At 46.4% G+C, this 72,089-nt stretch overlaps 1 long non-coding RNA gene across 1 annotated transcript; it reads left to right on the plus strand.

Moving 5' to 3' along the window:
• The first annotated feature begins 6,574 nt into the window (after positions 1–6,574).
• Positions 6,575–33,281, plus strand: LOC139263911 (uncharacterized). Its single transcript, XR_011593247.1, has 3 exons — positions 6,575–6,637; positions 28,705–28,756; positions 33,163–33,281. It is a non-coding gene; the product is annotated as an uncharacterized lncRNA (long non-coding RNA).
• Positions 33,282–72,089: the final 38,808 nt, after the last annotated feature.

Consider the following 72,089-nt stretch of genomic DNA (forward strand, 5'->3'; position numbering starts at 1 on the left):
AGGCCATGATGCAACTCCAATAAGGTATTCTGTACGCATTCAGGTGCCATTACCTTGTCGTTTTGTCCCCAAACGTTATCCTTCCCTTGCGTTGTGCCCTGCTTTGTCCACATACCTATTTCCTCCTCAGAAGTGTCCTGGTGTAGTTTCTCAATACTTATCTGTTGGTCTCGGGCCCCAGCGGCACTGACTGAGGCTTCCTCACACTCTTCCTGTTCTAATGCCTTCTGTGCAGCTACGGCTGCAGCTTTATTTCCCTGGTGACTCAGCCAATCTGGACTGGTTCGGTCCGGCTCCCTCCTGTGGGCTTTAATTGTAATAACCACTACCTGTTTTGGTTTATTACTGGCTGTTAAAAGAGCTTCTATTCTCAGCTGATGCTTTATGGGATGTCCGCTAGTTGTGATAAAACCCCTTCTCTCCCATGCTGTCATATAATCGTATACTACCCCGAATGCATATCTACTGTCCGTATAGATATTAACAATCTTATTTTCCGATAATTCCAGTGCCCGGGTGAGGGCTACCAGTTCTGCCACTTGAGCTGACGACCCCCCATTAATTCGCCCTGATTCAACTGCCTCTAGATCCGGGTTAACTACGGCCCTCTACGTATTTTCGTGAGCCGTACACAAACAAGGTTTGTTCTGCGGTTTGAAGGGGGTCGGCTTTTATTCTATCCTCTTCCTTATCCTCACATACCTCTTCGCAAAAGTGGGGTTCCCCTTCACCCATCATACCTTCTGCGGGGTTGTTTCCAACATCCCTAATTATGGTTACCACTTTGTTGGCTGTTAAGAGGACTGCTTCCCACTTTGCCCGTCTCATATTAGATACGGCTCTCAGTTTTCCTGTGTTTAACATTTCTACCAATGTGTGTTTAGTGTGGAGAATGATGTTTCCAGTCATCACCACAGGCTCGCTTATTTTTTACCGCCCAAGCTGTGCAATCTAGCGCGGCTATACATCTGGATTGGTAATGGATATTGAGGCTCCCGTGTCCACTAGCATCTCATACTGTCGGCCCCCTACTAGTGCAGACACATATATCCTTCCCTCCTTTTTACTTTGTACAGGGGCCGCCGGACATCACCGGGTGGCTTTGTATGCCTGCCACTTCTGGTATTCCTGTTCTGACAGGGTCCTTGCCTTATTAGGATAGCCATTTTTACCATAGCATGTCGCTTCCAGGTGCCCTTTCTTACCACAATACGTACATTGCTTTTCACTGCCTTTCCCTTTGCATTCCCTGGCAAAATGGCCCGGTTTTCCACAATTATGGCAAGTCCCCCTTTTCTGCCCTCCTCCTGTTCCCGTGGCAGAGACCTTTTCCTGCTTTATCTTTTTCTTTTCTGAACTGCTAAAGCTTACTGTTTTAGCCTTTTTCAAAAGTCCCTTTTATACCTTCACAGATAGCTCACCACTCGCCCAGGAGTTTGACCTAATCCCTGAAGGTATTTCTAAATTTAAAACTCTTTTTTTTTTTACTGAGCTAGAAGCTTTCGTGTCAAGGTTTTACACAAAGGAAAATGGGAGCGTTTTAAAAGGCATTCGTTATCTCATTCCTAGACTAAATTTATGTCTTTCAACCCAATTGCATGTTTTCTTTCGACAAGTAAGTGAGCGTGTCAAATAAATTCTTTTTTTTTACTACCGGGACCATGTATTTTTTTATCTTTTACTCAACAAACCTATCCTTTGTACATTTCCTAGCTCCGTAATTTATCATCCGAATATATCCACACCTTCGTTTCTAACTTAAAATGTAATACCATAAGGTTCACAGTTTCTTAAACTTCTCACATACAGGACAACACTACGAAGGGTTAAAGAAATTTTTCACTCTGTTTGGAAAAAGTGGGTGGAGCTAAAACAGGCAGGCAACTCCACACCTTCCCAAACAGGCTTTCATTCATACCGCAGTCAAAATCACTCAAGTACTCTTTTCATTCAAAATAGACACTCACAAAAGTCTCTCTTCATTCAACAAAGCTTATATCTGGATCCATATGTCACTTAAGATAGTCACTATCAGCTTTTTTATGGCATTACGTAATTACGCAAGTTACAATTAATGATAGGAATTAATTAATGACCCGGGCAGCCCGCGTTTTACATTCCCTTCCTTACCTTCCATGTTCACCAGTCTCGGACGTTTCCCTTTGTTTCTGTAATACTCACGGCCACGACTACTCTGTGGAGAACCTTTGTCTTCACAACAAAGCTAGCGTGTTTCCTTACCACCGGAGTTTTTGGCTCTAGGTTGTAGTGATCAGTTCCCTTCCGCACCGACCTTATTTACTAAAGGGACAACTCAAACTGGTTAGTCAACCTCTTCCCGCTATCTACTTACTCGTATCTTATACACTATCCTGTCGTGCCCGTACACCTCTCTTTTCAGTCTCTAACACCAGATTCCAGATACTGTCTTAAGTGATGACGTCTGATCAGACAGCATCCTGTTCGTGATGCCATTTTGTTGTGGAAAAATATTTACGAGACTGTATAATATATAAGAGAGGTTTATTAAATCAGAGACAAAGCTTTGGGAGAAGTGTTAGAGATCCCTGTCTCTGAACCACTTCTCAATTTGGTATCTCCAGTGAGGTTCTTTTATCTTACAAATTATGTCACTTTACATCACATGCTTTAGCACTAGTCCTCAAGTCTAATCATCGCATTACAAGGTTTACAAAGCTTTTCATCCAAGGCTGAGCTCTTGATATAAACCATCCTCACATTGTGACAGGGCATTATAAACAAGTGCAGGCCTTTTTGGCACCGGTATAGACAAACATCCCACTTATCTCTCCAGTCGTTCATTATCTCACTTTCCTATCTCCATAACTCAAGGCCAGCATACCTTGAAGTCTAACTGTGTTTTTTTAGATAAAGCATAATGCATCAGTATTGTCCCTTACAAAATTCATTAAAGGGGAAAATAAAAACAAATGTTTGGTCCCGTATACTAGTCAAGTATATGTCCAAAAATCCGCTCCAACACACACTATCTGACAGCAGCCATGATGCATTCACCTTGTGCCAACTCTCTTCCAGCCACCACATCAAGTTCGCAGCTGGCTGTTTGGTGACAAGGGCTATTCACTTTCCACCTTGCTTAGGACTCCCCTCCGCAACCCCAAGATTCCTGCCTAGCACTCATATAATGAGAGCAATGTTTCCACCAGGAACATCATTGAGCAGACCATTGGAGTGCTCAAGCAATGGTTTTGCTTTCTTGACTGCTCGGGAGGAGTCCTCCAGTATTCGGCTGAGCGGGTGTCCTTTTCGTCAGCGTCTGCTGCATGTTGCAAAATGTGGCCATCATGAGGGCAGAGTTATTGCCACCAGGCATAGCCACACCACCTGAGGAGGAGGAAGAGGTCAAGGAAGAGCAGGAGCAGCAACATCAGCGGCGGAGGAGGCATCCACTCAATCACGATTCTGCAAGGGTGGAGACAATCTCATCAGGCTTAGGTTCCAATGAATTCCATTCCATTTCCCGGTTCCTCCGCACATTCCCTTCAGCACATCAATTTCCCCTTCCATACCACAGCCCCAAAACTGAGACACCACCAAAGATGCAACATTCCAATTAAAATTTATCTCATCGCATTTAACAGTATTATAAACAACAAATATATTTAACAATCACCCTTGTGCAATTGCTTATATCCCCTCTTAACACTCGGTTTAACTATTCTACAGATCCTCCACAGTGTCTCCCTGTGGCTGCATTATGGCTGGTGGAAGGCTGCTGTGTGTCAGGGCCAGAGACGAGATATGGCCTTGCAGGATGCCCTCGACCAGCTCTGGGCCTGGCTGTCTGGGTGACAGGCAGCAACAATTGCAATGGTGGAGTGGTTGCATCAGGAATGCTGTCATCCTGAGAGACTGAATTTTGTCCTCTAAATAAACAGTTTTTTTCAATGTAAAATGTCAGGCATTCTGACACAAGAGACACATAAAGAAAAAGCCACTGCTGCACTGTGTGCTATTTAGGTTTCAAATGTATTCGCAGGAGGGAATTTTAGTGGCTGTAGATAGAAAATGGTTTTGGCTTTTAAGTTACCATTTACTCATCATTCATTTGTCAGTTACTCACTTTGGAAGCAGTAACAGGACATTTGAAATAGCATGATTCAATCAAGCAGAGTCAGCATGGTTTTATGAAAGGGAAATCATGTTTGACAAATTTGCAGGAGTTCTTTAAAGATGAAACGAGCAGGGTGGATAAGGGGGAACTAGTGGATGTGGTGTTTTTGGATTTCCAAAAGGCAGTCGATAAAGTGCCATATAAGAGGTTACTGCACAAGATAAAAGCTCAAGGGGTGGGGGTAATATATTAGCATGGATTGGTTAACTAACAGGAAACAGAGAGTCGGGATCAATGGGCCATTTTCTGGATGGCAAACAGTAACTAGTGGGGTGCCACAGAGATCGGTGCTGGATCCTCAGTTATTTACAATCTATATTAATGACTTGGATGAAGGGACCGAGTGTAATGTAGCCAAGTTTGCTGATGATACAAAGATCGGTGGGAAAGCAAATTGTGAGGAGGACACAACAAATCTGCAAAGGGATATAGACAGGCTAAGTGCACGGGCAAAAATGTGGCAGATAATGTGAGAAAATGTGAGGTTATCCGCTTTGGCAGAAATAATAGAAAAGCAAATTAGAATTTAATGGAGAAAAATTGCAAAGTGCTGCAGTACAGAGGGACCTGGGCGACCTTGTGCATGAAACACAAAAAGTTAGTATGCAGGCTCAGCAAGTAATCAGGAAGGCAAATGGAATGTTGGCATTTATTGCAAGGGGGATAGAATATAAAAGCAGAGAAGTCCTGCTACAATTCTACAGGGTATTGATGAGGTCACGGCGTACAGTTTTGGTCTCCGTATTTAAGGAAGGATATACTTGCATTTGAGGCTGTTCAGAGAAGGTTCACTAGGTTGATTCCGGAGATGAGGGGATTGACTTATGAGGATAGATTGAGTAGGTTGGGCCGATACACATTGGAGTTCAGAAGAATGAGAGGTGGTCTTATTGAAACATTTACGATAATGAAGGGGCTCGACAAGGTGGATGCAGAAAGAATATTTCCACTCATAGGGGAAACTAGAACTAGGGAACAAGAGAATAAGGGGCCTCCCATTTAAAACTAGGATACGAAGAAATTTCTTCTCAGAGGGTTGTAAATCTATGGAATTCTCTGCCCCAGAGAGCTGCAGAGGCTGGGTCATTGAATATATTTAAGTCGGAGATAGACAGATCTTTGACCGATAAGGGAGTAAAGGTTTATGGGGAGCTGGCAGGGAAGTGGACTGAATCCATGATCAAATCAGCCATGATCTTATTGAATGGCGGAGCAGGCTCGAGGGGCCAAATGGCCTACTCCTGCTCCTATTTCTTATGTTCTTATGTTCTCAAGTGAAACTGCAAAGAGATGGCTTAATAATAGCACTCCCGCATGCTTGGGTTCTTCAGTCAGATTTAGAAAGGGTAATGTTTTTGAATAATGGGCTTGAGAGAGGGATAATTACATAATAAAAGATCATTGACTTTAATTGGAATCAAAGAATTCTGGGAATATTGACAGAGCCAGGCCATGGGCTAGACTTTTGCCTTCATTTCTCGGCGATTTTCTCGGCGGTTCAGCTGTTTTTCCGCCCGGCGAAAGTTTCCCCTTAAGTTTTTTCATGGTATCGCCCACATCTGAACACACCCGCCAGGACCAAACCACCCACGTGCAACGCCGAGAACAACCACCGGGGTAAGTTTGGCCTCAACCGCCAACGTCCAGATCGCCGAGAGAACTGTCCTGTAAAAGCTGCTTAAACAGGGCAGTAGGTGAGTACTCTGCACAGAAAGGTAAGTTAAATGTTCTTTATTTATTTAAAAACAAATTTTAAATGGCGATTAGGTATAAAAGTGTCTTGGGAATGCTTTGTATGTTTTTATTGAAATTTTTTTTAATAAGTTTTTCCCCCTCCCTAAGCCCATCCGCAGCCTCGGACTAAATTTTAAATACTTACCATCCATTCCAGTAACAACCGCCCATGTTACTAAGTTTCCACTTATCCGGCGAGAAAACCACCGACAATGAGAGTGAAACATCCATTTTCTCGCCGAGCGATTAGTTTTAATTATTTTAAACATAAAAATGGAAATTCTCACCAGCATTACTCACCAAACGTTAATGGTTCTTCTCAGCGGGCAATCGGGCGTTGAGGGGCTCATAGGAAAGTCTAGCCCTATGACATTCCCGATGACCCTAAAATATACAGTCCTCACAAAGCTTTTTATGATTCAATTTGTAAAGAAATAGAAACAATTTATATTTTAACTGTATTTCATGTACTTTTAGTTGCTGTTTTGCCGACATCAGACCAACACCTGCCGGGGGGAAGAGAAGTAGCTGGTTTTATTGACAGTCCTAATGGTGTATTACTGAATGGGGGAAAAGTCCGAGGGACAGCCTTCCCACATGCTAGGAACACTGAGAAAAGCGTAACAAGAGGTTTTAAATGGGATGATGGGGAACTTTAAATGATAGCTTTAAAGGATGAGCCTTAGCTCAGTGGCAACACACTTTTCTCTGAATCTGAAGATCAGAGTTGAGCACCACTGCAGAGATGTGAGTATTTTGTAAACCCCTTTATTGTACATTTACTTGGCAGCTGTATTGTTGTTGTGGACAATCCCGTTTTAAATCCTTGGTATATCCGAACATTTAAATGTAATTATGAGAAAGTTTAACAAGCTCGAACCTTCACTTTTTTTTGCCTGCTTAACACCCACTTAATGCCCATTTTACCGCTGAAATGATGTATAACGCACATATAGCGACCATTTTGGCACAAAATGGAAACTGGCGGTCATTTTTCGGAAACTTATCACTAAGTGTTACTTTCCCCATGTGCTTAATGGCAAAAAAAAATATTACTGCCCGCCCTTTTTTTGTGCGGAATCAGCAGGATGGGCGAATTCAACGCCCATAATATCGCTCAGCATTACTTTCCGCACGGAATTAACGCCGAGATTCAATATTAACACCCCATGATTATTTTTTGTCATAAAGAGCAAATTTACCCAAACTAGCAGCCATGGAGATCATCCATCGTCAATTTCACCACCTCGCACACATTTCGCCCATAATATCGCTCGCCCAAAAAACCACACACAAAAAGTAGAACCAACCGGAACGAATCACAGCGTTATGGACGCCATGTTGTAGATCACATGTCGCGTCCTTTAAAAGGCTTCAACCTCGGCGGAGTTCAGATGTATTCTGCAGGTCGTTGGAGTTGATGTGAACATCTCTAAAAACATCTTGACCATACTGTGACCGATTGGAATTGAAGAGGTGTGCTCGTCGGGACATTCCTTGTTTGTGACCAATCGGTGGCAGACAGAGAACTACTGCAATGGGGCCTGTCCTTTCTCACCCTCTCTTGGTGACCAAATACATGCAGCAGACTCGTCATTGCCAAAGGAATGCTGCACTGCATTAGCTGGCCAATGAACAAAGTGACAGACAGATGAGGAGGACTAGACGTTACACCCCCCACAAGTACAAGGAGAAGCATTCTTACCTCGACTTGCCCGACACCACCTGCCTTCGGAGACTGCACTTCCACAAGGAAGTTATCGCTGAGGTATGCCAGCTGATAACAGCAGATCTGCAGCCTGCCAGCAACATCAGAATTGCACTGTCCATCGAGGTCAAAGTCACCGTGTCACTGTCGTTCTATGCCTCGGGTTCTTTTCAGGCCACAGCTGGCAACATTTGCGGACTTTCTCAGCATGCCACATATTGCTGCATTAGACAGGTCATTGAAGCCCTGTACACACACAGGAGGGGCTTGATCAGCTTCCCTATGACCAGGGAGGCACAGAATGAGAGGGCGCCACGATCGCGCGGCCATATCACGTGACATTGCTGTTCATGACCCTGTTTGTCCTGAATTATGGTCATGGTCCAAAGTGGGTTGCTGACAGCTTTTTGGCCAAGGAGGGGAACCGGGTGTTTGTAGTCGAACTGTTAAATGGCCAAACATGCAAGAGGCACATCGACCAAACGAAACTGCGATTCACAGACAACCCAGAACAAATTGAGGATGACATTATCATCGACCAACCAACACACATCTAACCATCAGTTGACCCTTGTGTCATTCACGAAGACGAACCTACCATTCCCGACAGTCCTATTAGACCGACTGCTCCGCAATGCAGCAAAGGTCCTACTAACTCACCCAAGCTTGGGTTCGAACTGAGAAGATCAACCAGGGAGAGGAAGGCCCTGGACCGTCTCAACTTGTAAATACAACCTGTACCAAGGCTTTTTGGGGGGAATGATGTTATGTATGTTAACTGGGTTTTACCTGCCACCAGAGGGCGCGACTGTCGGAGTCCTAATGGTCACTGGCAGACATGTGCAAGCCATGTATATAATGTTGGCAGCCATGTTGAATCCTCACTTTGAGAATAAATAAACTGTTGTAAGGTCATGCCTGAACTAGCTCACCGTACTTAGCCTCGTGGAGTTATTTGATACTTAACATAGAAATTTTGGAGGACAGAGAGAGGAGAGATGAAAAGCGGCATGACAACAGGATAGACTGGTCAGGGAGGGATTGAGAGAAAAGAAAAAGCATGAGAAAGAAGTGGAAATAGAAGTAAATGGCTCAGGTCCAAAGCGGCAGCCAAAATGCGCATGCAAATAGACACAGGGAAATACTCAAGTTCCATAGGCCTGGTTATGTAGCAATTATAGCAATTCTAATCTCCTGATTACTACTCTGCCCTACATTACAACTATTGTTTGGGGGCCTATAAACAACTCAAATCAATGTTTTCTGCCCCTTGCTGTTTCTTAGCTCCACCCAAACTGAGTCTACTTCTTGATTTTCTGAGCCAAGATTCTTTCCCTCTACTGTCTTTATCCCATTCTTTATTATCAGGGCAACCCCTCATTCTTTTCCATGTTGCCTATATCTTCTAAAACTTAAGTATCCTGGAATATTTAGTTCCCAACCTAGGTCATTTTGCAATCAAGTCTCCACAATAGCGATGAGATCAAACCTATTAGGGTATATGTATGTCTGTGTGTGAGGTTGTATGTATGTGTCTGAAAGTCTGTGTGAGTGTGATGGGATGTGCTTGGGTGTGTGGGAGCATTAGTGTGAGTTTGTGAGTGAGGGTAAGTGTGTGTGTGTGTCCTTCTCAAATTTGGCTGTCTTTACCAACGGATCCACCAAATACCCAATGCAAGTGCAGACTGGGGTCAAGCAAGGCTGTGTCATCGCACCAACGCTCTTCTCAGTCTTCATCGCTGCAATGCTTCATCTCATCTTTAACAAACTCCCCGCTGGAGTGGAGCTAATCTACAGGACAAATGGGAAACTGTTCAACCTCCATCGCCTCTAGTCCAGGTCCAAGGTTGTTCCAACCACTGTCATTGAATTACAGTATGTAAATGACGTATGCGTTTGTACACACTCGGAGGCCAAACTCCAAACCATCGTTGATACCTTCACCAAAACATATGAGAGTCTGGGCATTACATTAAACATCTGTAAGACAAAGGTTCTCTACCAACCTGCCCCCGCCTCACAGTACTGTCCCCCAATCATCAAGATCCACGACAAGACCTTGGACAGCATGGACCACTTTCCATACCTTGGGAGCCTCCTGTCAGCGAGGGCAGACATCAATGACGAAGTCCAGCACCACCTCTCAATATGCCAGTGCAGCCTTTGGTCACCTGAGGAAAAGATTGTTCGAAGACCAGGATCTCAAACTCAGCACCAAGCTCATGGCCTGCAGAGCAGTAGTTATACCCACCCTCCTATATGCTTCAAAAACATGGACTATGTACAGTAGGCACTGGAGAAGTACCACAACATTGCCTCCGAAAAATCCTGCAAATCCACTGGCAGGATAGGGGCACCAATACTAGTGTTCTCTCTCAGGCCAACATCCCCAGCATCGAAGCATTAACCATGCTCGATCAGCTCCGATGGATAGGCCACATTGTCCGCATGCCCGATACTAGACTCCCGAAACAAGCACTCTACTCCAAGCTCCGTCACAGCAAGCGATTCCCAGGAGGGCAGAGAAAATTCTTCATGGACACCCTCAAAGCCTCATTTAAAAAATGTAACATCTCCACCGACTCTTGGGAATCCCTGGCCCAAGACCACCCAAAGTGATGGAGAACCATCGAAGAAGGTTCCGAACACTTCGAGTCTCTTTGCTGGAGCACGCAGAAGCCAAGCACAAACAGCGGAAGGAGCGTGCGACAAACCAAGCACCCCACCCACCTGTCCCTTCAACCTCCAACTGCCCCACCTGTGACAGAGACTGTAGATCCCGCATTGGTCTTATCAGTCACCTTAGAACTCATATTAGTGTGGAAACAAGTCATCCTTGACTCCGGGGGACTGCCTAAGGAGAAGGAATGGTGTGCGTGTGTGTTTGTGTGTGTGAGGGTGAGGCTGTGTGAGATTGTATGTATTTGTGCGTGAGTCTGTGTGAGTGTGACAGGGTGGGTTTGGGTGTGTGGGTGTGTGTGAGGGTGTTTGTGTGTGGGTGTGAGTGTGAGTGTGTCTGTGTGTGAGGGTATGTGTATTTGAGCGTGAGTCTGTGTGAATGTGACGGGGTGTGTTTGGGTGTGAGTGTGAGTGTGTCTGTGTGTGAGGGTATGTGTATTTGAGCGTGAGTCGGTGTGAATGTGACGGGGTGTGTTTGGGTGTGTGTGTGAGTATGAGTGTGTCACATTCCCAGTCACACAGTAGCGGAACCTGCACCATTTGAAGATCGACCAATAGTTGCAACAGCAGGATATCTATTTATTGACAATTTATAAATTTACACATTTACAAGTCAAGGTGAAAAATTGATTAGTTTGATGCCAATAAGAGGAGGTGGAGAACGATTGGGGCCTGTGTTGAGGCTTCATTCTGATGGTAGCAGTTTCTTAGGCAGCTGTTCCACCAGCTGAGCCTCTGGGCAGGTCGGACATGTTCTGACTGCTGGGGAAGTAAAGTTGAAAAAGCCGTTGCATGTGCTCGGAGCTGCTCCTGGGGATGTGGAGGAAGGACTCGCTATGTGTAGGAAGTGGTCCTGTTGGGGAAATCTTGAACCAACTGTTGTGAAAGATCCCTTAGGAGGTCCAAGTAGTTCCCGTTAGGCTCCCCTAGATAATTCTTGAATAATGAGGAAACCTCGACCGAAACAATTGCAGTGTTGACCTGGTGACCTCCTCACTCTTCCCGTCCAGGTGCAACAACAGATGCACAAGATTGGAATGGATTTGCTGATAGAAGAAGAATCTGGAACCTTCTATTCCACATTTGGTCAAGTTCCCCAACATGCCAAACCCTTTAGCCCGCACTTGATCACACTCAATGTCGAAGAGTGGTTGAATGCTGGTGAGTATTTTTTTAGAAAGGGTTGGATAACGCTTGCTCTCAAATTAATTATGTTCTTTGAGAGGCACGAGAACATCTCAAATGTTAACACTTCCTCTTGGTTCTCCTTGGTCCCCAGCAGACTAACCATTGTGCCCATCACTTGGTGAGACCAGTAATGGGCTCCAATTGTAATGTTTCCCATTCCCCTGACAGACAGCAACTGGACAAACATCACGCAAATACTTTAACAATGTGCTCACCAAAGTGTCTGTGAGCTGCAGCTGTGAAACCAGTGAAGACCTAATAGCTCTCTAAAGAAGGGAGCCACAGTGACTGCCTGATAGTCTTGGATGGTATGGATCTGAGCTGCCAGCTGTTCCACAATGCCAGGTAGGCAGATACCAGCATATTGCACCATTGCTCTGGTCAGCATGCCAAACTCCTTGTCAAATATCCGGAGATTCTTCATCCGGTCCCATCCACCATGTACTTCTTGATTATTTGCCTGAGCTAGCTGGTCCTTTAGTGTCGTCACACAGTTCACACACAGATCTCTACATTTATTTCAAACTTAGCTGAGAATTGTCTCTGGTTTGATTTATCATCAGAAGCAAAACCATTGAGCAGAGAAACATTGACGCAAGATTGCAATGAGTGAGCAGGGTGCTGAATAACTGTGGAAACAATGTCGTCACCGCCTTTACCGACTTGGCCTTAGTTATCATCTGTTGCAGCCCACAGATGGCAGCCAGTGATTCAAGGGTTGAGTACTATGCCGCATTGTCACTGACGGGACAGGTTCTGCTCATTCCAAATGGTAACTGCTTTTTCAGTGTGTTCAGCAGCTCCTCCATTGTTCTCGTGGCACATTCTGTGTCCTCAGCCAGTCATCTCCACATGTCTGACATACTTGTCCAAAGGGATGGAGTACGTGAGGTGACAGGACACAACTGCTGCTCTGTTGTGTGAAGCCAGAATGGTGATACTATGCAGAACTGAAAGTTTCACCTGCTCATAAGGAATTGACTGCAATTGAATCCTCAGCACATCAATTACCTCTGAGACCTGGTCCCCAAGTTCACTGCCTTGTGTTTTACTGGTGGTTTGAATAAGAACAGCAGCTGCATTGGAATAGCTGGGGTGTTGGTCGGACAATCCTTTGAAGACCATGGGGCAAACATTTGGAAATGACCTCTGTGATTTGAGAGCATGATTGAAAGAGGACTGAAGTGTTAGGATTAACTAGCTGTTGTCTGACTCTTTTCAACACGTCTAACTACTCCGTTTGCTGGACTAGACTGATGCCTTCACACGACAAATGAATGGCCAGGATTATGTACAAAGGGGTCAAAATTCAGTTGCTACTACCAGCTGATACTGCCTGGGAGAGGCGGCAACGGGGCATAAAGGGCTGGGCGGTGGCATTAGGTGGTGGTGCCGCCTGATGGGAAATTCGGGTGTGCTTTTTCAAGGGTGTAAAGATTTGCCCACTCGTTGCCTACCATCATGGAAATCCTGACGTCAGTACATGTGCAATGCCTCCTTGGTGCCGGTCCCGCCAAATTCACTTCTGCCACCTCACTTACTGGCTGGCGGGAACACGCCGCATAAAGTTGATGTTCACAAGTTGAGGTAAAGATTTTGAGGCGATAATTAAAGGGAGTTGCAGCCGTGCCACAGAGTCGTGGTCAGTGCTGCTCTCTACAGCCGCTGCATGGACTACATAAAGTTCAGCATGTCCAGGCAGAGCCAGGATGAGCGCTCCCATGGCTTCGCCAGAAGATCGGGCTTCCCCATGGTTCAGGGGGCCATTGATTGTCCAGATGTGGCATTCCGGGCCCTACCTCACAATGGAGAGGTGTTTCACAATTGAAAGGCCTAGCACTCCCTCAACGTTCAGCTGATCTGCGATGATCCTTGCTGTAATGCACGCTATACTGGCAGCTGCCACGATACCTTCATCCTGTGGGAGAGCAGTGTGCCACGATAGTTCCAGCCAGCGCATGAAGGTCATGGCTGGCTCATTGGCGACAAAAGATATGGTCTCGCCACCTAGCTGATGACACCCCTCCGCAATCCCATTGCCCCTGCTGAGCAGCACTACAATACCAGCCATATCGCAACCGGGACCATTTTAGATGTTGCCACTTCACTTGCCGCCCTAGAGACTGAGTACGCGCCTGAGTGATGCTCAGCAACACTCTGATGATGAGCCCAAATTAGAGGATGTCACAAGACAGTCATTGCTGATGCACAGCGATCTGCTAGGTGTATTGTCAAGGGTGCCCGAGAGTGTCGATGCACTAGCTGTGAGAATGGAGGAGTCTGCCACAACCTTTGCATTTGTGTCTCAGCTGCCCATCGAGCCCAGAATGTATGTTGGATGCTTCAAGTGACCATGGGGTCCCAGACATGGTGGCACTGGCTATGGCTGATGTGTCAGTAGCCATTGAGCAGCAGGCCGATACTATTTCAATGACTTCACGCCAGAGCCTTCAAAATGTCTGGGCCTGTGGCCTCCTTCCAGCCTTCGTCCTGAGTAATTCTCAACGCCTCTGCAGGGAATCAAGCAGTGCATCGACGGTGGCGTTGGCGAAGTGGTGAGCGTGCTAGCAAGCTGCTGTTGCACCTGCCACCTTCACCCTGTGAGTGAATGCGTAGGAAGGGTAGATACACACGAGGCGGTGCCGCGCCCAAACACCGCCTCAATTGAATCTAGGTGGCAGCAGTGTGTCCGGCGCACTTACAAATGATGATTGCCGCCTGGATGTTGCCGCCTCACTTACCACCTTACTTACCACCTCTAGTGTAGCGGGCAATGCCTGATTTAATGCTGCAATCCCCTTTTCGGGCGGCAAAACTGAATTTCGCGGTTCGAGGCAGCAACTGCCGTCTGGCGTTAAAATCTCCATTCAGACGGTGACACCGCCTCAAAAACGACAGGACCGAATTTCGACCCCAAAGTGTCTAGGGCCATCTGTCGAATGGGAAGCGATGGGTCTGCACAATGTGGCATCAATCGTCCAATCAGAGTCCCCATGTTATTTCCAGACACTAAGGGCTCAAGTTTCGGACCCCCGCTAGAACGGCGCACGTCGGAGAGGCCCGCCTAATTTGTCGAACAGAAATTGCGCCGAATATTTACCTCACGATTCTCCGATATCTGTAGGCCCGTTTCCAGTTCGGCGCGGTGCAGCAGGAGCTGCTGGGGGCAGAGCTACAGCTCTGTGCCAAAAACAGTGCTGGCAGCTGCGTGCGTGCGCAGTAGCTCCTGGCCCTCCCAGTGCGTCCTGTCTCTGGGTGACGACCCAATGCCTGGCCGAAGGGACGTCACCCCTATCCCGAGCCGAATGGCCTGACAGTACTTACCTCTTCTGCGGCGAACCGCCCGGCATCTCCTGGGGGCAGGCCCAGCCCGAGCCCGCCCGGCAACTTGCTGGGGGCGGGCCCCGCCCGAAGTGGCATCCTTGGCGGCGGCGGGGCCCGCCGGAAGTCCTGGGCTGCGGTACGGCATCTGCTGGGGGCGGGCCCCACACGAAGTCCTCAAAGTCCTCGCCGTCCTTGTCGGCGGCGGGGCCTGCCAGCCTGGCATCTCCTGGGGGGGGCCCTTTCCCAGCAGGCTCTTGGAGGGCTCCCGTTGCTGCATGAGGTGAGTAGAAACTTTAAATTTTTTATGAGTTGATTGATTTTTCATAATTTTTTAATTTATTTTTTGATTGATTTATTGGTTGATTTATTGATTTATTGATTTATCATTTAGGTATTGATGATGGCTCTTTATTTGTAAAAGTGAAGTTATTAATGCTTGTAAAATCCCCTAACTTCATTCTAAATTCCCTTTCCCCCCGCCATCTCTCGTTCCCTGCACCTAATTTATGAAGTGTAGGCAAGGTTTATCTGAGCGTACAAAAATCTACACTTACTCCATTCTAAGTTAGTTTGGGGTAAGTTTTCGCTGCCTAAACTTGCAAAACAGGCGTAAGTGGCTGGTAACGCCCCCTTTTGAAAATAAAACTGTTCTAAAACAAAACTATTCTAACTCACTAGAATTGGAGTAAACTAAATGCTGAGAATTGCAATTTCTAAGATACTCCATTCTAAACTAGTTGCTCCAAAAAAATAGGAGCAACTCAAGCCGAAACTTGAGCCATACATTGCTAACATTGAGCTTCCTCCAGTAAAGTTTCAGAAGCTCTGAGGTCATTTCCATGGCTCTCTCTCATTCATAGACTTTTGTTGAACTGATCTAAGCTTCTACATGATTGAAAATGGCCTCAAGTCCTTGAAGGGACAGCTCCTGAAGTAATGGGAGGAAAATTGCGGTCGGAGGCTTCCTTCTACGAAAGTGGTGCTGGAGGAACATAGGATTCTGGTTGGAGGCCTAGATGCGCTGCACAGTGCATGAGGAGATGACTTTGAGGTACGTACGTACAAGCTGGAATCACATGGGCCTGGACCACCAATCACGATACAGTATTCTCATTGCTAATAATGGGAGCACTGTTCATACGAGTTCCCATTACTATCAATGAGAAAACCCCCTAAAATACCGAAACACAGCATAATAAATAAATAAAACACCTCATATTTAAAATTAATTGAAATTAAATGTAATTAAATGTTTTAGAAAAATATATATTTTTTGGAATTTTTTCTAATGTGTTTTCATAGGCTTAAGAATAAACTTACCTTAATGGACAGAGTTTTTAATATAAAAAATGAGTGTTGAAATTAAATTTTTAGATGTTTTAAAATTGTCATGCTGGTAAAAGTAAGCCTTCTTTTATCTGGTATAAAACTTTGAAGGAGATTCGCTGGGCATGAGTTGGACAAATAGCCCAATCTCCCCCGCGCGAATGTCCTTCCCCCGGGGATACGGAGGATCTCTAGAGAAATCTTGACAGATCGGAAAAGCTGGTTTTCGGCGCATGCGTATTGCGCCCCGAGAACCGGCTTTTGCGAGGTCTCGCTGGGTTTGCGCGCACTTCGTACGGATCCGGTGAAGCTGGAATTTTTGACCCAATATTTGCTTCAGAAGTGAATCTGTGGTTTGGGTATAAAGCATGGACATCTCCTTTGTATGATCATTTCTGTCCTGGTCATTGTTCAGTTCTGGAGGTACTAAGCCCACAGTACTGGTCAGGTAGGTTTGAATCAATTTGCAGGTGTCAGCTTGGTTTGATTCAGCGTGTAGTTGCACGAGATGCGTGCAGGCATTCATAGCTAACTGTCGAACAGGCCTCTGCAGCAGCTCTGGTGGCTCAGCCTTGATAAGATCCTGCACTCTGTTTCTAATAAAGTTGATGGGACATCTCCAGCGATTTAAATAGAGGGATCTGGCTATCTGAATCACGGTTTGTATTAGGCTGAGCTTTAGTGTGAGATTCCTGGATTCAGCCTTTATCCCCTGTCCACTTGTAATTAAATGACTAACAGCTGGCAGACTGTGGTTCTCAATTGTGAACAGCAGTTCCTAAGGTGTGCCGACTGCCATGGTCCCATAGCACAGAACCGGTGTGCACTTGACTTTATCCGATTCCTCATTGGCCTTGACCCTAAATCTGTTGGAGTTAGCAAACTCCTCCAAGCTACTAAGCGTATCATCCAAATGTGCCATGACCCAGAAACCAATGGCGAGGGCTGCTCCCTCTCTCTGCACTCTCACCATGCTGCACACTCTGTAGCATTCGGTGAAGCTCCTCTTTTACGTTCTTAGTGCAGGTCTGGCGGAGCACTGACGCAAGAGGTTTATATAGAAAGCCCTTCTCTTGTGATAGTTGGTGTTGATTTGTTTTGATATTTCATCAGCGAGCTGACATATCTATTATTCCTCATCATCAATCGTATTTAAAGCTCAGCACAAGACCGCCAGTAATTTATTCTCTCATTCCGATTGAGAGAGAGCGCTCTGAATTTTCCAGTAAATGATCAACTAGTGGTGCAAGCTCCTCTTCTCACCACTTCACTGATTCTGGGTGGATATTGAGCCTGAGGACTTTCAGTAGACTCAGTGCCGCAGCTCCTCAGCCTCCTCCCTGAGATGGGCAACAAGACACAACAAGGAGCTGGGTCAGCAGTGCCTGGGCTTTAGGGAGATTGGCATCTTCATTGCGAGTAAGGGAAAAGCTTTTGCTACCGGGTCTTTTTCCCAATATGAGCTGAACAACTGCAGATTATTGTTAAAGCCTTGGTGTGCTGGGTCATAGTGGCAAACTCCAGTAAGGATGGCCAAAGGACATCCTCCATCTTCACTGCAGTTGTGATCAAATACATCACTCTTTCACATAGTATGACTAATTCTTCATCTGTTACTGGGTCTGGCTGATGATTGGGTGGTACCAGGGTCCCTGAATCAACGGGTTCAGCACACTGTTGGATGAGGAATTGCACCATTGACTTTCCTCCCTCTGGTTCAAGGTAATCTTGCTGGGCCATGACACATATTACCTGGGCAATTGCTTTTTCTCCTGATTGCTGCTCTTGTCGAGAAGTACTGGTTTTATTGCAGCCACAATCTGAGCCTTCTTCCTCTCCAAGTGCGCTGAGACTGATATGAGGTGTTTTAGTACAGCAAGTGGTTCCTACTCATTTGTTGATCAGCGATCTCTAACTGAGATAGAAGAAATTCAACCATTTAGTCTTCATAAGCTAGGGCCAGAATTCTGAAACAGCAAAGGGTCTCAGTCTGGTTCTTCACAGCAATATCATGTAGAATACTGCGATCTTGTCCATTTGGGTTTTTAACCTGTGACATTTTACCTCTGCATAACATCCATCTCATGCAGAAATGCCGTTTGTATCAATTTGCTGTATTTTGTCCACCCCTGGGTTTCAGTGTTGCCATAGTTATCATTGTAAGGTCAGGTTACATAACCCCTCAGTTGTGATGTGGCCCTGGTCATGTGCCCATATAGGTCATGCCAGCTCTTTGTGGCAGCTTAAGGTGGGTGGTGGGGATTAAGGTCCAGACCTGAGATGCAGACCATATGGACAAGGCAACATTCGCAACCCTTGACAGCCATATTGGGTTGAGCAGCTGTTTATTCCTAATAAAGAACCCGCTGCACCAGACATTCAAAGTACTTGTGACAAACAATATAGAAATGGGAGTGTAGGAGAGCCATTTCTAGCAGAATTGCCCTAAATTGGTGAGGCATCACCTGGAATATTGTGTTCAGTTTTGGTCTCCTAATCTGAGGAAGGACCTTCTTGGTATTGAGGGAGTGCAGCGAAGGTTCACCAGAATGATTCCCGGGATGGCTGGACTGACATATCAGGAGAGACTGAATCAACTGGGCCTTTATACAATGGAGTTTAGAAGGATGAGAGGGGTTCTCATAGAAACATATAACATTCTGACGGGACGGGACAGGTTAGATGCGGGTAGAATGTTCCCGATGTTAGGGAAGTCCAGAACCAGGGGACACAGTATTAGGATAAGGGGTAGGCCATTTAGGACTGAGATGAGGAGAAACTTCTTCACTAAGAGAGTTGTTAACCTGTGGAATTCCCTGCTGCAGAGAGTTGTTGATGCCAGTTCATTGGATATATTCAAGAGGGAGTTAGATATGGGCCTTACGGCTAAAGTGATCAAGGGGTATGGAGAGAAAGCAGGAAAGGGGCACTGAGGGAATGATCAGCCATGAATTTGTTGAATGTTGGTGCAGGCTCGAAGGGCCGAATGGCCTACTCCTGCACCTATTTTCTCTGTTTCTATGTTTTATGTGTCAGGGATTGAAGCTGCTTTAATGATGTCATCAGGATGTTGCTGTGATCTCAGAGCAGCCCGTTGTGACATCAGAGCCATTGTTACATCATAGCAGACCACTGTGACATTGGAGCGGCCTGTTGTGACATCACAGGGGCCCGTTGTGACATCAGAGCGATCCATTGTGACATTTGTTGCACTCTTCACTCCTTTAAAATCCTTGAATGTAAAGACTTTACATTGCCTACCCCTTTTCTATCTCTATCAGACCATGCTCCTTATTGCTGAAGCCAGCCTGAGACCTCTCTATCACCTCACCAGACATGCCCTGCCCATCCAAGCGTCTCTCACCTACTAGCTCCTTACTCAGCCTGAGCCCACCTACCAGCACCTTTCAACTCTTCATATGTGGTCCCAGTGCTGAGTCTCATACTTACTGGTAGTTGCTTGTGCCCCAGACCCACCATTCACAGATTCACTCTGCAATGCCACGCAGGATGAAATGCCGATATGCACACTTCGCCATATTACTTGCGAGTACCCAACTGCAGACACATGTGACACACCAGCACCTATACAGCCACTAACAACTTTTTGCTTTTGTCATGGTAGGTCAAACTCATGCGCATTATGCGCGAGCTGCATCATCAGGGAGAGGACAGCCCTACCTCCAGGACCTCACCGAGGTGGAAAAGTGAGTGTCCACCCTCATGGGTGGTGCAGTCGTGACGCAGGAGGGCGGGGAGGCAGAGCCCCTGCTCGACAGTGACGGTATTTGAATGAGATGGCCGTTTTGTGTGACTCTCATTAGCCTTGCAAGATGTTGCAACCAAAATAACGATGCCCCCCTCCTTCTTGCCTTCCTGCCCCCTCCCCAACTGTTACCCACACTTCTGTTGCTTTGTGCTTACAGATGATGAGCCAGAAGAGCGGCAGCCTGCCCATCAATGGACGTCTTGAGACGCCGGGGATGATGAGAAGGAGGAGGTGCAGGGCAGTATGTCGGCACAGGGTGACACATCTTCATTGGGAGCGAGTGGGGAGACCACCTCGGTGGAAGAGGCCATCTTTCCGGGGTTGGTTGAACCTGAGGCTCCTGGCCTCAGTGGTCTGTAGCATCACCCAGCACGAGGGGAAGCTCAAGGGCCAGCTCTCCAGAGGGTATCGCCCCATGAGTCCTGCTCACAGATAGGCAGATGAGCACCTGGATTTGGAGACTATACCCAGGGAGTCACTGCAGATGCACCGTGAGCTCATGGGTTCATTGGCGAGAATCCCGCCGAGCATGGATGCACTTGCGTTGAATGTGGCGGAGGCCTCCTCAACCTTTGCATTTGAGTCTCAGGAGCCCATCGAGCCCATCCTTGGATGATGATGGACACCACAAGTGACCATGGGGTCCCAGACATGATGGCAGGGGCCATGGCTGACGTAGCAGTAGCCATTGAACGGCAGACCACGACCACATGACACCTGCATTCTGCCATGTCGTCAGTGCACTGTCTGCTCTTATGCAGAGTCAAATTGATGCCACGCAAGCACTGACTGCTGCCATCAGTCCAACAGGGAGGTAACGGTGCTGAAGTAGGCCAGCAATCTCCACTGCCCCAGGTGAGTGGCAGGCCGTTGGTCGAGATTGAACGTGATGTCCTCTCTCAGGAAGACATCATTCGGTCTCCCATCACTGCCATTCCGTCTTTGCATCTGCACCCCAGCTATCCCACACTGCTGCCGCCCATTCTCAGGTGGTGCTGTCAGCAGCCGGGCCTTTCAGGCCCAGAGCTGGTCCAGGGCATCATGCTAGGCCATCTGTCTTGTCTCCTGCAGATACACAGCTACAGGCACTGAGGACCCATTGAGGAGGAGCAGTAGGCAAGGGATGGGTTGAGGCAGAGGAGTGTGAGGCAGAGGGATGGGAATTGCCTATGCAAAACCCATTGCTGAACGGTGTGGCCATGGGCCCGATGTAGAAAAGGTGTAAAAGTTATTCATCTGTTGTATTATTTGAAGGGGAGGGTGACCCATTGTGTTTTCTTTGAGTGGGGTGAGGTTTTCGGGGTTGCTTGAGGGATAAATTGTAACGTTGAACGTTTCCTTCAGCCTCTGGCGTATGACTGTTGACTTGTAATGGAGAGGTGGCGTTATCGTGCTACAATACGCGCTCATTATTAGCTGCCTCGCTCACCTCACTCGATTTAAGCGAAGCATTCCCTTATGAGCCGCCGCCGAATCGTCCTGCCACCGCCAACATTGGCACGTTGCCTCCTCCGTGGACGCTGCTGGTCCTCGTTGTGTTGCTGTACATTCGGGGCATTGGCACACTCCTGTTCCTCCTCCCCCTCCTCCTCCCCCCTCTTCCTCGCCCTCCTGAGGTGGCCCTGCGATCCTCACTGGCAAGGCCTTGGCCCTCAAGTTGTGCAGCATGCAGCACACCACAATGAAGTGAGACCTGTTGAAGGTTGCCTCCAGAGTGGTCCAGGCATCGGAATCGCTGCTTCAATACCCGTATTTTCTGCTCTACGATGTTGAGGGTGGCAGCATGACTCGCATTGTAGCGTTCCTTCGGTACTGTGGTGAGGTTGCGGGGGGGAGGTGGGGGGCGGGGGGTCATTAGCCAGGTGGCCAGGCCCCGTATCCCTTGTCCCCGGGCAGTCACACTCAGCCTTGCTGTGGTGGCTGAAACAGTCGAGGCACAATGCTCTCCCGTAGGATAAAGGCGTCATGTGCGCTTCCAGGAAAACGAGCATTGACCATGAGGATGCGCTGCGTGTGTTCGCACACCAGCTGCACATTTAGGGAGTGGTATCCCTTTCTGTTTCTGAAGACCTCTGCATTCTGGAATGGTATTCGCAAGGCCAGTTGCGAGCAGACAATTGCTCCTTGGATCCTCGAGAAGCCCACTCTTATGGCAAACCCACATGCGCACTCATCCTGTTTCTCCTTGGTCATTGGGAAGGTAATGAAGTCCATTCGACAGGTGTAGAGACCCTGTGTGATGTTGCGGATGCAGCGATGTGCTGCGAATTGTGAGACGCTGCATATGTGCCCTGATGCAGCCTGGAAGGAGCCGGAGGCTTGGAAGGTGACCTTCACTGTGACGGGTAGCGCAGTCCTGGTGCAAATGTGAGGCTGCAGGTCTGCCTGCAGGAGATGGCATATCTCTGTAACTACATCCTTTCTGAAGTGCAGCCTTCTGACACACTGCGCCTCGGACAGGTCCAGGTATGAGCATTGCCGCCAATAAAGCCATGGGGGGTAAGGCCTCCTGCCCTGCTTTTTAGGGGCTCTCCTCCTTTGGCCGCCGACAGGGCCAACAATCCTTCTCTCTTCACAATGCCTTACTAGAGCATGTAGAATGCGATGCTGGCGAACTAGTAATGCCCCCATTAAAGTTTTAGGGCTAGATTTTCCACTCTGATCACTATCGCCCTAAAATGGGCGATATTTCCGGCCTTATCAACTTTTTATTTTTCCAGATCACTGGTGTCATGTATGTAACCACAATGTAACACCACTGTATTACTATATACACACAACCTAGATGTACACCTTGACCACAAGGGGTGAACTTGTGGGAGACACTCCTTACCTGATCTCCCAAGTATATAAAGGGAGGTCCCACGCAGGGTCATCACTTGTGGAGTGCTGTGAATAAAGAGTTGAGGTCACCTTGTCCCCAGAATGTGCCTCATGTGGTTTCATGCAGTAGAGTAAAGACTTTACATTGGCGACGAGAAACGGGAATTCACGACCCACGAGAATGGCCACTGGTAGTGCAGAGGAACGGTACTGTGTTGGGGAAGACTGGGACGATTTTGTCGAGAGGCTTCAGCAAAGCTTTATTATGAAAGAATGGCTGGGGGATGCAGTGGCCGACAAGCGAAGGGCTCATCTTTTGACCAGCTGCGGACCAAAGTCTTACGCGCTCATGAAGGACTTACTCACACCCGAAAAGCCGTCGGACAAAACCTTTGAAGAACTTAGTAAACTGATCGGGGAGCACTCCAAACCGGTTAGCAGCATACATATGGCCCAACACAGATTCTACACCCACTGACGTCATGAAGGACAGAGCATACCGGACTTCGTAGCGGACCTCCGGCGTTTGGCCAGCCTCTAAGTTCACAGACGCCTGCAGGGGGGAAATGCTTAGGGATTTCTTCATCGAGGGTATCGGTCATGCGGGAATTTTCCGCAAATTAATTGAGACCAAGGATTTGACCTTGGAAGCGGCGACGTTGTTAGTTCAAAATTTCATGGCGGGGAAGAGACAAAAATAATATACGGCGCAATTCTGCCTCTAACACGGCGATGGATCAGGGAATCAACATCATCAATGCGACTCAGAGCCCCGCAAACAGGCAGGGGCAGTCCGACACTCCCCAGGCAGCAACAGACCACAGAGTAGGACTCCAACAGAGACAATGGCAGGCTGAACGGACATTCACACCATCACAGCAGACAATGCAGCCTGGGATGGGGCCATTGACACCCATTAATAGGGTACTTAAGAGCAGTCAAAGGGACAGTCAGCGCGGAATGCCTGTCCATAGTCCCTTTGTCCCCAACAATGGAAACTTTAACTCATGCTGGAGGTGTGGGGGAAAATACTCAGCCAGATTTTGCTGTTTCAAAAGTTTGTCTGCAAAAACTGAAATCTCAGTGGCCATTTAGCTCGAATGTGCAGGAAGCCAGCAATCAGACTAATAAATGAGGCAGAGGGACCAGAAGAGGGTCCTTTGAGGCAGGGTGACTTTTGAGGCAAGTCAATGGACGCCGAGATTCAGCGGGTCCATGCGGCGAACAGTTCATACGGCAAAACGCCACCAATGATGATGAGGGTTTTATTAAACAGTATCCCTGTACGCATGGAGCTGGACACTGGGACCAGCCAGTCACTCATTGGCGTTCAGCAATTTGAGAAGCTATGGCCACTTAAAGCCTGTAGACCCAAATTAGCATGTATTGAGACACAATTACGGACTTACACTAAATAAATCATTCCGGTGCTAGGCAGTGCAATGTTGGCTGTCACACACAATGGGTTAGTGAATCGGCTGCCGCTCTGGATTGTCCCGGGTAATGGTCCTGCACTGTTGGGGAGAAGCTGATTAGCCAAGATGAACTGGAAATGGGGGGCATGTTCATGCAATGTCATCTGTGGAGCGAAGTTCGTGCTCACAATTCCTACAGCAATTCAATTCACTATTCTATCCTGGCGTTGGGACTTTCAAAGGCACCAAAGTAGTAATACACATCACCCCAGGCGCCAGGTCAGTGCACCACAAAGCCAGAGCGGTGCCGTATGTGATCAGAGAAAAAAATCGAGAGCGAATTGGACCGGCTGTTGAGAGAGGGCATCATCTCGCCTGTTGAATTCAGCGACTGGGCGAGTCCCATTGTTCCCGTACTAAAAGCGGATAGCTCTTTCAGGATCAGTGGTGACGACAAGGCGAGCATCAATCGGGTGTCCCTAGAAGATCAATACCCGCTCCTGAGAGCGGAGGACCTTTTCGCCTCGCTGGCAGGCAGCAAGTTGTTCACCAAGTTTGACCTCACCTCAGCCTATATGAGCCAGGAACTGGCCAATGAATCTAAACTACTGACCTCCATCATCACGCACAGGGACTGTTCATTTATAACAGATGCCCATTTGGCATTCGATCAGTGGCCACGATTTTTCAACGAAACATGGAAAGCCTGCTTAAATCCATTCCTGGAACGATCGTATTCCAGGACGACATCCTCATCACGGGTCGAGATACCGAGGAACACCTCCACAACCTGGAGGAGGTGCTTCGCCGACTGGACCAGGTAGGCCTGCGACACAAGAAGTCTAAATGTGTCTTTTTAGCTCCTGAGGTTGAGTTTCTGGGCAGGAGGGTTGCTGCAGATGGGATTCGGCCCACCGAATCCAAAACAGAGGCGATTCGATGAGCACCCAGGCCCTGCAACACATCAGACTTGTGTTCATTCCTGGGACTGTTGAACTATTTCGGGAACTTTCTGATGAACTTGAGCACGTTGTTGGAGCCACTACACGTGCTCCTGCGTAAGGGTTGCGATTGGTTTTGCGGGGACTGTCAGGAACGGGCTTTTGATCGGGCACGAAACCTACTTTGTTCAAACAAGTTGTTGACCCTGTACGACTGTAAAAAATTGGTTCTGACATGTGATGCATCGTCCTATGGGGTTGAGTGCGTGTTGCAGCAGGGCAATGCTGAGGGTCAACTACAACCTGTGGCTTATGTCTCTAGGTCGCTCTCTCAAGCAGAACAGGGATATGGGATGGTTGAGAAAGAAGTGCTCGCATGTGTCTATGGTGTAAAAAAAATGCATCAGTACCTTTTGGTAGGAAGTTTGAATTAGAGACGGACCACAAACCATTAACATCCCTGTTATCAGACAGCATGGCTGTCAATGCCAACATATCAGCCCGCATACAGCGATGGGCTCTCATGCTGGCTGCTTATGACTACTCCATCCAGCACCGGCCCGGCACTGAAAATTGCGCTGACGCGCTCAGCAGGCTTCCACTGGTCACCACTGAGGGGGCAGCGGAGCAAAGCACTGAGACGGTCACGGCTGTTGATGCCTATGACAGCGCAGGCTCCCCCATCACAGCCCGCCAGATCAAAATCTGGACAAACAGAGATCCCCTCCTATCCCTGATTAAGAAATATGCCCTGACTGGGGATTGGGCACCCGCACACGGAGCATGCCCTGAGGAGGTCAGACCATTCCACAGACGGATGGATGAGCTCTCCATTCAAGCCGACTGCCTACTATGGGGCAGCCGGGTAGCTATGCCCCAGAGGGGCAGGAAGGCATTCATCAGGGAACTCTACAGCGAGCACCCAGGCATTGTGCTGATGGAGGCCATTGCCCAGTCACACGTTTGGTGGCCTGGAATTGATTCAGACCTGGAACACTGTGTTCGCAGGTGCACGACATGTGCCCAACTGGGTAATGCCCCCAGGGAGACCCCACTCAGCCCGTGGCCCTGGCCCACCAGGCCATGGTCACACACTCATGTTGACTACGTGGGCCCGTTCATGGGTAAGATGTTCCTTATTGTGGTAGATGCGTACTCGAATTGGATCAAATGCATCATTCTGAATTCATGCACGTCATCCACCACCGTGGAAAGCCTACATGCGATCTTTGCAACCCATGGCTTGCCGGACATCCTGGTTAGTGATAATGGCCCATGCTTCACAAGCTACGAATTATAGGAGTTTATATTGGGCAATGGCATCAACCACGTCAGGATTGCGCCGTTCAAGCTGGCCTCCAACGGCCAGGCAGAACGTGCGGTCCAAATCATTAAGCAAGGTTTGGTCAGGATTCAAGGACCCTCCCTACAATGCCGCCTATCGCGCCTCCTGCTGGCCTATAGATCCCGACCATACTCACTCACGGGAGTCCCGCCCGCAGAGCTACTAATGAAACGGACACTCAAAACCCGGTTGTCCCTCATTCAGCCAGTCCTGACCGACATAGTTGAGGGCAAGCGCAAGTCACAAAATGAGTACCATGACCGTAATTCGAGGGGGAGATGTATAGAAATAAATGATCCTTTATTCATCCTCATTCACGCCATGCGGCCCAAATGGTTTGAGGGTACTGTAGTTGACAAAGAGGGGAATAATGTCCTCGTGGTAAAACTCAACAATGGTCAGATATGCCATAAGCATCTGGACCAAGTTAAAAAAAGGTTCAGCATCGACACGGAGGAACCTGAAGAAGACCATGAGATGGAGCTCACAACACCGCCAGTGAACGAGCAACAAGAGCAATCAGAAGAATGCACAGTCCCTGCGGTCAGCCCGGACAGGCCGGAATCACCACAGGTGACAGACACTCACGTCAGTGTCCAACAACCAGAGCCCCAACTGCGGCTCTCCACGAGGGAGCATAGACCACCTGAAAGACTAAACCTATGATCCTAACAAGACTTTGGGGGGGGGGAAGGTGATGCCATGTATGTAGCCACAATGTAACACCACTGTATTACTGTATACACACAGACTAGATGCACACCTTGACCACAAGGGGTGAACTTGTGGGAGACACTCCTTACCTGATCTCCCAGGTATATGAAGGGAGGTCTCATGCAGGGCCATCACTTGTGGAGTGCTGTGAATAAAGAGTTGAGGTCACAGAGTGACCTTGTCCCCAGAATGTGCCTCGTGTGGTTTCATGCTGTAGAATAAAGACTTTACAACTGGAATATCGCCCATTTTTTTGACCACCAGTTTTGGCTTTTTATTTTGGGCAATAGCCTTAGCAATGTGAAATGGGCCTCAGTGATGTGAAATGGACCTTAGCGATGTATTCATTCATGCAAGACTGGCGTCCATAGCAATGGCCATTCTGCGCATGCGCTTTTTTTTAGCAAAGAACTTTTCCCGCGATTTGAGAGGTCAGGAGTCATCTGCGCATGCTCAGATGACAAAGGGATGGAGAGAGAGTGTTTGTAGTAGAGAGCGAAAAGAGCTTGAAGGAGTGAAGGATTGCTAAGATTTTTGAAGGCGTGCTATTGTTGTGAAGTAGTGGTAAAGTTAAAAGATTGCTGTAAACCAAGTGATAAAGTTAAAAATTATGAGATAGATGTCCCATGAGGATTCCAGGAGGTTGCAGGGAAAAGGAGGGCAAAAGGCTTCTCGGATGACGCGAATGAAGCATTAGTCCATCAGGTCGAGACTCGGTAGGGCCAATTAACCCGAGGTGGATGTGGGAAATCTCCACCCCAGATTTATCAAAGAATATGGGGCGAGATCGCTGATATTCCTTCCTCGATGTCCCATGATAGGCGTGAGTCCGACCAGTGCCGCAAGAGGTGGAACAGCTTGGTTGCTTCCACAAGAGTAAATATTAAATAGATTTTAAATTGTATTGATCCACTGAATATGTAAATCTGCCAGATTGTAATGAAGCTGGGTAATCTTGCATCGGTTCCCTGCTAAGATTTGGACTGGGGTCGGAACCTGCGCACTTTAAGTCTAATTTGGGCACCGTCTCCTTTTGGGTTAGATCGGTGGATGGGGCACGACTGAGCACTGAGGGGTCCGGTCACCTTTACCCAGACTGTGTGAGTCTCTTCGGCTGCTGTCACTCACACCGTGACCCAGCCTGGACAGGGGAAGAGCTGCCCTGGCTCACTGTCTGCCCTGGGACACTTTGGGATATTAGTTCCGGCCACATGGAGGTTTCCGAGCACAGCCATGAACACGGTGCCCCCTCCCATTGCCGAGCTCGCCGGCAGTCCTGATTCCCCTCCCCCCTGCCCCCCGGGGGGACCTCAATCGAGTCAAATAACCCACTTCCCTCGTTTTCGGCGCCAAATGCAACGGGCCGCGGATTGGGAACTTCCTGGAGATTGTAAGCAAGATGTTTGGTGTCAAGCATTAGTTCCTAAACACGATGTTACTAAATATTTTCTCTGAACATAGATGTTATAACCATGCATCTATTGTGAATACAAACTGTATTAGCATATAATGTTAGAACCTGTTGTCTTTCCGTAATAGTAGCTAGTCAATTAACTTATGCATGCTCTTGTCACATTTGCAGAGGAAGATATCTAAGAATCGGGTGGAGCAGAGGTGCACTGGAGGCGCACTGAGTGAGTGGGCAAACACATGGCAGATGCAATATAACGTGGATAAATGTGAAGTTATCCACTTTAAGAACATAAGAACATAAGAACATAAGAATTAGGAACAGGAGTAGGCCATCTAGCCCCTCGAGCCTGCTCTGCCATTCAATAAGATCATGGCTGATCTGGTCGTGGACTCAGCTCCACTTACCCGCCCTCTCCCTGTAACCCTTAATTCCCTTATTGGTTAAAAATCTATCTATCTTTGACTTGAAAACATTCAATGAGCTAGCCTCAACTGCTTCCTTGGGCAGAGAATTCCACAGATTTACAACCCTCTGGGAGAAGAAATTCTTTCTCAACTCGGTTTTAAATTGGCTCCTCCGTATTTTGAGGCTGTGCCCCCTAGTTCTAGTCTCCCCCACCAATGGAAACAACCTCTCTGCCTCTATCCCTTTCATGATTTTAAATTTTTCTATAAGATCACCCCTCATTCTTCTGAACTCCAAGGAGTAAAGACCCAGTCTACTCAATCTATCATCATAAGGTAACCCGCTCATTTCTGGAATCAGCTTAGTGAATCGTCTCTGTACCCCTTCCAAAGCTAGTATATCCTTCCTTAAGTAAGGTGACCAAAACTGCATGCAGTACTCCAGGTGCGGCCTTACCAATACCTTATACAGTTGCAGCAGGACCTCCCTGCTTTTGTACTCCATCCCTTTCGCAATGAAGGCCAACATTCCATTTGCCTTCCTGATTACCTGCTGCACCTGTAAACTAACCTTTTGGGATTCATGCACAAGGACCCCCAGGTCCCTCTGCACCGCAGCATGTTGTAATTTCTCCCCATTCAAATAATATTCCCTTTTACTGTTTTTTTTCCCAAGGTGGATGACCTCACACTTTTCGACATTGTATTCCATCTGCCAAACCTTAGCCCATTCGCTTAACCTATCCAAATCTCCTTGTAGCCTCTCTGAGTCCTCTACACAACCCGCTTTCCCACTAATCTTAGTGTCATCTGCAAATTTTGTTGCACTACACTCTGTCCCCTCCTCTAGGTCATCTATGTATATTGTAAACAGTTGTGGTCCCAGCACTGATCCCTGTGGCACACCACTAACCACTGATTTCCAACCGGAAAAGGACCCATTTATCCCGACTCTCTGCTTTCTATTCGCCAGGAAAACTTTGGTAGGAAAGAAATAAGGACAAAGTATTATTTAAATGGTGATGGCTTGGGAAGTGTCGATGTACAAAGGGACCTGGGTATCCTTGGACACCAGTCGTTGAAAGCAAACATGCAGGTGCAGCAAGCAGTTAGGAAGGCAAATGGTATGCTGGCCTTCATTGCAAGAGGATTTGAGTACAGGAGCAAGGATGTCTTACTACAGTTATACAGGGCCTTGGTGAGAGTATTGGCACCTAGAGTATTGTGTGCAGTTTTGGTCTCCTTACCTAAGAAAAGATATACTTGCCATAGAGGGAGTGCAGCGAAGGTTCACCAGACTGATTTCTGTGATGGCAGGACTGTCATATGAAGAGAGATTGGGTCGACTAGGCCTGTATTCACTGGAGTTTAGAAGAATGAGGGGATCTCATTGAAATGTATAAAATTCTGACTGGGTTGGATAGACTGGATGCGGGGAGGATGGTTCCCCTGGCTGGGAAGTCTAGAATAAGGGGTCACAGTCTCAGGATACGGGGTATGAAATTTAGGACAGAGATGAGGAGATATTTTTTCACTCAGAGGGTGGTGAACCTGTGGAATTCTCTACCACATAAGGCTGTGGAGGCCAAGACACTGAATATATTTAAGAAGGAGACAGATAGATTTCTAGAAACAAAAGGCATCAAGGGGTATGGGGAAAAAGCAAGAATATGGTGTTGATATAGAGGATCAGCCATGATCATATTGAATGGCGGTGCAGACTCGAAGGGCCGAATGGCCTACTACTGCTGCTATTTTCTATGTTTCTAAGCCTTGCTGAAATACAGCCGCTGACCGATTTAGAGGAACATGCTGCAGCACTAGTGGGCAGCTACAATCGTTCTGCCACCTGTGGTGGTGCAGATCCCGTTATTGCGCCACGTAAGTATTAGAAACATAGAAACATAGAAAATAGGTGCAGGAGTAGGCCATTCGGCCCTTCTAGCCTGCACCGCCATTCAATGAGTTCATGGCTGAACATGCAACTTCAGTCCCCCATTCCTGCTTTCTCACCATACCCCTTGATCCCCCTAGTAGTAAGGACTTCATCTAACTCCTTTTGAATATATTTAGTGAATTGGCCTCAACAACTTTCTGTGGTAGAGAATTCCACAGGTTCACCACTCTCTGGGTGAAGAAGTTTCTCCTCATCTCGGTCCTAAATGGCTTACCCCTTGTCCTTAGACTGTGACCCCTGGTTCTGGACTTCCCCAACATTGGGAACATTCTTCCTGCATCTAACCTGTCTAAACCCATCAGAATTTTAAATGGTTCTATGAGGTCCCCTCTCATTCTTCTGAACTCCAGTGAATACAAGCCCAGTTGATCCAGTCTTTCGTGATAGGGCAGTCCCGCCATCCTGGGAATCAATCTGGTGAACCTTCGCTGCACTCCCTCAATAGCAAGAATGTCCTTCCTCAAGTTAGGAGACCAAAACTGTACACAATACTCCAGGTGTGGCCTCACCAAGGCCCTGTACAACTGTAGCAACACCTCCCTGCCCCTGTATTCAAATCCCCTCGTTATGAAGGCCAACATGCCATTTGCTTTCTTAACCGCCTGCTGTACCTGCATGCCAACCTTCAATGACTGATGTACCATGACACCCAGGTCTCGTTGCACCTCCCCTTTTCCTAATCTGTCACCATTCAGATAATAGTCTGTCTCTCTGTTTTTACCACCAAAGTGGATAACCTCACATTTATCCACATTATACTTCATCTGCCATGCATTTTCCCACTCACCTAACCTATCCAAGTCACTCTGCAGCCTCATAGCATCCTCCTCGCAGCTCACACTGCCACCCAACTTAGTGTCATCCACAAATTTGGAGATACTACATTTAATCCCCTCGTCTAAATCATTAATGTACAGTGTAAACAGCTGGGGCCCCAGCACAGAACCTTGCGGTACCCAACTAGTCACTGCCTGCCATTCTGAAAAGTACCCATTTACTCCTACTCTTTGCTTCCTGTCTGACAACCAGTTCTCAATCCACATCAGCACACTACCCCCAATCCCATGTGCTTTAACTTTGCACATTAATCTCTTGTGTGGGACCTTGTCGAAAGCCTTCTGAAAGTCCAAATATACCACATCAAGTGGTTCTCCCTTGTCCACTCTACTGGAAACATCCTCAAAAAATTCCAGAAGATTTGTCAAGCATGATTTCCCTTTCACAAATCCATGCTGACTTGGACCTACCTATCATGTCACCTCTTTCCAAATGCGCTGCTATGATATCCTTAATAATTGATTCCATCATTTTACCCACTACCGATGTCAGGCTGACCGGTCTGTAATTCCCTGTTTTCTCTCTCCCTCCTTTTTTTAAAAGTGGGGTTACATTGGCTACCCTCCACTCGATAGGAACTGATCCAGAGTCAATGGAATGTTGGAAAATGACTGTCAATGCATCCGCTATTTCCAAGGCCACCTCCTTAAGTACTCTGGGACGCAGTCCATCAGGCCCTGGGGATTTATCGGCCTTCAATCCCATCAATTTTCCCAACACAATTTCCCGACTAATAAGGATTTCCCTCAGTTCCTCCTCCTTACTAGACCCTCTGACGCCTTTTATATCCGGAAGGTTGTTTGTGTCCTCCTTAGTGAATACCAAACCAAAGTACTTGTTCAATTGGTCTGCCATTTCTTTGTTCCCCGTTATGACTTCCCCTGATTATGACTGCAGGGGACCTACGTTTGTCTTTACTAACCTTTTCCTCTTTACATATCTATTGTATAAAGCAGTGGTAAACCAGTGATAATTTAAAGTAATGTAACGGCATTTCATTATAATATATGAATGATGGAATGTTATGCATGCAGCTTCTATGCTATTCACAGGTTAACACCATAAGAACATAAAAAATAGCAACAGAAGTAGGCCATTTGGCACCGTCGAGCCTGCTCCGCCATTTAATAAGATCATGGCTGATCTGATCATGGATTCAGCTCCACTCCCCTGTCCCCTCCCCATAACCCTTTACTCCCTTATTGCTCTAAAATCTGTCTATCTCTGCCTTAAATATATTCAATGACCCAGCCTCCACAGGTCTCTGGGGCACGGAATTCTATAGATGTACAACCATATGATGTAATCATATGTAACGTCTCTCGTTCACATTTATTGCAGTAGTGTTGCTCCTCATACATATGCTAGCGCATTCTCCTTTTCTCATGTCTACCCTTCTCTTCTAATAACCTCAATTATGTTTTGCAGCTACCGAGACTCCTGAGGTGCAAAGGGAGGCCCCTCCACGAACGCCTGCGTCATTGCAGGTGGTCATCACCACGGGTGCAGAGGAGACGACTGAGGAGGAGGAAGATGAACAATTATCATCTGTGGTACCTGCGGCCACGTCTTCATCAACTGATGAAGTAACGGGGCCAAGCGACTTGCAGCAGGCGACTCCAAGACATACAGTGCCCACGCCGACCCCACAGTTGAGTCAGCGAGGTAGGCACATGCTGCAATGGGCAGATGTCAATGAGGACATGGTCACACTGTCAAGGGCGAGCGTCGACATAGATCGAGAGCTCCTCCAGGCGATTGGTGGCTTGACCGGAAACATTGCCACAATGTCCACACGAATAATGGAGAGCATGGTGCGGATCGTTGTGGCAATGGGGCAAACGACTGACGTTGTCCATGCCTTGCAGCTTGCAATAGTGTTGGGAGACGGCACTGCACCCCAAGGTGCCATCCCACCAAGCACCAGGACAGATGCGAGACAGGAGGAAAAATGTCCTTCTCACTCGGAAGACGTTTCTTCAGAAACGTCTTCTCCTCCAGCCACTGAGGAGATTCTGCCAACATCACTTCCCACCTCCCCCCACCCCCCCACCGACCCCCACAGCAGCAGGCCTTGAAGTCCCCTGCTGCAAGACGTCCTGGTCCCATTACTCGGGGATTTAAATGGGGGCTGACTACAGGGGCGGGGTCAAGGTTCAGGAGGGAAGCGTGGCCGCAGGTAGGGAGGGGGTTGCTGTATATAGTTCGTGTTAAAAATACATTTTTGTTAAATGTTCACTGTTGGGGATGATTGTTATGTTATTGTTGTGTTAAAAATATTGTTGAATGTTCAGGGTTGGGTTGGGGGGGGGTGATATATATGTTTGTTGTAAACATTTTCAAATTTGGGTTACATTATTAAACATTTTTATTTAACTTTACAATTGTCTTCCAATAACGTAAGGTAAAACATCACTACAATGGTTGGAAACAATGGCCATGGCCAGGCCAGGCAAGGATGAAATGTAACACAACTGTAACTGTCACCAATGTAACTTCACGCAAAGCGTTCATTTCTGAACTGTTCACACAAGAGTTTTGCAGCTTCATAACTACCATGGGGCTTTTCCAGTCTTGCGGCGGGGGGGGGGGGGGACGGCTTGGGGGCATGGGTTCATCGCCAGGCTGATTGTCCTCCCCGAGGTCCTCGTCATCCCCCTCCTCGTCCTGCTCTTCCGCCTTCCCTCTCTTCTGAGGTGGACCGGTGGTCCCATCTGGCAATTGTTGTCCTCTTTTCATAGCTAGGTTATGCAACCTGCAGCACACCACAATGAACTCAGTGACCTGCTCAGGGTGGTATTGTAGCTGGCCCCCTGAGTGGTCCAGGCATCTGAAGCATTGCTTAAGCACTCCAATTGTCTTTTTGACGACATTGCGTGTAGCTCTATGGCTTTCATTGTAACGCTTCTCAGGACTTACGCAGGGGGGTCATGAGTCAGCTGGTAAGGCCATATCCTTTATCCCCCAGCACCCAACCGTGACCTTGTGGCTGACTGTTAAACAGGTCAGAGACAGTGCTCTCATGCAAGATGTGTGCATCATGGATGCTGCCTGGAAAATTTGCATTTATTGCCATGATTATTTGCTTGTGCTCAACAACGAGCTGCACATTCAGGGAGTGGAATCCCTTTTGGTTCTGAAACAACTCTGCATCCTGTAAAGGTGCTCGCAGAGCAATGTGCATACAGTCTATTGCTCCCTGCACCTTGGGGAAGTTTGCTATTTGCGAGAAACCCAAAGCCCTTTCAGTCTGTGTCTCCCTGGTCATAGGGAAGCTTATAAAGTCCATCCTGCATGCGTAAAGGGCTTTAGTCACTTATCGAATGGAGCAATGTGTGGCATGCTGAGAGATACCGCAAATGTCGCCAGCTGAGGCCTGAAAAAAGCCTGATGCGTAGAAGGAAAATGTCGCAGTAACCTTAACCTCAACAGACAGTGTGGTCCTGATGGTGCTGGTAGGCTGCAGATCTCCTTTAATTAGCTGGCATGTCTCACCAATGACCTCATTTTGGAAGCACAGCCTCCAAACGCACGTGTTATCGGACAAGTTCAGGTATGATCGCTTATCCCTGTAAATGCGTTGGTTGGAAGGTCTCTTCCTCAACAACAGTCTGCCATCTCTTTCATTGGGCACATAATGATCTTCATTATACCTTCTCCCATCTCTATTCTGCAGCATGTGATTATTGATCAATACTGGTTGAGAAATTACAGGCCCCATCACTATAAATCGTGATACATGCCTTTAATTTGTCCTCAACAGATACAAATGTGATTAGATGATTGGCAAGCATCAGAAAGACACTTAAAATCACTCACAAATTGATTCTCCTCACAAGCACTTGAAGCTACCTTTCAGTACAGATCCTCCGAGTTTCAAAATAGTGTCCGTAGTGCCGAGTAATGCCGACTTAAGGGCAGGTGAGTGGAGCTTTTTTTCAGCAACTTTTTCTGCCAGCGATCATTTCGGTGCAGTGTGGGCGAAATGCCGAAAGTTGCGGTCGGCAATAATCTGAGCGATAATCAGGCGCAAGTTTCCATTTTCAGCACTATTCTCGACCTTGCACGCGGATGACGTCATTTTTTTTTTTAACACTTAGGCTGGGCGATGCATCACATTCACGTGTGCCGAAAGTTGGGCCGGCAATAAATGGGTGGTAATCGGGCAAATATGGACGATAGCCTGCATCTCAGCTCTTAAGATGGGCGCTAAATGGACGATAAATGGGCGATGATGTAGCAGAAGTCTAGCCCTTAGAAATAAGTTTCTCTCAAGCTGAACTGGTATGTCTGTCTGCTGCTGCAATCTCTGAGGCTCACCACCGTGCTGTGTGTAAATGATGCACTGACTGTGACCTCCGAGGGAAACGCTTCCTCATTCCTTTAAGTAACCACCAGCTAACGACTCTGCAAGCCTTTACCAACTGTTTTTCCAGATGTTGTTCTTGGTGGCTGCTAAATCAGACGGCCGCACCAAATTTACCGACCGGGGCACAAGCGTGGGCGCTGCACCAGGACTGACATTAGGATCGCACTGATCGTCAGCAGACAGGCGCTATTGCTTTGCGCCCCCAGTGAACCTCTAATGACGTTTCAGTCTGGGAGCTAAAAGCTGCGCTCCCGGTTGGTAACCACTTACGCTCCCATTAACGCCCCCTCTGGTCATTAATTGAGGCATTAGACAACTGAAAGTCCAGCCTGTTATGTTTCAATTAGATCACCTCTCATTCTTCTAAACTCCAGAGAAGATAGGCCCAATCTAAGGCATGTATTTCTTTCCTTACGTAAGGAGACCAGAACTGTACACAGTGCTCCAGGTGTGGTCTCACCCTGTATAATTTTAGTAAGACTTCTTTACTCTTATACTCTAATCCCTTTGTAACAAAAGCTAACATACCATTTGCTTTCATAATTGCTTGCTGTACCTGCATGTTAACTTTCTATGATTCATGTACAAGGACACCCAGGTCCCTCTGAATACAAACATTTCCCAGTCTCTCAACATTTAACAAATATGCTGCATTTTTGTTTTTCTTACCAGAGTGGATAACTTCACACTTCCCCACATTGTATTCCATTTGCCATGTTCTTGCCCACTCAGTCAACCTATCTATATCTCTCTGCAGCCCCTTTGCGTCCGCCACACGGCTTACTTTCCCACCTAACTTTATTTTGTCAGCAAACTTGGATACGTTACACTCAGTCCATTCATCAAAGCCATTATTATAGATTGTAAATAGCTGAGGCCCAAGCATTGATCCTTGCGGTACCCTGTATGTTTCAGCCTACCAACCTGAAAAGTGCCGTTTATCCCTACTCTTTGTTTTCTGTCCATTAACCAATCCTCAATCCATGCTAATATATTGCTCCCAATCCCATGAGCTCTCATTTTGTGTAATAACCTCTTGTGTGGCACCTTATCGAATACTTTTTGAAAATCAAAATACATTTAATCGACTGGTTCTCCTGTATCCATCCTACTAGTTACATCTTCAAAAAACTTAAACAGATTTGGCAAACATGATTTCCCTTTCATAAAACCATGTTGATCTGCCTAATCCTATTATTATTTTCTAAGTGCCCTGTTACCATGTTCCTAATAATAGATTCTAGAATTTTGCCTATTACTTACTTCAGGCTAACTGCCTATAGTTCCCCATTTTTTCTCATCCTCCTTTCTTAAATAGCGGGGCTATGTTTGCTACCTTCCAATCCTTGTGGATTGTTCTGGAATCTAGGACATTCAGGAAGCTTAATACCAGTGCATCCATTATCTCTTTAGCTACCTGTTTTAAAATCCTAGGATGGAGGTCATCAGGTCCATGGGATTTGTCACCACTTAGTCCTATTAATTTCTCCAGTCAAAATTCGGTTTCTGCCGCCAGCTGATACTGCCTGAGCAAGGCGGCGATGGGGTGTGAACGTCTGGGTGGCAGCGTTAGGTGGGGGTGCTGCCTGATGGGAATTTCGGTTGTCCATTTTCAAGGGCGTAAAGATTTGCCCCCGTCGATTACCGCCATGGAAATCATGACATCAGTACAGGTGCAACGTCTCCTTGGCGCGCTCTCGCCAAATTCACTTTTGCCACCTTACGAATGGCCTACTCCTGCACCTATTTTCTATGTTTCTATGTTTCTAATGGCCGATATCCTGGCAGCTGCCACGATGCCTTCATCCTGCGGGAGAGCACTGTGCCATGACTTTTCCAGCCGCCGCATGAAGCCATGGCTGGCTCCTCGGTGACACAAGATATGGTGTTGACACCTGGCTAATGACACCCCTCCGCAATCGCACCACCCCTGCTGAGCAGCGCTGTAACAGCAACCATATGGCAAACAGGACCATTACAGAGCAAACTATCGGGGTCCTGAAGCAATGTTTCCGCTGCCTTGACCGCTCTGGAGGGGCATTGCAGTATTCACCTGATAGAGTCTCCATCTTCATCATAGTGTGCTGCATGCTGCACAACCTGGCCATTATGAAGGGCCAGCCATTACCACCAGGGATGGATGACCCACCTCAGGAGGATGATGACGATGAGGTGGAAGACGAGGAGCTTCACCCAAGGAGGAGGCAGCCTGACAGTCCTGAGGCTGGAAGGGCTGCTTGTTCATAAACTCATCGGCCATCGATTCCAGTGAATGATTCAAGAATTGCCGATTTGCCAGACTGTCGACTTCGGCATTTACTAAACACATCGCTCCCCACCCTGCAACCCTCCGTGTATATCAATCGCAGCACAATAATGTGAAGAATGTAAAGTTCATTTATTTAACACATAAACCATGGTGTGCTGAAAACAAACACAAGACAACGTCTTCATCCCCAACAAATAATCATACCCACAAGACCCCTTCAACTCTTTTGGGGGGGGAAACAAAATAAACATTAGATCAAGTGCCCCCCCAATCTGGGGCAAGACCCCTTCAAACATTCTCAATGACATCCAAGTGCAACTATTTACATCAATTCATTTTCCAACAAGGTGGCCATCTCTGGTGACTTACAAACAATTGTTTCTTCATTCATCCAAGTGCAACAATTTACATCAGCTCACATTCCAACAAGGTAGCCATCTCTGTTGACTATCAAGCAATTGTTTGCTGGGTCATACAAGTGCAACTAGTTGTATGAGTTCATATCTTAACAAGGTGAGGATATGTGGCCACCTTCCCACAGATCTGTAATGGCTTGTACAGAGTTTTACCATCCCTTCCTTTCTCCTCACTCCCACGCCTACTGCTGCTCCTCAACGGGATCTCAAGGCCTGCAGCAAAGCTGGTAATCGGTTGCTGACTTGGAGCCGCAGCCACACATGATGGCCTAGCAGGAAGTCCCCAACCAGCTCAGGCCTGGAAGGCCCAGCTGCGGACTTCGTCACCTCAGCATGAGCGGCAGCACTCTGTTGTGGATGGGTTGCAGAGAGCGGCAAAGGTGGAATAATGTTGTCCTGAGAGACAACATCACGTTCCAACAGGCCCGACACCGTGCTACTCCCCCTGGGGCAGAGCTACATCATCTGCAACAATCTGGGTGAGCACAAATTGCTGCCCTGGTTGGGCAAGGTTGGGTCCCCGTTGAACTGATATGGCCCCAAACAGGATGGCAGCAGCCAGTGCGCCCGTGGAACCATGTTGCCTCTGCATTAAGCCTGGCTGTGACTGCAGCACAGTACAGAGCTAATTGATGCCACCATGCACTGACAACATTACAGTCTGCAGGCCTACAATAGCACGGCCTGGCGCTCAATGGACACTGCAACGTCAGTCATAGCCTGTGCCGTCATGTCTGGGACCCCATGGCCACTGTTTGCATCCAACATCCATTGGTATCTACTTAGGATGGTTCGGTGGGCTGCTGAGAGACATGAGCAACTGTTGAGGCAGACTCCTCCATCCTCACAGCTAGTGTATCAAGAGTCTGTAGCACCCTTGCTGTTGCACGCAGCAGATCGCTGTGCAATTGCAGGGATTGTCTAGCGACAACCTCTAGTTCTGGCTCATCATCAGAGTGCTGCTGAGCATCACTCAGGCACACACTCACCTCAGGTGAGCTGGCCCCTGGCCTTCCCCTCTGCAGGCCACTGGGTCCCAGAGAATCACCCACCTCCGCCTCCCCGACCACCCCTTTGTCAACAAACGTGCTGGCCCTGCTCTCAGATGCCGCTGGCACCTGCGCAACATCGAAATAGGTGTCCTTCTCCTCATCCTCATCCTCCTCGGCAGCATTTCCACCAGTGTAAGGCTGATGTGAAGAGCCAGAGTGGTCCTTTGTTACATCACAGCGGTCCATTATGACATTTATTCCACTTGTCTCTCCTTTAAAATCCTTGTTGTCTATTGCCTACCGACCCAGATTTCTCACTCACATATCCTCCCTGCTTTCCTGCATCAGCCTCTGCACTCAGTGACTCCTTTTCCTTGCTCATTTCAATCTCCTTCTTAATTCCCCTTATCCTTTCTCCACTGATTTTACTGCCCTTCTGTTGTCCTTTAAACATTCATACCCATCACATCCAATTCTCTACTTTGCTATCTCTCCTGGCCTCACTACTTGCATGGTCTCAATCACTGACAAGGCCATCTCTAAGAATTCATTTTATCACTCATAACCCCCTACCACATTCCAAACTTATTTTCATCTGCGTCCACCCCTTCAAAAATTCAGAAAACATTCAGAACAGAAGGAGATCATTCAACCCCTTGTGTTTGCTTTGCCGTCAATTAGATCATGGCTGACCTGTACCTCAACTCCATTGACCCACCTTTGCTTCATATAGCTTCATAACCTTACCTAACAAAAATCCATCAATCTGATTTCACTGATCAACGATTCATATCGCATCATTATGTTGGGGAAGCTTTTAGAAACAATGATCAGGGACAAAATTAACAGACACTTGGACAAGTGTGGATTAATTAAGGAAAGCCAGTATGGATTTCTTAAAGGCAAATCGTGTTTAACCAAATTGATCGAGTTTTTTGATGTGGAGCAGAGAGGTTGATGAGGGAAATGCGGTTGACATGGTGTACATGAATTTCCAAAAGGCGTTTGACAAAGTGCCACATAATAGGTTTACCAGCAAAGTTGCCACCCATGGAATAAAAGAGACAGTGGCAGCATGGATACGGAATTAGCTAAGTGACAGAAAACAGAGTAGTGGTGGTGGTGAACAGTTGTTTTCCAGACTGGAGGAAGATGTTCCCCAGGGGTCGGTACTGGGACCACTGCTTTTCTTGATATATATGAATGTCTTAGATGTCGGAGTACAGGGCACAATTTCAAAATTTGCAGATGACACAAAGCTTGGATGTATAGTGAAAAGTGAGGAGGATTGTGATAGACTTCAAGAGAGGCTAGAGGAATGGGCAGAAACATGACAGATTAAATTTAACACAGAAAAATGCGAAGTGATACGAGGAGAGGAAATCTAAACTGAAGGGTACAATCCTAAAGTGGGTTCATGATCAGAGAGACCAAGGTTATATGTGCACAAATCATTGAAGGTGGCAAGTTGAGAAAGTAGTTAACAAAGCGTATGGGATCCTGGGCATCATGAATAGAGGAGATGTGGAGTATGACAAAGACATTCAACACAGGCCTGTTGTGGAGAAAAGAATTGTTTAATTGCTTGATCAAGGGAGACACGGTCTACACCAGTACCTTAATTGTATACCTTCCCAACCGTTCTCGTCTAACACTTCAGGAGCTGCTTCTTTTATACAGAAATCTTTGCAAAGTCATCATTTACATTATTATCGGTCAGTCTGTCTACCGCGTGACAATTTTTTTCGCTTTGTTACAGATTGTTCAATTTTAACTTTGCTAATTGTTTCACATCCTCCTTGGGTATGAACATATGTATCCTGTGTCCTGCCTCCTGTCACGAATAGGAATCTATTTCTTAGTTCTGAATAACAACAGGAATCTATTTCTTAGTTCTGAACAACAACAGGAAGCCACTTTGTAGACCTGTGACATTAGCTTTGAATAACAGGAATTGCACCATTGTCCTACAGTTGCACCTGCCAATTTCGCCATATCAGCAAATTGTGTTTTTGCCTTTCTAATCTAGAACGTGTTTAACTCTTTAATTCCCACTTCAATCACCAATTTGGTCACATGGTTATTCTATTAACCCACTGTGACCAATTCTTGTACCTTACTAGACTCGTGTACCTCCCGCCTTGATTTTGTTGATCAGGCGATAGGATTGGGATTCTTTCTACCATTCCCGAACTCTGGGGATGGTAGGGGATGTGGATTTCTGCTTAATGTTCAGTATTTTACAAGTTTCCTTCATTACCTTTCCTGTGAAATGAGTCCTTTGGTCCAAATCTATCTGAATGGGAATCCCCCATCTAGGAATTACCTCTTCCACTAATATACAGGCTACCGTGGTTGCGGTGCAATTGCGGGTGGCGAATGCTTCCACCCACCCATTCGGGAATGGTAGAAAGAATGAATAGAACCATCAAAAGCTCCCTGAGTAAAGCAATCCAGGGAAGCGGACACGTATGGCCGGAACTCCTGCCCACCATATTGATGAGACTGCGTGCTACACCGAACCGCACAACAGGACTCACCCCTTACGAACTAATGACTGAACGAGCAGTGAAACTAGTTACAGGAGGAGTAAAGTTAGGACCTTTATGTGATAAAATTAGGAAGTATGTGATGGAATTGAGGCAGTTTAAAGATGTGCGACAGGAAGTGCGAGATAATTAGGAAGAGGAAGACGAGGATAAAGGAACAAAACCCCCGGTGGTAGTACCTGAGGTGGGGGCAAGGGTAATGGTCAATAATCACCAAGCAGTACTTCCTTCCCCTGGAGTTTATTAGGGGCCCATGTTCTCCCATGGTCCCCGTGAGTGGGGTTGGTGCGCCATCCTTATTTTTATCGCTTTTCCCGGATTATTTTGGGCGCACATAACACAGTGCTGACAATGTTTAGCCACCACCAATCCCGTGAGATATTGGATATCATGGTGTTATACCTGGCATGGTTAATGCTGTGGTGTAACTCTATGATCATTTGCCGAATGCAGGAAGGGGTCAACACCTTTCCATCCTTTCTCCACATAGAGTCTATACCAGGTGATCCTCCCTTCCTCTCCCATTCTGCTCTTTCTTCCTCGTTCGTATCTGCGTGCAGTTTAACTATGTTTATCTCCTCCTCTGTAGTAATGCTACAGACTGACTCTATCTTCATGTCAGCGGATGTGGCCGCTTCTCGGGCAGCATTGTCCGCAGCCTCATTTCCACGCTGTATTTCGTCCACTACTCATTGATGGGCCTTTACCTTTATCACTGCTGCTTTAGCTGGTTTGCTGGCTGCTTCTAATAGTAATTTTATACGTTCATCGTGTTTGATGGCCTCGCCGCCAGAGGTAACAAACCCTCTCCTTCTCCATGCTACCATGTAGTCATGTACTACCCCAAAGGCATACCTGCTATCTGTATATATATTCACTGTCTTTCCCTCTGCCAGTAATAAGACTTCCGTTAGTGCGGTTAATTCTGCTACTTGGGCCAAAAAACCCCGTCCAGCGCTCCCTGCATCACGACCTCAAGCTGCTGGTTTAATACCGCCCATCCCATATGTGGGTGGCCTTCAATGTACCGTCGGGATCCGTCCACATACACTACCTCATTCACATTCCCTGGGGAATCTCCCCATTCTAATGCGTTACACTTGTGGGGCTCCCCGCTAGTGAGGATTCCTTCTGCCGGGTTTTCCCTGGTGTCTCTGACTATCTTTACTGATTCATCGTGGGGCAACAAAACGGCTTCCCACTTTGCTCGGCGGACACTGGAGATGGCTCGGAGCTTTCCAGTATTCAACATTTCTACCAGAGTGTGTTTGGTGTGTCGGACAATTTCACCTGTCATCACGACAGGTTCGCTGACCTTGACTGCCCATGTGGCGCAGTCTAGTGCAGCCACGCATCTGGACAATCCCACGGCTACTGGTGATTGTTGGGTTGAATAGTAAGCTATGGGTCTCATTCTGTCCCCATGGCTCCATAAAAGCCTTCTTGGTTCTCATAGTAAATGTGGAAAGGGAGGTCCATATTTGGGAGTCCCAATCCTGGGGCGGACATTAGGGCCTCCTTCAGATTTCCATATACTGTTTCTTGCTTGAAACCCCATTCTGTGGTCTCTAGAGACAGTTTTCCCCCTTTTACCAACCTCTGCATGGGTTTCGCAATTGCTGCGAAGTTGGGTATAAAATTCCTGCAGTAGTTAAAGAGTCCCAGTAACTTGCACACTCCTCGGACTGTTTTTGGACGGGGCCTGATTCTCATGGCTTCTTTCCTATCCTTGGACATTGTCCGAGTGCCTTAGGAGATCTTGTGTCCCAAGTACTGAACTGTGGCTTGTCCAATCTGTGTCTTTTAGGGGTTTAACTTAAACCCCGCTTCTCGTAAGGCTTCTAGGACCTCTATAACTATGCCTGTGTGCCCCCTTTCATCTTCTGAGGCTATCAACAGGTCATCTACATACTGCAGTATCGTACTTCTGTATGGTGTCAGGTCCACTTTTTCTATGGCCCGGCTCATGGTTCGATGAAATATTGCCGGACTATTGTGGAATCCTTGTAGGACCTGCATCCAAGTATACTGGTGGTCATCCATCGTAAAGGCAAATTTATCCTGGGATTCCTTTGCCAGGGGTATGAACCAAAAGCCATTGGCAATGTCTAGTACCGTGAACACCTGGTGTTCGGACTTCAACCCATTAAATCTGATAGCAGGGCTTGCCACAATGGGGTGCTGTCTTAGGGTTACCTTATTCAAAGCTGTATAGTCAATGGTCAGCCTGTATGACCCGTCTTGCTTCTTTACTGGTCACACCCAGGAGTAGGTAGTTCCTTCCGCTTCTCTAAGTATTCCATTATTTAATATATCCTTTATGATTTGTTTTACGGCGGTCATTGCCTCTGGTTTAACGGAATATTGTTTATGTGAGGTATGTTCGTGTCCTGGGATCACCACAGGGTCCCGCCCACCAATCCGCAGTCTTGCTTGGACGTTGCCCAAACTCCACTGACGTGCTGGCAGATGGCCCCCCACTGTCCTAGCGCATCCCAATCCCTTGTTATGATCTGGGCACTTCCTACTTTAGCACGTCCATCAAACCTATCTTGCCTTCCTTACACACTCGCCTTCTGACCATTGACCTTTACCCAAATTACCTTCTTCCCCTGGGGTCCACCAGCACCCCGAGTTGATCCAATAAATCTATTCCTAGTATCATACCCTCATTGTTGGGCATTACATAAAATTGGGCCGGTAGTAAGATCCCAGCTACTTCGAATAATACAACCTTGCTTAATTTGGCAGTCGAATTGGTCCCTTCCACCCCCATTACCGTCATGGTTTTTCGTGTAATTGGCAAGGGGATGTCTGTAATAGAGACCGCTGCCCCAGTATCCACTAACATATCACACTGCCGACCCCCTAGCACTGCTATCACGTGAATACGCGGGTCACCTTCAATCACGCCCCAGTTCCTTCAAGGCCTGGAGTAGTTGTTGCCTAGTTGCTCCGGTTAGGTTAGCCCATGGGGGTTCCCAAACTGGACCCTGTCCTCCCTCCCCCCCCCCCCCCCCCACTTTTGCTCAACAACGGTCCTTGGGGTGGCCGGTTCTGCCGCAGTTCCAGCATTTCTGTGGGGATGATCTACATTCGCTTTTTTGATGTCCCACCTTTCCACAATTATAACCCCACTCACCCATCATCCCTGTGCTTGCCAACCTACATTGGCTCCCGGTTAAGCAATGCTTCGATTTCAAAATCCTCATCCTTGTTTACAAATCCCTCCATGGCCTTGTCCCTTCCTATCTCTGTAATCTCCTTCAGCCTCACAACCCCCCCAAGATATCTGCACTCCTCAATTTCAGCCCCCTTGAGCATCCTTGATTATAACTACATAACAATCGGCGGCCGTGCCTTCAGCTGCCTAGGCTCTAAGCTCTGGAACTCCCTCCCTTAACCTCTCCGCCTCGCTATCCCTCTTTCCTCCTTTAAGACGCTCCTTAAAATCTATCTCGTTGCCCAAGCTTTTTGTCATCTGCCGTAATTTCTTCTTATCTGGCTCGGTGTCAAAATTTATTTTTTTGTCTTATAATACTCCTGTGAAGCATCTTGTATCATTTTACTACCTTAAAGGCGCTATATAAATACAAGTTGTTGTTGTTATTGCAGTGCTGAGGGGTGCTGTCTTTCAGATGAGATGTTGTACCGAGGTCCCATCTGCTCTCTCAGGTGGACGTAAAAGATCCCATGGCACTATTTTGAAGAAGGGCAGGGGAGTTATCCCTGGTGTCCTGGCCAATATTTATCCCTCAATCAACATCACTAAAAAAAACAGATTGGCCTGGAAATCCTGGCCTCGTGCTGAAAACTGGCTTTTCCAATCAGATCCTATGCATCTCGGCAGCCAGGACATTCGCATGGGCAACATTGCGGTATTTACCCATATCTTGCCCAGCGGATGTTCTGAAGACTCTTGCGCCTGATAAAAACAGGTGCATAGCCTACTTTTACAGGCGTAAGAGTTTTAAAACATATATAAACGTAATAAAATGACATTTAAAAAACATATTTTATTGTTAAAAGCCCTGCCCATTAGGGTAAGTTTATTTTAAACCATAATTTAAAAAAGTTTTTTGCAAATCAGAAAAATATATTTTTTTTCTAAAACATTAATAACTTTAATTTAAATTAATCTTAAATATGTAGTGTATTTTTTCTATTTTTTATTAGTGTTTTGGTGTTTGGGAGCTGTTTCTCAACCATAATAATGGGAACTCCTACTTACGAAGTTCCCATTATTATGAATGAGAAAATACTGTGGGTTAGACTTTCCACTTCACATCACCCATCTATGTCTCATCTATGGCCCAAAATGGACCTCTATCACCCATTTTCACCAAAAAATGGAAACTAGGCCCAAAACATCGCTGGAAAAATAGGCCCCCAAGTTTCGGCTCACTTCGTCAAAATGATCACCGAACTGATCGCCCACACAAGGCCCATCCCAACTTTCGGCACATACCCTGCACTTCGCTGGGCTGATGGAAGGCTGAAAATATCACTGAGAAATAGTTGCTTTTCCCAGTCTTTACAGAAGGAAATGGGCACTACGGATGCTATTTTGAAGATCGGAGGAAGGGTGGAGGCAACAGAAAAAAAGAAGCTAAATAGTTGTGTGTTATTTAGAGAGTTATTTATAGGCAGATCAACTCAGAATATTATATTATGGTATATATATTGATAGTAGCTTTTGTATCGCCATTTTTTTGTGAAAAGTGCTTTTATAGAGAGTGAAAAGAATTATTGATATTGTTGGGGCCTACTAGTCGACTGGTATACGGTGTAGAGAGAATAGAGAGAGTAGAGAGTAGAGAGATTAGTTTAATTTAGTGAAAGTAATTATTGATAGTTATGGGGCCTATGCTTTCTCTGCCATTACTTGTAACTGCTCACACGCTGGTTTCTGAAATGATCAATCGAAGAGGTGGCAGAGTAATGTGTAGACAGAGACAGAGGAGACAGAGGAGACAGAGGAGGCAAGCGTACAGCCAACGAAGGTACTTGGAAAAGCAATCTTATCTCAACTTGTCTGAAAACGCGTGTTGTAGGAGGCTGCCGATGAGATTTGTCAACTCATCAAGGGTGATCTGCAGCCTTCCAGCACCATCAGAACCGCACTGTCCGTTGATGCGAAGGTTACTGCTGCCCTAGCTTTCTACGCATTGGGATCTTTTCAGGCTTCAGCTGGCTACATCTGCCATATCTCTCAGCATGCCACGCACTACTGCATTCGGCAGGTGACTGAAGTCCTTTACGCTCGCAGGATGGACTTCATAAGCTTCCCAATGACCAGTGTCCGAGAGGGCTTTGGGTTTCTACAGAATATCACACTTCCTCAAGGTACAGGGAGCAATAGACTGCACTCACATTGCCCTGAAAGCCCCCTTAAAGAACGTGGAGGTGTTTCTTAACAGAAAGGGGTTCCACTCCCTAAATATGCAGTTTGTTGTCGACCACAACCAAATAATCCTGACAGTAAATGCTCCATTTCCTGGCAGCATCAATGATGTGCACATCCTAAGTGAGAGTGCTATCCCTGAACTGCTTGTCAAACAGCCAGAAGGTCACGGTTGGATGCTGGGGGATAAGGGATATGGACTTGCCAGTTGGCTGATGACCCCTCTGCGTAATCCCGTTACTAAAGCAGAGAAGCGATACAATGAAAGTCACATAGCGACACGTAACATCGTTGAAAAGACAATTGGAGTCCTAAAGCAGTGCTTCAGATGCCTGGACCATTCTGGTGGCAGTCTACAGTACCGCCCTGACCAGGTCAGAGTTTATTGTGGTGTGTTGCATGCTGCATAACGTAGCTATAAGGAGAGGACAAGTAATGCCAGATCAGACTGCAGGTCCACCTCCAAAAGGAGGGGAGACGGAAGAGCTAGCCGGCGAGGATTAAGAGGAGGAAGAGGCAGAAGAGGACGCAGGTGAGGATATAGGGGAGCTCAATCAGCCTGGCGATCTATCACCGGTACCACTACCCCCCTCCCGAAGACCAGTACCAAGTGGCAGTTACACGGCCACTAAGCTGTTGCGTCAGCAGCTCATTAATGAACGCTTTGCATGAACTTACATTGTGGATATTCACATTTGCATTTACAGTTACGGTTAATCAAAAGTTGCATTTGTGGAGTTTCATTTTTGCCTTGCCTGCACTGGCCTGGAATCAGCATTAATGCTCAGCTTAAGTAAAGTGAGGCAATAATAAAAGACTGAACAAATAATGCAGAACAACTGTAAATATGTTATGCCTAATATAACTAAGGGAGAAGGCACAACAATTGTTAAACTCAATACATTTTTTTAATTAATACAATGAATTATTCAAAAACACTTTTAACAACACCCTCCCCCCCCTCCCACAACCCACCCTTCGCCCCAACCCCAAACAACCATGAACAAAATACTAAACTTGTAAAAATATTAACAATTTAATTGAAAAACAAACTCCCCTCCCTATCTGTGGCCACATTTCCCTCCAGATCCTTTCCCACCCCGTGTTTTTACTCCACCCACCCGTTTTGGTCTACGCAGACTGCCACGAACGTGGCAAGACTTCCTGCCATGGTGGAGGTGACGAAGTGGATGCAGAAGCTTGAGGCTCAACTTCCGAGTCAGGAAGTACTCGCTTGAGTGCGAGGGCTGAGAGCCGGCACAACACCTTGGGGTACAGCACCGTGTCCAGCCAGCAACGCATGCCGAAGGGCATTGGTTACGGCAGTCTGTTCTCGAATCACCTCCACGGTCTTCTGTGCTATCTCTGTTTGCACGGAAGACCAGTTAAGGAAGTTCGTGTTGAACTGGCTCCAGGTTGTTGAGAACTGGCTCCAGTTCGTGGAGAAACCATCAAACCCTTGGATAAGGTCACGACCTATCGCGACCGTCTTCCTGCACAGGGATATCAAGCACTCCATCTGCCCGTCCGAGGTAGGCGATTGCTCACCTCGCTGACCCGACCTCCGTGGGGTTGGCGTGTGCAAAATGTTGCACCTTGGCGTTGCCAGCTGCACACCGCTTGGTCCCAGTATCTCATCCCTCTCAATAGAGATGACCACAGATTAATTCCCTCCCCCCCCGCCACACAACAATGGTCGATTCTTCATCCTCATCCTGCTCTTCATCCTCCTCCTGGAGGTGAGGAAAGCTTTCTTCCTCTTCCTCCTCGCTAAAATGTTCCTCCTCTTCCTCCTCCGAGGTGGTTGTTGACGATGCAGGTGCAGTGGACGGCTGCAGTACCACTACATTCTCAGGTTGACCTTAAAAACACGAATGACATTTTTAAATAATTTATTGGAACATAATGGTGATCATTACTAGGAGACATTACATATCAATACTTTTCACTACCCCATATGCTCAAGGGCTGCATCAGAGCTGCCATGACATCATTAGTACATCAAGAGTTCATCACAAGTATATTGCATATTGCATTATAATTATGGGACATTACATGCGTAACTAAGATTTTAAAGACTTTAAAAATGTCTTTAATACTGTTTGACACATTGCACAGTTCACATTACTCACGAGACTCAAGGCTGGGTTTGACCAGACCACGGGTGGTGGCCGAACGGCTGTCACGTGCTACCAGCGCGACCGCAAGCTCCTCAATTTCGGTTAGTGGTTGCAGTTGAGCAGAGCCACCCCCCGTCCTTCTCTGCTCAGACCGGTTGATAGATATCTTCTTCTGCAAATAAGAGAGCATGGCATGGCATAAGCTAATAGACTTGGTAATAAACAGTTAAGACTGACAAACTTAAATTCAATGCAGGAGATGCAACGTTCAATTAAAAATTTGCATTGCATCAGTACAATATTTTATAAATGGAAAATGCAACTTACTATTAGGATGCATAAATTAATAAATAAGTTAATTAATTAATACAACAAAGAAAGAAAAACTTAAATTTAATGCAGGAAATTCAATATTCTAATCAAAATTTGCAAGCATCATTAAAATATTACATCATAACATTTTAAATATAATATGCAACTTACTCTTGCTGCTGCCAACAAGCTATTCTATCGTTTCCGGCACTGGTCAGGTGGCCTCACCTCGTGGAATGCAGACGTCACTATGTCTGCAATCTCCTGCCAAATTTTTCTGTAGACATAGGGTGGAGGTTTCCCATGCCCACCCCATGTCAAGTCGTCCCACCTGGCATGCACAACATTGACCAGGGCCTCATTTGCCTCATCACTGAAGGGTTTTGCCCTTTTCCTTTCATAATTCCCCTCCATTTTAATACATTTAACATATTAAATTTAATATTCAGGTGTAAACTAAATTGATCTATGTCAGGCCTCTTCAACACTAACAATATAAATTTTTCTAACTAAAAATAACTTTTTTTGATACAAACAACTCCAAACAACTCCATAAACACAATTCTCTATCCTCTGCTTCTCAGCCTTTCTTCTCTCGCTCTATCTCCACTCTCTCTCTGACCCTCCCTGAGCATGTGTGATGACCCCTGACCTCCCAAAACATGGCAAAGACAGTCAGTCTAAAAAAAATACCACACATGCACAGAATAGCATTGCTAGGGAAGCTTTTTTTTTTCACTTCTGTTTTTGGTGGGCGATCGTGAGATCGGCGAAAAATCATATTGCCTATTTGACATCGCCAGGGTAAGGGCGAGTGGAAAATCGCCCTCAAAAAATGGGCCTTGTACCAGCGATCAGCAAGGCTGAGACGTCCCACATCGCTGGAACAAGGCCCATTTTTTTCAGCCTTAGCCACATAGTGGAAAGTCTAGCCCACTGTACCTTGATTGGCTGCCCAGAGCCATGTGACTCCAACTCCAGTTTACGGACGTCCCGACGTGCATGCACTCCATTGTGCAGTGAGTGAAGGCCTCAGGACCAGGATCTCTTATGGGCGCAGCAGGAACAGGTACGTGCGCATCTTTTTTCCCTTTTTCAGTTGTTCACCCGTGGGAAGATCTTGACTGGGATTTCGAGGCCAATATTTGCTCATTATCACATTGCTGTTTGTGGCAGTTTGCTGTGAGCAGATTGGCAGCCACATTTCCTACATTTCAAAAAGTACTTCATTGGCTGTAAAGCACTTTGGGACTATATATATGCAAGTTCTTCTTTCTTTCTTTGATGACCTTGTTCCCACTAAAACCCTCTTTCCCAGCCTGCTTGTAATCCCTGATATGGCTACAATTTTTGCTTCCTCAAGTCCGTGGATGCAAATTTCAGCATATCTGGTGCACAACTGGTTTAGCTATTAAGTTGCAGATCTTACTGGACTCTATCAAGCACTATTTGGCCTCACTCACCTTTGTAAAATCTGTTCACTACTCCAGGATCATCCTGGAATGCAAGGATTACCTCCTGCTCTTTTTTTCCATTATCAACTGTCTTAAACTTCTCTCTACTTCCCCCACCACCCTCACCTCTAACAAATGTGAGGACCTCAAAGTCCTTTTTGTCACTATGATTGATAGCATCCATTCAGCTGCCTCTACCCTCTTGCCCATCAAGTCAAACCTGGCTCTGCCCGAGCCCTCAAACCGTGTCTTTTCCAAAAATCTCTCCTATTCCCCCCCTAATGCCTGCTCTGAACTCAGCTTGTCCATAAGACCTACTTCCCACTCTGAGATAATGAGTAAATAAGTATTGCTCCAAAAAAGTCCACATAATCATAGTAATAAAAATCTCCAAAAACACAGTAATAAAAAGATAGTGAAATAAATTAAAAAAAAACTAAAACCTGTTCCTTTTTGAAGTTTCACTGCAGACAAGGGCATATTGTTGTCTTCAGCATTCATGATTCAGAGATTTGTGTACCTGGAATGTATATTGGGAACTTGGGCATGCACCTGATTCATGGTTCCGTCCATTCATGTTAATAGATGGAATAAGAACACAGAACTCATGAATCACACATGAAGCATGGTGGCAGCAGCTAAAACTCTGAAATGTGTGCAGTGTACAAAACGCAGCTGGACAGAAAGTCACGGTCAGAAGGAATAGGGTACAATACATGTCCAAGGCTGCTCCATGATTTTCTGATCCTCGTACACCAGTCTTGCTGCAATTGAGTTAATCTATGCACATTGTAGAAGCTATTGTATACAATTTGTATACAAAGTGAAGATTTACTTGTTCTGCCAGATGCCCTTCTATAGTGATTCATCTTGAGTTAAGGGTTATCCATTTAATCAAAATATAGATAGAGTTAGTGTGAAATGAAATGAATTGTGGTTGGCAGCTCTTTAACCTTGACCCATACAGGCACAAGAAAAGTGCTGCAATATGCCATAATTCATTAATGTCCTCATAGCAATTGACTCCCGCAGTGAGTGGTATTACCATCCGATGCACTGCTGCTTAGAATAGTTAAATTCATGGATCCAGTTGAAATATGAAGATAAAATACAAGAGGCTTGAACCAGATATTTTATCATGGATTTCATCACACAATGTTTACCACCAACAAAATGATTCCATCCCAAATGAATTCATTAGGGGTAATGTTACAAATTCCTTCTTCCAGTGTGGAGCTTCCTTTGCCAGGAATGCACATTCACATAATGGATGGAAAATTGTGGGTGACACAAAACCGAATTCCCAATATATGCTCCCACTGAGCAAAAATTTCACTGGGAGTATAAATTCATTTAATTTGCATTATCTCTAAATTGCACTTTTTAATATGAAGTATATTTGCCCACCCATTGTGGAACCCAGGTGGGAAATCTGCCCCACCACACTACTGCCCAAGCAGTGACATTGAAAGTTACCGCAAAACAACTTTGGGCTAGAAATTCTTTTCATTAGCACCTCCTGTTAGTGCCCGAGCGGGCGCTAAAGTCTTATCCCCCATCCGCAGCGATTTTAGCGCTGCCTGCAAAGTTCAGTATCGTTTTACCAGCGGCGCTAACACTTAGCACCTAGCCCTGTAGCGCCACTGAAATGGTGACTTCAATGAGTATGCAATGCCCCGTTAGCGCCTCAGATGCAAAATTCAGTTGCTTCGCCAGACTTACACCAGAAAAAGCTAGCGTTCATACCTCTGATGCCTCTCCCGGTGCGCTATTTCAAGGGATCATTGGTACCGCTGCGCCGGAACTTGATTAGCGCTCTGACGTTAGCGCCTCGCTAAACAACTGTATTGCCCTAAGAGAAGTGTGCATCAGTTGTTTTAGCGCTCCACTTCCCACTTGGGGCGCTAAAACTGAATTTCGCGATCGCCAGCGCTAACTATTGCCAGGCGCTAAATGTACCGACCAGGCGATGTTAGCACCTCAAAATGGTCGATAATGAATGTTTCCACTTTTGACTGCACTATATCAAACATATTAATTATTACAGGACATCTCAAAGACAGTGTGAAATATATAATCAGGTACTTTATTTCCTTTCTTACCCAGTTACATTAACTTAGGCCATTAATATCATAAAGCTTTTAAGGGGTAATTTTCTGACTTTCTTTTGCTGGTGGGGAGCCACGGCTGCTTACACCATATTTTGGAAAATTAGACACAAATTGTCAGCTCAACTTTCCACCCATTTAAAATAATGGTCAGAAAATTGTGGACAGTGCACAGCGGAATCTCCAACAGTCCGAATTCAAAAGATTACTACAATAATGTTAACATACTTTCCAATTAAGGCATTTAAATACAGAATTTAAAGAAATTAAATATAAAGTAAATACTAAATCTGAGTTTGGTTAGTTCCTAGTCAGTACCCAGTGAACGTGAGAGTAAAGCACAATACATGCATATAATTTCATACTTATTGATATTAATTCAACAATCTCTCATAAAAAGGTCATAAGGAAAGACAACATGGAGATGTCCCATTTGCTCAGGAGAGAATACTTTTCTGAGATTAGGCCAGAATTTGTCCATTAAAAAAATGGGTGGGTTTGGAGCATGGGGGCAGTTAAATTGTTCAAAATGTGAATCCCGACCTGATCCCACCTCCAACCCTCTCACTTTTCTTGGGGATGGGATGGGGAGTGGGCAGCCAACCCACTGCCAGGGGGCATTACCTCAATTTAAATATTGGAATCTCTAGCTGGAAGGCTGGAAGCCTCCATTTTCTGCTCCATTTTGTTTTTAACTGCCTGTGGACGGGTTTCACACAATTTGTGAAACCCAGCAGTTAAACAGAAGCAGGGACTGTTGGATCCAGGAGATAAGTGGCTTTATACCTACATCCTGGATCCAGAGTCCCTACCTAGCCCATCCCCCGCGATCAGAGACCCTCCCACGAGGCCTCTGATCACCCTTCCCCGGCCTCCTCCCCTCCCAACAATGATGATGAGGCCAGCTACGATCCTTCGGTGGCTGGCTCCGCCAGATCCTCTGCCCCACCACCTGATCCCTGGCCGCCACCACCAATCCCCCCACGATCTCTGCTTGCCTGCCAGTCTCCGACCACCCCTCATCACCTGCCGATCCCCTGCCAATCCTGAAACTGCCCCCCGATTGTCTATCCGCCCCTTCTGATTGCTCTCACCCCTCCCGATTGCTGAACCTCGCCGATCCTATCTCCCTCTTCCGATCCTGACCCCTCCCACTGATTACGACCTCGTTCGCTGATGCCTGACCCCCCTCTCACCGATTCCCGTCCACCTCCTACCAATCTTTATCCTCCTCCCATCAATCCTCTCATCCCTCCTGCTGAACCCGACCCTCCCTCCTGGACCAACCCTCGCAACTGAGGCCTACCCGCCCGCAGCCAGCCAGCCTCTCAAGTTCGGATAGGAAACCGAGGCCTCACGTTCAAATTAAGTGCTGCTGGTAAAATCGGCAGAACCTGCAGGAACAACAACATATATGCTATACATGAGTTGGTCTTATTTTTGTTTATTCAGGTGGGTGTCTGACATACATAATAATGCATCACTATGTTTCTATAGAGTCTCCAAAACAAGCCACCAAGAAAACTGAACATGTTGTAACAAACTGACATAGGCCCAGCACCCAGTGGTCAATTAAAGACACACACTATATCTTAAAACAACTGAGGTTTATTAACCCATATTGCATCATTTCTTGCAGCAATGAGCAAGACAATGTTGGTTATTACTTTTCAACCTCTCATTAATCCTCTCAGTTCCATCCTCTCCCCCAACTGAACAACATCCTTGCCTTTTATTCTTACAGGCTGGGAGTCAGTCCTGATTAAAGGCACTTAAGGTCAACAATTTCTTAAAGCTATAACCACCTTTTATGCAACTTCTTAAAGTTGTATCCCTATCTCGAATATCGAGCTGTCAACATCCTATGGCTTACATTATTTCTGACATTATAACAACTGGTTAAACTCCAGCAGAGTACTAGCAAGCTTTCCACTAGAACACCCTGCCCATTAGGGCATTGATTTGCAGGATTATCTGGAGCTGAGGGAAAGAATTATTTTTTCCCACGCTCCAAAATAACAGTTCATCCTCCAGGTGCCATTAGTGAGCCAACCAAGCTGGCTAGTTAATCATCAACAGGACTGGAAGTACTGTGGACCATCATGTACAAGATTACTAATTCTGCCACAGATGGTTGACTTGGTTCCTAATTTCCATCATCAGACATGTTCATACCATGGTCCACATTAGAGTGAGTTTCAAGTATATCTATAGTCAGATCCCTTATCTTTAACCGAATTGTTGACAGGTGACCACTCAGGAGGATCCGAGTATTACTACCCAACCCAGCCGACCACAGAGCTCACACTGTCCTGGAAACATTCTGCTCTACACTTCCCGCTGCTTGCAAAGCAATGTCATCACTGGCAGGGTTATCTATCCATGTCAGTTAGCCCAGTTTTTCAAAGGTAGAAGTGTACATTTTAGGGATGGACCGCCTGTAACCAGTGTATTCTGAGTAGAGGTGGTTGTTTACTCCCGGTCCACCTCACCAATTCCCCCCATTCCTCAACTATAGCACAAATATCAATTCATTGCATACTTACTCACATTACGAGAAGTATATTTGTGGCCTTGATCCAATTATTGTCTACACAAAGTGGGCCCACCTCTCATATAGGGGGTCATTCGGCCCGACTGCCTGCCTCTCTTCTATGGCTACGTTCACGCCTGGGTGTCCCTAGAGATGGAGCACACGGCGTTTGCCGGCATGCTTGAGGCCTTCCATGATCGGTAGGCACTTGAGGGACTAGAGTGCATCATCACCACCAGAAATAGGATAATAATCACATTTATTAAGGTTCAATTAAACTGTCTCGTTAATTTACAGATTTTATTGGTTATGCACCTTTACCAAAGGGGCATATAGTTGACTTTAAGAAACAGTCACCTCTCATATAGGTGCACATCTTCTAGTTTCTGAATTGGGTTGATAGAAACATCCAAACGATAGTTGGTGAAACCAGCTAAGAGAGTCCTATACAGTCAGCACCTCACAGCTAACCTGGCGTGCCTTGATGACCGAGACACAGAATACCCAGAGCGCTTGATCTGCCCTCCAGGCCTCCATAACCAGTGCCTGCAAAGAGACGCTTGGTCACTCAACCAGAAAATAGCAGGACTGTTTGATGAGAATGATCAGGAGATCCAAGAGCTAATAGATCACAAGCGCAGGGCATTTCCGAGTCATAAACAACAACCCAACGTGGGAGCAGCAAAGCAGCATTATAGACGGCTCAAGGCTGAGGTCCAACATAAAACCCGGGACCTAAAGAACAGGTGGTAGATGGAGAAAGCACAGGGGATACAGCAGCTGGCCGACAGCCATGACGTGCGAGGATTCTTCATCGAAGTCAAGGCCACCTACGGACCAAATACCCAAGGCCCCACCCCACTGCTGGCCAAGAACGGGGAAACACTCATCAAGGACACCGAGGCAGTCAGGGCCTGCTGGAAGGAGCACTTTGAAGATCTCCTTAATTCAGACACTGCCTTTGACTCGAATGTTCTCGACTCCATCCCGCAGCATGCTACCCGCCACCACCTCAGTAAGACCCCAACACTGCACGAGGTAGAAAAAGCCATAAAACAGCTTAAAAACAACAAGGCTACGGGAGCGGATGGAATCCCTGCTAAGACATTGAAGTATGGCGGAGAGGCACTGCTGCCGCAAATACACGACCTCATCTCTCTCAGCTGGAGGGAGGAGAGCATGCTGTGAGATCACAGAGATGTAGTTATCATGACCATCTTTAAAAAAGGGGACAAGTCCGACTGCGCAACTACAGAGGAATCTCCCTGCTATCAGCCACTGGGAAAGCCATCGCTAGAGTCCTCCTCAACCGTCTTCTCCCCGTGGCCTAGGAACTCCTCTCGGAGTCACAGTGCAGATTTCGTCAGCGACAGGGCACAGCAAACATGATTTTTGCAGCGCGACAGCTGCAGGAAAAATGCAGGGAGCAGCGCCAAACCTATAAATGGTCTTCTTCAACCTTACAAAGGCCTTTGACACTGTCAACTGCGAGGGTCTAAGGAGCGTCCTCCTCCGTTTCAGCTGCCCACAAAAGTTCGCCACCCTCCTCCGCCTGCTACACGACGACACGCTGGCCATGATCCTTACCAATGGATCCATCACAGACCCAATCCACGTCCAGACCGGGGTCAAACAGGGCTGCGTCATCACCCCAACCTTCTTCTCAATCTTTCTCGCTGCCATGCTCCACCTCACAGTCAACAAGCTCCCCGCTGGAGTGAAACTAAACTACAGAACCAGTGGGAACTTGTTCAACCTGCGCCGTCTCCAGGCCAGGTCCAAGACCAGCCCAACCTCTGTCGTCAAGCAACAGAACGCAGACGACGCCTGCAACTGCACACATACAGAGGCTGAATTCCAGGACATAGTCGACAGCATGGGCCTTACACTAAACATCCGTAAGACACCAGTCTGTCCTCGCCGCACAGTACTGTCCTCCACTCATCAAGATCCACGGCCCTGGACACCGTGGACCACTTCCCATATCTCGGGAGCCTCCTATCAACAAGAGCAGGCATCGACGATGAGATCCAAAACCGCCTCCAGTGCACCAGCGCAACCTTCGGCCACCTGAGGAAAAAAGAGTGTTTGAAGACCAGGTCCTCAAAACTGCCACCAAGTTCATTGTCTACAGGGCTGTAGTAATACCTGCCCTCCTGTATGGCTCAGAGACATGGACCATGTACAGTAGACATCTCAAGTTGCTGGAGAAATATCACCAACGATGTCTCCGCAAGATCCTACTAATCCCCTGGGATGACAGGTGCACCAACATCAGCGTCCTCGTCCAGGCTAACATCCCCAGCATTGAAGCACTGACCACACTCGATCAGCTCCGCTGGGCAGGCCATATAGTTCGCATGCCAGACATGAGATTCCCAAAGCAAGTGCTCTACGTGGAGCTCCTTCATAGCAAATGAGCCAAAGGTGGGCACCGGAAATGTTAGTCCAATTCTCGACCAATATGTCGAGGAACCAACCAGGGAGCTGGCCATCCTAGACTGGGTGATGTGTAATGAGAAGGAACTAATTAGCAATCTTGTTGTGCGGGGCTCTTTGGGGAAAAGTGACCATAATATGGTAGAATTCCTCATTAAGATGGAGAGTGACAAAGTTAATTCGGAAACTAGGGTCCTGAACTTAAGGAAAGGTAACTTCGACGGTATGAGGTGTGAATTGGCTAGAATAGACTGGCAGAGGATACTTAAAGGGTTGACGGTGGATAAGCAATGGCAAACATTTAAAGATCACATGGATGAACTTCAGCAATTGTACATCCCTGTCTGGAGTAAAAATGAAACTGGGAAGGTGGCTCAACCATGGCTAACAAGGGAAATTAAGGATAGTGTTAAAACCAAGGAAGAGGCATATAAATTGGCTAGAAAAAGCAACAAACCTGAGGACTGGGATAAATTTAGAATTCAACAGAGGAGTACTAAGGGTTTAATAAATAAGGGGATAATAGAGTATGAGAGGAAGCTTGCAGGGAACATAAAAACTGACTGCAAAAGCTTCTATAAATATGTGAAGAGAAAAAGATTAGTAAAGACAAACGTAGGTCCCTTGCAGTTGGATTCAGGTGAATTTATAATGGGGAACAAAGAAATGGCAGACCAATTGAATTAATACTTTGGCTCTGTCTTCACAAAGGAAGATACAAATAACCTTCCAAATTTACTAGGGGACAGTGGGTCTAGTGAGAATGAGGAACTGAAAGATATCCTTATTAGGCGGGAAATCGTGTCAGGGAAATTGATGGGATTAAAGGCCGATAAATCCCTGGGTCCTGATAGTCTGTATCCCAGAGTACTTAAGGAAGTGGCCCTAGAAATAGTGGATGCATTGGTGATCATTTTCCAACAATCTTTCGACTCTGGATTAGTTCCTATGGACTGGAGGGTAGCTAATGTAACGCCACTTTTTAAAAAAGGAGGGAGAGAGAAAGCGGGTAATTATAGCCTGACATCAGTAGTGGGGAAAATGTTGGAATCAATTATTAAGGATGAAATAGCAGCCCATTTGGAAAGCACTGACAGGATCAGACCGAGTCAGCACGGATTTATGAAAGGAAAATCATGCTTGACAAATCTTCTGGAATTTTTTGAGGATGTAACGAGTAGAGTGGACAAGGGAGAACCAGTGGATGTGGTGTATTTGGACTTTCAAAAGGCTTTTGACAAGGTCCCGCACAAGAGATTGGTGTATAAAATCAAAGCTCATGGTATTGGGGGTAATGTACTGACATGGATAGAGAACTGGTTGGCAGACAGTAAGCAGAGAGTCAGGATAAACGGTTCTTTTTCAGAATGGCCGGCAGTTACTAGTGGTTTGCCACAGGGCTCAGTGCTGGGACCCCAGCTCTTTACAATATACATTAACGATTTGGATGAAGGAATAGAGTGTAATATCTCCAAGTTTGCGGATGACACTAAACTGGGTGGCGGTGTGAGCTGTGAGGAGGACGCTAAGAGGCTGCAGGGTGACTTGGACAGATTAGGTGAGTGGGAAAATACATGGCAGAGGCAGTATAATTTGGATAAATGTGAGGTTATCCATTTTGGTGGCAAAAACACGAAGGCAGAATATTATCTGAATGGCGGCAGACTAGAAAAAGGGGAGGTGCAACGAGACCTGGGTGTCATGGTTCATCAGTCACTGAAAGTGGGCACGCAGGTACAGCAGGCGGTAAAGAAGGCAAATGGTATGTTGTCCTTCATAGCTAGGGGATTTGAATATCGGAGCAGGGAGGTTTAACTGCAGTTGTACAGGGCCTTCGTGAGGCCTCACCTGGAATATTGTGTTCAGTTTTGGTCTCCTAGTCTGAGGAAGGACGTTCTTGCTATTGAGGGAGTGCAGCGAAGGTTCACCAGACTGATTCCAGGGATGGCTGGGCTGTCATATGAGTAGAGACTGGATTAACTGGGCCTTTAGTCACTGGCGTTTAGAAGGATGAGAGGGGATCTCATAGAAACATGTAAGATTCTGACGGGACTGGACAGGTTAGATGTGGGAAGAATGTTCTCGATGTTGGGGAAGTCCAGAAGCAGGGGTCATAATCTTAGGATAAGGGGTAGGCCATTTAGGACTGAGATGAGGAGAAACTTCTTCACTCAGAGAGTTGTTAACCTGTGGAATTCCCTGCCGCAGAGAGTTGTTGATGCCAGTTCATTGGCTATATTCAAGAGGGTGTTAGATATAACCCTTACGGCTAAAGGGATCAAGGGGTATGGAGAGAAAGCAGGAAAGGGGTACTGAAGGAATGATCAGCCATGATCTTATTGAATGGCGGTGCAGGCTTGATGGGCCTACTCCTGCACCTATTTTCTATGTTTCTATGTTACAGGAACACCCTCAAAGCATCCCTGATAAAGTGCAACATCCCCACTGACACCTGGGAGTCCCTGGCCAAAGACTGCCCTAAGTGGAGAATATGCATCCGGTAGGGCGCTGAGCACCTAGAGTCTCAACGCTGAAAGCGTGCAGAAATCAAGCGCAGACAGTGGAAAGAGCATGCGGCAAACCATTCTCACCCACCCCTTCCCTCAACCACTATCAGTCCCACCTGTGACAGAGTCTAAGGCTCTCGTATTGGACTGTTTAGCCACCAAAGAACTCACTTCAGGAGTGAAAGCAAGTCTTCCTCGATTCTGAGGGACTGCCTATGATGATGATGATGATGAGTTGGGGAAAAGTGATCCAATGTCTGAAACTGGGACACTACTGGGTCTCAGTAGATTGGACCAGATCATTGGCTGGATACAACATTAGGTAAAGCAAAACAAGGAGAAAAAGAGAGAGAAGACAAAGTGCTCCATCTTTTACCTTAAGCAGGCAGACATTATCTCATCTAATGGACTTACATCTATAAGTAATGACTTCTATTATAACACTATTACTGATTAAGTGACGAACATTTGAGACTTGGTAAAGATTTGTTTTAGTCATAAATTTGCAAATAATTTGGTAAAATCAGATCTACCTATATTTAAGTTTGACAATTATTTCCTCACTAAATTTCAACTCATAAGAGAAATTTTTTGTTTTATATATCTTTAAGAACAATTGTTCTCAGTTATGAGCTTGACAGACTGAATTTCATCAAAAAAACAGTAAGATGCAACAGCTTCAACATTGTCCAAATGTTCTCATTTTAGATTGATGCATGGCTGGATACAAAGATGATTTAATTTATATCCTTGACACTGAAACCTATTAACTCAATGACAAGATGCATTCACTTGAAAAAAAGGCGAATATGATTTAGAAAAACATGAAAGACAGTGGGAATTTGAGACAAGTGAAAGAGAACAGTCAGAGGTAATGATTTTTTCAATTAAAAAATGTAAGAAGGCACAATGTGCCTTTCTATGTTTTGTTTATTCTAAAACTCTTTTAAAGCCCGTGTTTATCAATAACTCATGATACCATACCAGAACTTTCCAGAATGAACATACATTCAATATGATGAATCTAGTTCTTCCCCATTAAGGTTCCAGGAAACCATGAGACATGTAAGGATGGTGTACGGAAGTCCACTTTGAGCATAAGTAATGTTTGTTTCACAGAAGTTATATTAAACATTAATGTACGAAATACAGTTCCACCCACATTAGACAATCTCCATTCTGCTGAAGGGTCATGCTCAAAACATTAACATTTCTCTTTCAGTTGCCAATCAGGTATTTTGTGCATTTTCAAATTTTTGTTTTAAATTTATTCTTCGATGGAACTACTTGACGTTCTGCTCTATGCTCCAACATAATGAAGGAATAAGTGAACACGTGGTCCATAAATCCACTCTTTCCAACTACCATGAAGTACCTGCACTGTCCTGGGCTTCATTCAATTTTCAAAGGAATGCGAATTACCTTAGGTTAAATTTCCAAGAAGGTAAATCTCTGTGAATCTATAATAAGCAAAATTCTAGAATATCAATCTATCATTACAGTCTACATTACATTTCTGAATGGCCAACAGAACTACCACCATAGCATTCCACAGAGAAGGTAATCATCTCTCTTTATCCTTATAACCTTCAATTCTGTTCTCAACCAGGCACTCATCCAGACCATTTTAAAAGAATTAGCTGACAACAATCTATCCCACATATTTACTACTCCCTTTGAGAAAAATTATTTTCTTATTTTTAAACACATTTGTCATTATATTTGTTCTCTAATTCTTAAAATTAAAGCTAATGACAACAGAAACAACTTTCACTTATTTCATAAAATATCCCAAAGCTCTTCACAAATGCATAAAATAATCAGAAACTGAGGGATGGAAAAAGGATTAGGGATGATGACTGAAAGTTAGTTTTTTAGGAAGCAGGGAGAGAGGTAGCAAGGAGGAGGGAGTTAGGTCGAGTTGTCCAGAGTGTGTAACCTAAATGGCTGAGGTCAAAGTAGCTAAAAGTGGAGTGAAAATAAGGAGTAATGTAAAGGAAGCAGTGCCTCTACTGCAGCATGGCCAGGACTTTCTTTCCTTCCATCTGGCGGCCTCCTTCTTGGCAGTGGGAATCCAACTGGGAGCCTAAAAATTCATATCAAAAGTCCAGCAACCCAACAAATTGGGCAGAGGTTGGGATGGATCAGAGCGGGAGGTGAGAGACCTGCCCTGCTGGAACTTGACCCGAAAGAGAAGAATCCAACCCAAAAGATAGGCGCCATGATAAGATATAGTTGCATTTAGCAAGTGTTAAATCATTGAAATCTTCTGTTCAGTTTTATTCTTGAAGGTATATGTTGTTTGACTAGAATCAAGTAGAAATCACAACATGCAAAGAGGCCAGTTACCCAACCAATCCGAGTCAATGATTTTCTTCCATAAAAGTAGTAATCCTAATCATATATGCCATATCATAAGAACATAAGAAATAGGAACAGGAGTAGGCCATACGGCCCCTCGAGCCTGCTCCGCCATTCAATAAGATCATGGCTGATCTGGTCCACTTCCCCGCCCGCTCCCCATAACCCTTTATCGTTTAAGAAACTGTCTATTTCTGTCTTAAATTTATTCAATGTCCCAGCTTCCACAGCTTTCTGAGGCAGCGAATTCCACAGATTTACAACCCTCTGAGAGAAGAAATTCCTCCTCACCTGTTTTAAATGGGCGGCCCCTTATTCTAAGATCATGTCCTCTAGTTCTAGTCTCCCCCATCGGTGGAAACATCTTCTCTGCATCCACCTTGTTAAGCCTCCTCATAATCTTATGTGTTTCGCTAAGATCACCTCTCATTCTTCTGAATTCCAATTAGTAGAGGCCCATCTACTCATCCTTTCCTCATAAGTCAACCCCCTCATCCCTGGAATCAACCTAGTGAACCTTCTCTGAAATGCCTCCAAAGCAAGTATATCCTTTCATGAATATGGAAACCAAAACTGCACGCAGTAGTCCACCTTTTATTTCCTTTCCTTTCAACTACCAATCAAACATATTCTTAAACATTAACATAAACTTTGCTCCAATCACCAACTCTGGTCATCCATTTCACAACCTCAGGACCCTCAGTGTAAAAATGTTTATTTTTCTCCCTGTTCTAAATCTATTACATTTAATCATATACCTATGTCCCCTCCTTCAATTCAAACAACCTATGTGTTTGACATCTTTAAGATATTTTTAACATAATAGGCGGCAGAGGGTTGGTGTCGTTGGGGGGGTGGCGTGGTTAAATCAGCAAATTTGCAAAACCCGACCCAAACCCGCCTACTTTCAGTTTAACAGCAGTGGGTTTGGGGTCAGCTGAGCATCCTACTCTGGAGAGGCGGGTCCATGATTTTAATATGTTAAAATCCGTTCCTCTGATTTTGGCAGAGATTTAAATTTTAACGCATGCCGGTTGGATTTCCAGGACTCGTGAAACCCAACAGCTAAAGGGAGGTGGGAGCAGCCGGATCCAGCAGGTAAGTGCCTTTGAAAGCGCTGCTTGTGGGCCAGGAGGGGCCCCAACCCCTTAAGCAAATCTTCTGTCACGATCGACCAAATGCTAAAATTAGCGCCCCGACGATATTGTCACCTTAAGACCGCATTTATTCAATTGTTCCCTCCTAAGTATATTGTAAATTTTTCAGGAAACATTTGTAGTTATTTGTAATAATTTGCACTGGTGGATATGCATGAGCATAGCGATCGATAGATGCTCACAAAAGATCGAGGAGATTTGAATGTATTGTACTTAGACTTGTATCTATACACCAAAAATCTCACAATTTTTAAACCTCTTATTTTCTTTGCACCTCGATCGCACCTTGATGTGAGCCCAAACACACAGGAAATTCTGGCCTATATATGCAAATTTAAGGATATAGAGACAAATAACAAATAATACTGGTTATCAGGAATTTAAATGTTGAGATTGGTTAAGGGGGGTGGGTGGGACTGCACATGCCCCCTGGTTCCATTCTTATCTATCTAATCGTAGCCAGAGAATTACCTGCAACAGCTTCTCTTCCCGCCCCCGCATCGTTATCTCTGGTGTTCCCCAAGGATCTATCCTTGGCCCCCCTCCTATTTCTCATCCACAACTTCCTTCTTGGCGACATCATCCAGAAACACAGCGTCAGTTTCCACATGCACGCAGATGACACACAGCTCTACCTCACTACCACTTCTCTCGATCCCTCCACAGTCTCTCAATTGTCAGACTGCTTGTCCTATATTCAATTCAGGATGAGCAGAAAATTTCTCCAATTGAATATTGGGAAAACTGAAGCCATTGTTTTCGGTCCCCGCCACAAACTTCGTTCCCTAGCCACTGACTCCATCACTCTCCCCAACTTCTGCCTGAGACTGAACCACAATGTTCGCAACCTTAGTGTCATATTTGACCCTGAAATGAGCTTTCGCCCACATATCTGCAGCATAATTAAGACCGCCTATTTCCACCTCCGTAACATTGCCCGTCTCTGCCCTTGTCTCAGCTCATCTGCTGATGAAGCCCTCATCCATTCCTTTGTTACCTCTATAATTGACTATTCCAATGCACACTTGGCTGGCCTCCCACATTCTACCCTACATAAACTAGAGGTGATGCAAAACTCGGCTGCCTGTGTCCTAACTCGCACCAAATCCCACGTGCCCATTAACCCTGTACTCGCTGACCTACATTGACTTCCGGTTAAGCAACGCCTCGATTTCAAAATTCTCATCCTTATTTTCAAATCCCTCCCTGGCCTTACATCTCTGTAATCTCCTCCAGCCCCACAACCCCTCGAGATATCTGCGCTCCTCAAATTCTGCCCTCTTGAGTATCCCTGATTATAATCGCTCAACCATTGGTGGCCGTGCCTTCTGTTGCCTAGGCCCCAAGCTCTGGAACTCCCTGCCTCTCTACCTCTCTTTACTCCTTTAAGGCGCTCCTTAAAACATACCTCTTTGACCAAGCTTTTGATCACTGTGCTAATTTCTCCTTATGCGACTCGGTATCAAATTTTTAAAATCACACCTGTGAAGCACTTTGGGATGTTTCACTATGTTAAAGGTGCTATATAAATACAAGTTATTGTTGTTGTTGTTGTTCCATGTATTTTCTTTAAAAAAAACTTTGAGATGACTTAGATGTAATTTTCAAGATTATGAAAGGTTTAGGCAAAGTTGATCCAGATTATCACAGATGATTCAAATAAAAGATGCACAGGTCAAAAAATAGCAAGTTAGGATGAATAAAATTCAGGCAGAACCTTTTTACATAAAGGCTAATAGACTGAATCATCAGAGCAAATCACTGAAGCAGGCAATGCACGATGGCTCAATCGGGGATTGGATGTTTTTCTGGAAAGAGAAAGGATTGAGAGATCTGGAGGGATAGCGGTTTGGTGGGGTTGAGTTCTATTAGAAAAGCAAAATACTTTTTTCCATCTCCTCACCTGTTCCTGTTCCTAAAAATTCCTATGGGCCTCCTGGGTGCTGAAAAATATGAACTCACTTGATCTCCACACACATGTACTTTCTAACAGGGGTAACTGGACAATGATCAGGAATGAAAGCCCTGGCTATTTTTTTTCTCACTATAGCTCAGGGGCTTCCAACTTTGCTGGGATCAGCTAACCAACACAGACCTGGGATTGAGGTGCGGACCTTCCTGTGCTGAATGTCTCAGTGCCACATTGGGCAGTGCAGTCATCCAATAAATGTGGTTGTGAAATTCTTCCTTTGAACGAAATACCAGAAAATGCCTTTTTTTCACCACAATTAATGACCTGATAACAATATCGCATTCTCAGAACTAAAAGCTGTGTTCGGCAGCTGGTTCTTAATTACATGGAAAAATAAATATTCTTTCACCTTTTATTAAAAGGGACATTTCACTCCAAGAGGAATTTTAGTTTACCCCTTTTAAGTAAATGATTAAGTATAAAAACAGTTCAACTTAATTTATATCTAAGATTCAAGGGGGCCTAAATTCAGGGTCTCGGAGAGACCCGTTACTGTCCGTTTGCGGCGGCCATTCGTCAAAATCGCCGCTTTGGGATCAACTGACCGACCTGACCCAAATTCAGGTCGGAGATTTTTCGGCCTGGAACCGATCCCGCCCAATTCTGATGAGCGGCAAAAGTGAGTCATCAGTTAGTGCACCGCCGGTTTTAATAAAGAAAAATATTTACCTCCCTAAATTCAGCTGAACTCACTGATCCTCCGCCACACGGTGCCCCCAACAAGTTTTCCTGTCAGTGCACTCTCTGAAGAATGAGTGCCTCCCGGCAGCGGGGCAGCTCTTAAAAGGGAGGGCCCACTGCCAGGGCCACCATGCAAACATTTTTGTCGGCCGACTTCCTGAGCAGCCAACAATATAGTGCCCCTGGGTTCGGCCAGATCGCCAAGAGGCAGCCTGGTACCCCCTCTTGGGTGCCAGGCCACTGGCCTGGCCGAAAACCCCCCTGGTAGCCCAGTGGCCGAAGATTAAGAATGACAGAATCTCTCCCCTTTAAAGGAGGGGAGAGAGCATGGTGACGCACACGCGCTGTGATGTCACCACTACTCCACCACTGATTGACAGCGGCGGAGTCTCTGTCCGACCTATATTCAGCCACTCAGCCTGGCTTTCAATCAATGGCCCGCCCTCATTATGGCTCATTTCCTCTGGGACTTTGAAAAAATGTCAAAGTCCTGAAAATGGCTCCTCCGACCAAATCCAGGATCCCAGCGGCAAGTGCCACTAAAAAAATCATAGGTGCGCCAGCTTTCTGGCACACCTGAATTTTGGCCCCAAGTTGATTTTCCTGTCTCTCCTGCTGAAGCCTTGCAATGCTATGTTGCAAGAGAATAACTTGCATGCTACCATATATGTATAGGTAAATATTTAGGTTTAATATAACTCACAGATTCTACAAGTGGCATGTTTATGAGGTGATCAATAATTAATTAATTATTTGGAAATATTATTATTTATATTTAAAAAGTTTACAGACTACATGCACATCCTGTTGAAAACTTGCTGTTGTCACATTTTGGCCATAATTTTGTGCCAACGTTTCCCCATTATAAATTAATTTGTCCACTTTTGTAAGGCAAACTGTCTATGTAAACCAGTCCCACTGTCATTGAACTCTCCCACTCGAGATGGCACTGCAGCTCCTCAGTTTTACACCTTCCATCTCCTCACCCTGTACCGCAGAGGAAATCTCACATTCCAATCAAATTGACCTCTCAGCTTCCCAATGTGTTGTCAGTTTTGCTATTTAATTATAAATAATATAAAATCAAAGTACATAACAACAAGGTCAGAATGTAAACTGAGGACCACATTATGTCTCTTCCTGGCCCAAATAACCCCTTGCCTTCTAACCCGGCTTCACCTGAAGACTCATCATCATAGGCAGTCCCTCGGAATCAAGGAAGACTTGCTTCCACTCTTAGCATGAGTACTTATGTGGCTGTACAGTCCAATACGAGAACCGTAGTCTCTGTCATAGGTGGCACAGACAGTGGTTGAAGGGAAGGTTGGGCAGGGAACCTGGTTTGCCGCACGCTCCTTCCGCTGCCTGCGTTTGATTTCTGCATGTTCTTGGCGACGATACACGAGGAGCTCAGCGTCCTCCCAGATGCATTTCCTCCACTTTGGCCAGGGACTCCCAGTTGTCAGTGGGGATGTCGCTCTTTATCAGGGAGGCTTTGAGGGTGTCCTTGTAACGTTTCCTCTGCTCACCTTTGGCTCGTTTGCCGTGGATGAGTTGCGAGTAGAGCGCTTGCTTTGGGAGTTTCGTGTCTGGCATGCAATCTATGTGGCCTGCCCAGCGGAGCTGATCAAGTGTGGTCAGTGCTTCAATGCTGGGGATGTTGGCCTAGATGAGGATGCTAATGTTGGTGCGTCTGTCCTCCGAAGGGATTTAGGATCTTGCGGAGATATCGCTGGTGGTATTTCTCCAACGACTTGAGGTGTCTACTATACATGGTCCACGTCTCTGAGCCATACAGGAGGGTGGGTATTACTATGGCCCTGTAGACCATGAGCTTGGTGACAGTTTTGAGGGCCTGGTCCTCAAGCACTTTTTTCCTCAGGTGGCCAAAGGCTGCACTGGCGCACTGGAGGCAATGTTGGATCTCGTTGTCAATGCCTGATCTTGTTGATAGGAGGCTCCCGAGATAAGGAAAGTGGTCCACGTTGTCCAGGGCCGCGCCGTGGATCTTGATGTCTCGGGGGCAATGCTGTGCGGTGAGAATAGGCTGGTGGAAGACCTTTGTCTTACTGATGTTTAGCGTAGGACCCATGCTTTCATACGCCTCGGTAAATACGGCGACTATGTCCTGGAGTTCAGCCTCTGTGTGTGCACAGACGCAGGCATCGTCCGCATACTGTCGCTCAACAACAGAGGTTGGAATGGTCTTGGACCTGGCCTGGAGACGACGAAGATTGAACCAGCTTCTCACTAGTTCTGTAGTTTAATTCCACTCCAACGGGGAGCTTGTCAACTGTGAGGTAGAGCATGGCAGCGAGGAAGATTGAGAAGAAGGCTGGGGTGATGATGCAGCCCTGCTTGACCCCAGTCCAGACGTGGATTGGTTCTGTGATGGATCCGTTGGTGAGGATCACGGCCTGCATGTCGTCGTGGAGCAGGCGGAGGATGGTGACGTACATTTGGGGGCATCCAAAATGGAGGAGGACGCTCCATAGACCTTCGCGGTTGACAGTGTCAAAGGCCTTTGTAAGGTCAAAGAAGGCCATGTATAAGGGCTAGCGCTGTTCCCTGCATTTTTCCTGCAGCTGTCGCGCTGCAAAAATCATGTCCGTTGTGCCCCAGAGGGGACGAAATCCACAATGTGACTCTGGGAGGTGCTCCTCAGCCATGGGGAGAATCAGTTGAGGAGGACTCTCGCGACAACTTTCCCATGGCTGACAACAGGGAAATTTCTCTGTAGTTGCCGCAGTCGGACTTGTCCCCTTTATTAAAGATGGTCACGATCACTGCATCTCTAAGATCTCCCGGATGCTCTCCTCCCTCCAGATGAGAGAGATGAGGTCCTGTATTCGCGCCAGCAGTGCCTCTCCACCATAATTCTGTGCCTTAGCAAGGATTCCATCCGCTTCCATAGCCTTGATGTTCTTGAGCTGTCTTATGGCTTTTTCTACCTCATGCAGTGTTGGGGTCTCACTGAGGTGGTGGTGGGTAGCATGCTGCGGGATGGAGTCGAGAACACTCGAGTCAAAGGCAGAGTCTCGATTGAGGAGATCTTCTCAGTGCTCCTTCCAGCGGGCCCTGACTGCCTCGGTGTCCTTGATGAGTGTTTCGCCGTTCCTGGTCAGCAGCGGGGTGAGGCCTTGGGTGTTTGGACCGTGGGTGGCCTTGACTGCGATGAAGAATCCTCACACATCATGGCTGTCGGCCAGCTGCTGTAACTCCTGTGCTTTTTCCATCCACCACCTGTTTTTTAGGTCCTGGGTTTTTTGTTGGATTTTAGCCTTTAGCCGTCTGTAATGCTGCTTTGCTGCTTCCGAGTCGGGTTGTTGTTTAAGGTTCAGAAATGCCCTGTGCTTGCGATCTATTAGCTCTTGAATCTCCTGACCATTCTCATCAAACCAGTCCTGCTGTTTTCTGGTTAAGTGACCGAGCGTCTCTTTGCAGGCACTGGTCATGGAGGCCTGGAGGGCAGACCAAGTGCTGTGGGCATTCTGCATCTAGGGGTCATCAAGGCACGCCAGGTTAGCTGTGAGACGCTGACTGTAAAGGGCTTTCTTACTGGGCCCTTAATGCCCCGGCATTTGACTTTTTTGCGACACTGCTCCTGCTGCCCCCTTTGCTTTGGGGCTATGTTGATGTCAATGATGGATCGGATTAGGCGGTGGCCCGTCCAACATTCGTCAGCTCTTGTCATAGCATGGGTGATGCACACATCCTTGTAATCCCTGGCTCGGATGATGACATAGTCGAGCAGGTGCCAGTGTTTGGAGCGAAGGTATTGCCACGATGCCTTGTATTTGTCCCTCTGTCGGAACAAGGTGTCGGTGATGACAAGTTCATGCTCTAGACATTTTGTCAGGAGTAGGGTACCACTGGAGTTGGCTTTCCTTACCCCCTCTCTGCCAATCATGCCTCCCCAGAGGTCTGTGTCCTTGCCAACCCTGGCGTTGAAGTCACCAAGGAGGATCAGTTTGTCGCCCAGCGAGGACGCAGGTCAGGGATTTTTCGAGGTTGGAGTAAAAACCCTCTTTGGCCTCATCAGTTGCATCGAGTGTTGGGGCGTAAGCACTGATGACTTTGGTGCACTGGTTCCGGGATAGGGTGAGTCGAAGAGTTATGAGGCGTTCGTTAGCCCCGCAGGGGGAGTCTTTGAGGCGGTCAACCAGCTCATTTTTGATCACATAGCCGTAGGCCGACAGTGTTAGTGCCCATCTTTGGATTCGTGACGAAGCATTGGTGTTTATGCCTTTGCTTTCCGAAAACAGTGAGATTAGGGGCTTGTGGTCCGTCTCTACCTCGAACCTGAGTCCGAACAAATATCGGTGCATCTTTTTTACACCGTAAACACAGGCTAAAGCCTCCTTTTCGACTATGCTGTAGCTTCTTTCGGCCTTTCATAGGTTTCTGGACGCATATGCAACCGGTTGGAGCTTGCCCACTGCACTGGCTTGTTGCAAAACACACCCGACACCGTACGACGACGCATCACATGCTAAAACTAGACGTTTACATGGGTCATATAATACCAGCAACTTATTCGAACACAGCAGGTTTCTGGCCTTCTCAAAGGCGATCTCTTGATTTTTACCCCAAGCCCAGTCTTCTCCCTTGTGTAACAGCTTGTGCAATGGTTCCAGCAAGGTGCTCAACCCTGGAAGAAAGTTACCAAAATAGTTGAGGAGTCCCAGGAACGAGCGCAGCTCCGTTACATT

The sequence above is a fragment of the Pristiophorus japonicus genome, chromosome 5, assembly GCF_044704955.1.
Source record: "Pristiophorus japonicus isolate sPriJap1 chromosome 5, sPriJap1.hap1, whole genome shotgun sequence".
Classification (NCBI taxonomy): Eukaryota; Metazoa; Chordata; class Chondrichthyes; family Pristiophoridae; genus Pristiophorus; species Pristiophorus japonicus.